General features: G+C 39.2%; 2 protein-coding genes across 4 annotated transcripts; one reads left to right on the top strand and one right to left on the bottom strand.

The window, feature by feature from the left end:
* The first annotated feature begins 7,177 nt into the window (after positions 1-7,177).
* LOC100735556 (taste receptor type 2 member 7-like) lies at positions 7,178-8,116 on the top strand. The gene has a single exon (XM_013153026.1). The coding sequence runs from the start codon at positions 7,178-7,180 to the stop codon at positions 8,114-8,116; it is 939 nt and encodes a 312-aa protein (XP_013008480.1).
* Positions 8,117-18,074: 9,958 nt separating this feature from the next.
* On the bottom strand, positions 18,075-53,954 carry LOC101787037 (mesenchyme-specific cell surface glycoprotein-like). Of its 3 annotated transcripts, none has more exons than XM_063238187.1 (5): positions 53,764-53,954; positions 21,896-21,928; positions 21,066-21,095; positions 18,605-18,959; positions 18,075-18,176 (listed from the first exon to the last, which is right to left on the bottom strand). In XM_063238187.1, exons 1-4 carry the CDS (start codon positions 53,798-53,800, stop codon positions 18,643-18,645), a joined length of 417 nt encoding a protein of 138 aa, XP_063094257.1. In that variant the 5' UTR covers positions 53,801-53,954; the 3' UTR covers positions 18,075-18,176; positions 18,605-18,642. The 3 variants fall into 3 exon arrangements, with proteins under 3 accessions (XP_063094257.1, XP_023421153.1, XP_063094256.1); XM_023565385.2 differs by lacking the exon at positions 53,764-53,954 and adding an exon at positions 23,365-23,475; XM_063238186.1 differs by lacking the exon at positions 53,764-53,954 and adding an exon at positions 23,168-23,229.
* Between the last annotated feature and the right edge of the window lie 6,389 nt (positions 53,955-60,343).

Here is a 60,343-nt window from a genome sequence, read left to right on the forward strand (position 1 = left end):
TGAGGTAGGAATTCAAGCTGATCTGTGCAAAGTGCAAAGCCCAGATAGGATTTTTCAGACTATGAGTGACCTCAGGAAGGCAGTGTTTCTTAGGAGATGGGTCAGCAGAATAGAAGGCAAAAGGATCAGCACAGCACATAGCAAGACAAATGAAGCAGGATTAAAAAAATAAATACACACACACACTTTTTTTCAATTTTGAGTTTTCATTTGTTCACTTTTGCTGCTTTGTTCTTGTAATATTGGGGACTGAACCAAGGACCTCAAGCATACTCTACCATGGAACTACATATCCAGTCCAGATACAACAATAAAATAAGAGAAAGTACCATGCCATAATGAATAAGACTGCTCAAATGTAAGAGGGCTCCAAGAGATAAAACACAAATTAAAAACACATCTTGAATCCTTTAACTACCCAAAGGTGCTTTTGCTAATAATGAGTACAAGGATAACAATAAAATTTGAAAAACTGCCATAACTGGAGCCACAATAAAAATAAACAAATTGCTTGTGTATACCTACAAAACAGGCATATACACACGCCCACAATGAAAGAATCCATGTTTTCAGCAAATGAAACAGAAAGAACATACCAAAATGAATTAAAAGTGAGGGATATCATGAAACATAAATGTAAAATTAAAAGAAGTTACATTCAAAGCACAGAAAATTTTGATGCAAAAGCAGACAGTAATCACGAAAAAATTAAGTGATAAAAATCACATTAGTAATGAGAAATTTTAACTTGAACAAGAGCACATACCCACATCAAACAAAAATGCTGCATAAGAGATAAAGGATAGAAATGAGAGGAGGAGAAAGTAGCACAAAAGTCACAAGAATTTTTGTGTGAAAGAGACAATTGTAGAGAATGCTAAAATGAAGAAATAACTGGGTATGTGTATAGAAAAGAACAAAAGTATCGAAACCAACCTAATACTTAAAAGAGGTATTCCTGAAATCTTTTCTAAAATAAATTGCTTGAATCTATACATTAGGTCACTGGATCCAAAGACATCAGCGCAAAGGCATGTCCTGGTTGTGACTTTGTGAACGACAATGGCTTCGAGTCAACAGGCAACAAGAGCAAACCACCTAAAAAAGAGAAACAAGGCTGTCATCAGTGTGTATCAACAATAACTATAGTAATTGTGTGTGTGCGTGCACGTATGCATGCACACATAAGCCTTGTGTGTTTAACTTGTAAGTGCAGATGGCAGAAAAAAGAAAGCCTGTTTTTGCAAACCTAGCTTTACCGTCCAGTATGAATTTTGATGCATTTAAGAAGATATATTGTGTATGCAGAAAAAGGAAAGAATAGAGCAAAATGAACAGTTTGCAACAGGGGAAAAAATGTGTGCCATTGATTTTCTGCTGCTCACTGTGCTGTTTTCAAGAGTCAAATCTATTTGTTGGGTTGCTGGAATTAAGCTCAGCAGCACAAGTGCCTGCCTTGCAAGCACATGGTCGTGAGTTTAATCCCTGGTACTGACAAAAAAAAAAAAAAAAGCTATTGTTGGATTGAGACAGGGTCTCTTAAATCACTCAGGGTGGAGCCAGTTAATCTCTCTTTTTCATTTTGTAGAAGTATTAATAAAAAATTTTCATAGCTAAAATAAACTCACATTGACATATATTTTCCAATATGTATGTTGAATCTCTCTTTCCCAAGTACTAGAATATCATATAACTCCTGCCTCTAACTTTATTTCTTAGGTAAAGTAAATATATATACAATCTATGGATTCACAGACAGAAGAGAACAAGAAGTTCATGGGAAGCAAGCTCTCCCTGCAGGCCAGCTCTATGCAAGGGCTGCTTGGGGGAGATGCCAGCCCCTTCCAGCACACGGGCAGGGAGAAAAGTATAGTCAACCCCCCCCCACACACACACACACACCGTAAGCAACCACTGATCCAGGGAAACACAGGCTGCCATGATAGCTACGGGGTAAAATACAACTTAATGCTTGTAGCGTTTAGTGTTTCACTGACTTTGCAGGCCTAAAACCAGTAGTTTGATCATCTATTCAGAGCATAACAATATGTAATGGAGGAGTTCCTTCTGAAAGTGGTAGCCATTGTTAATCCCTATTATCTTGTTATGACATCTTGTATCATTTTCATTGTTTTGTTGGGTTGGGTTTTATTCTGTTGCGTCTTGTTTGGTTTTATTATATCCAATGGCATGAGCAGCTATTTCAAAGGTAACGAAATACATTATGGTAACCATTTTGGATTTACTATTATCTTGTTTTGAATTCCTTTATTGTGTTCATTGTTTTTATTGATTCTCTTTTTGTTGGATTTTACTATGTCTGAATTTATGGGCAGCTGTTTTGAAGATAACAAGCACCATAGTAATCATTGTTGATTTCTTATTATCTTTTTTTGAAGTCTTATATCACAATGTTTTGATTAATTTTATTCTGTTTTATTTTGCTTGTTTTATTGTCTTTAAAATAAAAATTACAAAAAAACAATTTACCTTACGACTAAAATCAGTATTTTTCCTTTTATCTTAGAAACCAGAACAAGTCAAACAAAATAAAAATATGTGTGAAACCAGTAAACATACAATGTCTTGACCCTAAAATAAATGTAAGAACTGTCCATAGCAATTTCAATCATCTATTGACAAAAGCTGAATAAAAATATAAACAACAAAAGAAAGCAAGATATCTATGGGGAGTCTACAGTCTCTAAAAGCAACAGTCAGAATACCCCTCACGAGTGTGAGAAACACATGCTGAAATACAAAATCTGTGTTATCATACTAGTGATTACAAGAACACAGCAAAGCAGATCCCATAGCCAAAGCCTGGCTAAGCCTCATTTGGTTGAAGTAAAAGAAGACAAGGACATTTAAAGCATCATTTAAATCTACTCTATTTATAGACTCTGACCTGGATAGGAGGAAGTAGAAAACAGGGAGCCTTTGGATCGTGAACTATACAGAAAACATTCAAATAGCTATTCCAAATCATGCAGCTCACTAAATTATTACATTATCATTCCATGTAAACAAAGATAAATATAAAAAGAAGAAAAGTTAATATGAGAGTTATATTAACCAATGTCAAACACAAGAGAAATATTGATTTAGAGCAGATGACTATTATGACCAAAATTTTCATATGAATCTTTTTAAAAAATGTAATAATAATCTATCAGAAAGATATAAATTAAGAACTCATCCTAAACTGATAAAAACTTTGCAGATAAAAAAGAGAAAGAACAAAACTGTCACAGAAGCAGAAATCACTGGGCAATATGTAAATAAATGTGATAAAAATTAGCAAGTGAATTGTAGACTAGCAGTCAGATAAGCAAATGAAACAGAATCAAAAGAACTCAAAAGATGTAAGCAAAAATACTGATCATCTAAATAGACATATCTATAGATTAAGTACCACAGCAGAAAAGTGAACTAGTTGTGCATGACACATATACAGTTGTATAATTGAGAAAATCATAAAAGAGTTGAGTACAAACTATTATTTTAACATACCACATCACCAGATGTAATGGAATGAGAAGAGTTAATACAGGGACAAACACAAATAATATCTTGAGTTATCTACAAAAGGTTAAAAATATGACTAATCTCAGATTTTTCCATAGGAACATACATTGTAAATTTGTTGTTTATTTCATTACAAAAATTTTTTTTTAAATTTTAAGAAAATTAAATGTAATCTAAGAATATTATTTCAACCAAACTATCCATCTGGCATAAATGCTTCACATAAAAGTTCTAAGAAATGTAAGAACTCTTAAGGAACCTATTTTGAGTTGCATCTGAAGAAAAAAATATTAGAAATTCATTTTGAAAGAACAGTCAACAATATTTGAACATTTATATCTGGCTATAGAACTAACACTAAGAAAAATGTGGTACTCAGGGTGACTAAACTAAATGTGTGTCTTTAGGGGCAAAGAAATTATAGTCGTGATTCAATCTGTAAAAAATAACAGTAAGACAGAAAGTGAGAATTAACATATATACTGCTTATATCTACAACCTATGATAACTATAAATCAAAGGATAAAGTTTAAACATGACATATTAAATATTACAAGTATGTGTGTGCACATGTGTGTCTGGTGTGTGTCATGTGCATATGTATTTGTCAAAAGTATAAGAAATAAAAAGAAATATATTTTGATAAAATCAAGCAGCATGGGAGAATGAGAAAGAAGAGCTTTGTTATTACAGTTGTATTGTACAATGTATAATTATAATTGTCATTGTAGAAAATTTAAGATATGGTACACTCCAACAAAATAGGGATGTGAGGATATTATATAAAGTTTTAATTATATTCATATAAGAAGAATATAAACTGTGAAGTATCTGAGGAGCTACATAACAGACAAAATACAACACCAAACATAAATAGGTAGGTAGGCATGGTGGCACATGCCTGTAATCCCAACACTCAGGAGGCTGAGGTAGGAAGATCACGACACATTCAAAGCCAGCCTGAACTACATAACCAAAAAATGTAAATAAGTTTATGTAACATGTTGGAAGAAAAAATATTTGTACTTGATGAAATAATTTAACTGGGTTACATAAAAAGAAATACCTTTAATGAAGTGCTTTGAAAAGTCTAAAAATAATAGACAAAGCTATAGTAAATATAAAATTATAAAGATCCTTGTTTCCTAAGACACTGTCACCCTGCCAACCCCTCAATAACGTATGTCCGTAAAACAAAGAGAATAAATTACAAAAAATAAAGATGTAGAGAGAGAAAAGAAAGATGGAAGGAAGGAAGGAAGGAGGGAAGGAGGAAGGTAATCATTAATAAAGTGTGATTTTACTATGAAAATTAAATTCTCCCTCCCTAGAAAATAACTGAAGCATTTAACCTGGCATACGTGAGATTATTCCTGATCTACTGTGGTTGTGCATTTTTGCCTTTAATTCTGACTTATGTCAATCTACTATTTTCCTTGTAACTGAAATATTAATCACCTAAAATTCTTAATTGTTTTGCTTTATATAATATTCACTCTGTAAAATACTGTTACTTATAAATCCAATTATAAACTTCATCAATTACTGCTCTTGTTGCTATTTATTGTACATGACAAGAAAATTCATGTCCTTTTGGTGGATTATAGTAATATTTTCTATAAAATACCTTAGCAGTCTGCTTAGATATTTTTCTCAATGTATTATAGAATTAGCACTTCTGATGAGGTTTCACTTATTAAAGTTTCTTCTCCGTGTTTTGCTTTGAATACTTCAATATTTTCAAGTGCCGCCTATAACTGTTATGAGTAGTATTATGAGTAGGTTTTGAAGTAGTAGACACACAATAAATTGCTTGTCTGCATAATGATAACAGTCATGTAACTTCCATGTGATAGGACACTAGCATGTGTAAAATTTATGCTTATTTGCAAAAATGAAACAAAAATTTAAAAGTACTATAAATATTATTTTGGTGAAAGTATTATCATAATTACGATAAGCTCTTTATTTACAGAGTGCATTATGGGGCAGAATTTATGTGCCTGGGCCAGGTATAATTTCTAAGATCAAGGGAAACCTATGAAGATAGTTATGAATCATGCACTTTGTCTAAAAGTCAGGATGGCATTTAGGAATGGCTATGTCTTCATAAAGAGAGAGAAGAGACACATTTCTAGAAAGGTCTAAGAACCCAAGAATCATTTCACAGTAACATTACATAATAAAGAGTTCCTTAGTAATTTAAATTAGACAAACTTTTGAAATAAGAGTTAATCTGCAGAGAGTGGAAAATGTAATTCTTCTCTTGCTATAAGGGTTAAAGATCTAAATATTTACGTGCAATCTTGTATGGAGGATGATGGAGAAGTGAAACAAAAGATTTTTTAAAAGAAAGAAGGGAAAAATTAAAAACAGAAAAGGAAAACAAGGAAACGATGCTTTTGGAAATGGGGAGAAGAGGAAGGGTTAAAAGGAGTGTAGGGAAATAGGAAAAAACTGAGTTATATTCTGTACAAGTACAAATCTCTATGATGAATGTGATCCTTGTGTGTATCTAAAATGTACCATTGAAATTCAATTTAAAAGATTTTATATTCTTTTTCCTCATGTAGACAACTACTGTCAAAAATGTTTTAGTTTTTACGTAACAATTTTACTTAATAGCTTTATTGAGGTATGGTTGAAAAATTATTCATGTTTATGTGTATAACTTGATCAGTCTGAACAAATTAAAATGTGATACCATCACCACAATCAAGGTAGTGGACAGGACATATTCAATACCACCCAAAATTTCCTTGAGAACATTTTAAGTAAAAAGGAAAACTCTAAATGTAATCAGTGACCATTTTTATCATGGCTCCTTTCTCAATAAATGTCACCTGATCAATAAGGTAATACATTACTTTAAGACAGTGTTCCATGTAATATTCATCTGAATCATCAAGATAATGAGCTAAAAATATTTTGGAACCAAGATATCTATATCTTGCATAAATCTTTTAAATTTCTTAAAAATATGTAACTCTTAATGTGAACCCAAACTTTAGATTCTTTACTAATACTATAATCATCAACAAGATGAAAATTTCAATTTTTGCCAGTTTTCTAATTGGCAAATTCCCATGTTCAAGTTTGCAAGATACAATGTAGGACACTCAGTTTCAATACTTTCTGAAATTTCTGGTCTCATATAGTGTGGGACACACTCTAGAAAATTGTTCAATGTTTATCTAAAATTCAGGTATCTTGATGTCTTGCATCTGTACCTGCTAGATCTGGCAACTCTAGTAAGGGTACGAGTATGCACCAAAATTTGTAAAGCTTAACCTTAGGGAAAAAAACGCAGTTCCATAAAAGGATATTGTCTCAATTTGCATCTTAGCAAACAGTAGCTCTGCCTGAATTAACTGTGTGTGGAAAAGAAAACCCTGCTGAGAACAGTCTGCTGTCCACATGCACACAATGCGCTGGCTAAAGATTGCCAAATACCACACTTGTCAAAATTAACTAGGATTTAATGAAGATAACAACAATCTGCCTTTGACATTCCAGCCTTCCTCACAAGACAGATTATAATCTAAAACAAAAAAGGTGAAGAAAATTACAGCAAAATCTGTGAAGCATTTGTAGATACCAAACTACATCAGCTCATCTAGAACCTCATTGACTGTTTCTCTTTTTCAACATGCCATTTGAAGAGAAGAGTATGTTAATACTCATAGCAGTTGGAGAGTTTTCAGTGGGCATCTTGGGAAATGCATTTATTGGATTGGTAAACTTCATGGACTGGGTCAAGAACAGGAAGATTGCCTCCATTGACTTAATCCTCATGAGTCTGGCCATATCCAGGATTTTTCTGTTGTGTGCAATATTACTAGACTGTTTTATTTTGGTGGTGTATCCAGGTATCTATGATGATAATGAAAAAATGAGGATCATTGACTTTTTCTGGACCCTAACCAACTATTTAAGTGTCTCATTTGCCACGTGTCTCAGTATTTTCTATTTCTTCAAGATAGCAAATTTCTCCCACCCCTTTTTCCTCTGGGTGAAGTACAGAATCGACAAGGTGATTCTCTGGACTCTACGTGTGTGCTTGGTGCTGTCCGTGTTTATTAGCCTTCCGGTCACTGGGAATTTGAATGATAATTTCAGACCTTGCGTCAAAGGAAGAAAGAAAATGAACTTCACCTGGAAGTGTGGAATAAATAAAGACCACTATGCTTCAACTAAGGTATTTCTCAACCTGGTAACGCTGTTCCCGTTTGCTGTGTCCCTGTTTTCATTTCTCCTGTTGATCCTCTCCCTGTGGAGACACACCAGAAAGATGAAGCTGAGTGCGACAGGCCACAGAGACCCCAGCACAGAAGCCCACGTGAGAGCCATGAAATCAGTCATCTCCTTCCTTCTCCTTTTTGTTGCTTACTATTTGGCCTTTCTCATAGCCACCTCCAGCTACTTTATGCCAGAGACTGAATTAGCTGTAATTTTTGGTGAGTTGGTGGCTCTAATTTACCCTTCGAGTCACTCATTTATCCTAATTCTGGGGAACAATAAATTAAGACAAAGAGCTTTAAAAGTGCTATGGAGAGTGAAGTGTATTTTCAAAGGAAGAAAAATTTAACATAAACAAATTGGAAGAGAAGTTGCCTTTCTAGGACAAAGGAAGATAAAGTGGTTCTTAATTATCTTGGGGTTTTTTTTGAGACCATAATCATAAGTGAAATAAATCAGACCCACATGTTTATTGTATAGTCTCACTACTGTGAGAAGCCGAGTGAGTAAATAGGACCTAAAATGTGCAACAGATATTGTGAATTGGGAAAAAACTGTTCAAAAGAGAAGAGAAACTGTAATAGGGGAAAGGCAAAAAGAAGGAAGGGAAAAGGAAAAAATATATATATATATATATAAACAAGATAGTTATACTGCTAGTTTCTCTTAGTTCATTGAAAGGAAAGGTTTGTGCTAATATTGTTTGGATACAGCCTGTATCTTATACTCTGAGTAGCTACTCTGAAGATAACAATGTGCAATGTATTATTATACTCGTTATCTTGTTTTGAAACTCTGTTTTGATTTCTTTTAAAATAAAAATTACCTTGATTTTTGCATTAATGTTGGGATTGTGTGGTTAGTGGCACTTAAAATTTATTTAGTATACTTGTAATTTAGGAAATCTCATGTAAAATGACTGTGCGTGTCTGTATGTGTCTCCCTATCTCTCCATCTCTCTTCTTCTTTTCATAGTTAGTGTTTTAAAAAAATGTTATAGAACAAATTGTCTTTAGATTCTAACATTAACCAGGAAGGAAAAGGGGTTCTCATAGTTCTAAATCAGTTCTCCAGATACAAAGTTCATGGTTAATTCAAAGTAACTGTAATAGGATCGTGCTGCTATTTGCATCCTTATGAAAAGCAGATGTTTCATTCTCTTGGTCCTAGTTAGACTATTCTTCTCGGATCATGCAACTCAGCTTCACCTTTGGAAAAGAATCAATCCAGTAATAACTCCTAATAAATGCTGTACAATTATAAGTGTAGCAGAAATTAATCCTGGTTAATCATCATTAAGATTGTTTTAGGTTGCCAGGCGTGGTAGCACATTCCTGTAATCCCAGCACTTGGGAGGCTGAGGAAGGAGGATCACTTAGAGTTTAAGGTCAGCCGAGGCTACAGTAAGACCCTATCTCCAAAAAAGGATCATTTTAGGATCATAGATAAATAAATGAAAGATACTCTAAAAGCAAGGAAGGACATTTTTATCTAGAAAGTTTCTATAAATAAAGAGCTTATTGATTACCCATGAAAAGAATTTTCTCCATGAAAAATACATGCTGTACATGCAATGATTGTCAGGATACTGTGATGACAAATTTAAATATCACATTGTATCTCTCAGGTGAGAAACTCAAAGGATAAATAAGGAGTAAAATGAAGGACACATATTGGGAAGAAAGAACATTTTCGAATGGGAAAGGGAAAAAAGCGAGGGAGGGAAGAGAAAGAAAAGGAATTTTAAAAGGAGAAAGAAAAGGCAAAATGGAAATGAAGCTCTTGTAAATGAGGAGGGGAAGAAAAGTTGAAAGGAGGGGAAAGAAACAGGGAAAAAATTAAAACAAAGACATGTACAGGTACAAATCACTATGATAAATGTTGGGGACCACAATTTCACAGTGACTGGTTTTGTGTATTTCCCTCTGGGATGAAAGGAAGGATTAGAATTGTTGGTATCATCCATCTGGGATTTCCCATTGACTCTTCCAAGCATAAGATCATCTACCCCTTTTTAAACCATCACAGGATTATACTTAAATCATCACAGGATTATTCTCGGGTCAAGATATTTCAAACGTAAAATTATCTATGCCTTTGGAGTCAGAGTCTTTGGATGAATTGTAATCCTTTACTGGTCACACCTATTACTGTACAGACCAAATAAACAATAGCTGTTTGGGGAGTGGAGGAGTCAGATCCAGAGACATTGACTTCCCAGCCGTTGTTAGAATATACTTGTCTGTTTTTATTTTTCTCGCTACATTCTTGAAACTGACAATTGGGACTCTTCGCCGGGTTCCTGATAAAATGTCATCATTATGTGGACCGATATACACTAACAAAAATTTCAAGAAGGAAAAAAAACCAAAGATACTGGGATGAGTCCTTCAATGAGAGTCATAAATTAAATGTTGAAATGTGAAAATGTCAAAACTGTCAAAGAAATATTGATTCATTTTAAATCATCTCTAAATGCAGAGGAAATGTTTGGATTGTGTATAACATATTTATAAGACATCAATTTGGAACATCTCATCAAAAGCACATCATTTGCATGTAGCAAAGATATTTTATGGTGACCAAGTCCATTACTAACCAGCCTAGAGTAGTCATGAACTTTGTGTATAGAGAAGAAACTGTAAATAAATGAAGGCACATTAAATATTATAATCAATAAATTTGGTACCAAAATTATTTTTATAATAGCTTCATGTGTTATTGTCTATCTTATGGATTAAGGAACTGGTGGTCAACTTAATGCCAGCATGGCACTAAGCGTAGATGCTCCACCTGAGGAAAGTTGCCAGCATAAATAGAGATGTGGAAAAGGAGAAGCTATTGCATTGAGACGTTGAGACATTGTGGGTTCTCCTACGTATTGCTGCTTGAGTGGTTTGGTTCTCCTGGAGAAGCTTTGGTCCTCACATCAAGCATTGCTTCCTGGCTATGGAGGGGAAGATGTATGCCACTTGGTCTCCAGGATGAATTTGTCATGCTGGATTCCTGGCATGTACTCGATTGTGCTTATCGTCAGAGGAGCTCGGGGCCTCCATGGTGCTAAGGATTACTGTGATGCTTTTCAGGACAACCCTGGTCTTTGTTATGAGTGTGTATTCTTGGCTCCAGCGTAGAACCCTCATCCCACCAGCACAGTTCCTTCACCCTGCTGGCATGGACTTTCTGGCCTCCACCACTGACCTTTGGGCCTTCTTGGGACGGATCCCTAAAAAAGACTGGCGTGAGTCCTTCTTGTGGGCTCTGGACCCCCAGTTGGACTCATAGGAGGCAATGTCATGAGCTCTGGGTTTTCATCTGGACTCATGTGGGACATTGCTGTGGGATTTAAGCCCTTGACTAAATATTCTATGTCTTTGGTGTTGCAGATAGATTTCCTGCAGTTTCTCTTGTTAACTCTGGGTAACCATCATAAAACAATATTATAAACTCCATGTCCTGATTCTAATTGTTCTCTGCATAAGCCCTAACTACAATAGTTTATGACAATAGAAAATGTACACATCAATTTAATTGACACAACTTAAACAATTGATTGAGAACACTGTAAATTAAACAATAGAAAACTAAGTGTGTAGGCTGTATATTATCTTCCTTTATAACAAGAGAATAGAAGTCCCCCACCCCAGCAGAAACCCTAGTGCTGAAGGTCGTAGACTCACCCAGAGGATGTTCTGTAAAGTTCCCATGTAGGAACTGACCCAGGAGATGTTCTCTACATTTCCCACAACCTAATTTTTACTCCTGCCCACATACCCAACTCGGAATCCCTGACTGAACACCTTCTCAGACACTGGGACAAATTTGCCCTCCCCACAGTCTATCTCCTTACTAACCTGCAGTAACACCAGGAGATAAAGACAACTCCTTGAGCCCACTCCATGCTAGGTCTGAGTCTGTCTGCCACAAGGCCCCAGCCTCAGTGAATTCAGTATATAAACCTCCCCTTTAAGAAGTGGCCAGCATAGATGCTACTCTCTGAGTTCAGTCCCCTTTGTAGTCATAGATTTTCAGCAATGCAAAGAAAAACCACGTAAATTTTCCAAGGACTCTGGCTAGTCATTGATGGATTCCATACCCTGACAATGCCTTTTGATCTGACCTGGCAAGATGTCTAGTTCATTATATTTGTTTGTTTGTTTATTTTTTGCTGCATAATAGAAAGAAAAAGAATTAGAAGGGCTGCAATACAGGCCAATGATGAGATATTTGAAGATGTACTCAATGATAATGAGTCACCTGATGCAAGATTTGGGGACCAGAAAGGCCCCAGGTGGGATTATAAGACTGGGAGAGAGAAACTAAGAGGAGGTTATACTAAGAGGAGGTTATACCTCTGGTCATCCAGCACTCTGGTGGCCAGGGAAGAATGAGAATGCATGGACAGTGGGTGACGGTGCCTAAGGTGGCCTGTGTGGCCTTGCCCAGGAACATCCTCATCTTGTAAGAGCCTTGAGTAATTCTGGAGGTAGCAGTAGGCCTTTCTGATATTGGGGTATACCTGACTGAATTCTAACTCCTTATTGGCATGAGTTATCACCTCATTCCCTAGTTGCTGTGGGCCTGAAGGAGTTAGCTAGTCAGTTTTCTTTACTCCTACTCTGAGCTACCAGTTGGGAGATTTCCTTTTCCAAGCTGCTTTCTTGATAACACCTAAGTACCACACATCGGTAACTAAAAGAGATGTATTCTCCCTATTGAGGTCTCTCTGTCATTCAGTCCTCTGGCAACCTTTGCCCTGGTTGCCAAGGACATGGCAAGCTGGCTCTACAGGCCTGATTTCTCAGCCAGAAATTGATCCCTAAATGTGGTAAGATGTTATTTCGCAGCAGGCTGTCTAGGCCACCCCAGTAATTGTTCAAAGGGCCCTAGTACACACTCTCACAGAAAACAGTATTACCTTAAAAGAGAAGCTAAGTAGGGGCTAAAGCCCACTATTGACAAATTGTTGGCAACAGGGTTCTGCTACTGGGCTGGTCCCTAAGCAACACACCCAATTCACCGATAACCAAGCCTTTAGGACAATATCATTAGTAATGCAATGGTTCAAAGTCACCTTACTAGTGGTAAATTCCACACATCCTCCTTGCACAGATCCTAGGAGACTCTATCTGGTTCTGTCGTTGATCTCAACCATATCCTTTTTTCTATTCCTGTGCATGCTACCTCTAAATCCTTGTTAAAGTCACCTCTCCAGAGTAAAACTCAATTCCTGGTGAGACACCAAGAGACAACCACAAGCCCACAGTTGTGAGCCAATGGATGGCCTCCAGTTTCTTTTCATAGGAAAGAACACCAACCTACCTGCAGAGCCAAATAAGAAAACTTAGGTTCACTCTAACTACAAGGAAAAATCGGCCCACTTCTGGAAAGAGCATCCCTCCCTACATGTCTTATGTAGCTAGTTTTGTTGTTCTCTTGCTTTCCACAACCCATCTCTGTGTTGACTATTGGAAATAATTTCTGTCTTGAGACTCAGGGACCCCTCTTCCTGTACAGGTCTTTGTATAAGTAGGATGTCCCTATTCATCAAGAAGCAGCTGCAGAAGATGGACATTCTACCCTCTGCAACCCTTAAAGATTCCCCAGGGACGAGATCTTTCTAAGGAAAGTTCTATAGTTAGCACAACCGAGGCTATGGGACTGCACCCCCTCCGCTTGACTGGACTTGGGCAATGCCGCAGGGCCAAACCCCAACTCAGCATCCTGTCAACATGCTGTCAATTATGCTCTGAAAGACTCCTTGGAAAGTGGGCTAGGCACAGGGCATGTTTCAAATCCTTAAGTGCATTTAGCACTTACGCATTTTCATCCTTTCCCCTCCTGCCATTCTTCCCTTCCATTCATGCTGTTTTCCTTCCTGCTGGCATGATCCCACTCACTCTGAGCCTAGTTTTCCTCTTTAAACTTCATTAAACTTGCTGCCTTTTTCATACCATTATGTACAACGTCCAGTGTTTAATGTGTTGCACACAAGAGCCTGGAAACCTTTTCCTGCCACATCCCCTGGAACATTTTTGGCACAGCCAACCAGGAATTAAAGAGTCCTGGAATCCATGGAGACCTTGCCTCTGACAAACACAGCCAAGATGCTTTTCAGGTTCTCAATGGCCACTCTCACTCTGCAAAAATAAATTCCTCCTGTCTTTAATACATGCAAAACCCCACTACATTTTTCACTGGCCTTATCCAATTCTTTGTTCAAGACAACTAGAATTTAGAAAAAATAGTTGCATCTGGCAGGGAAGGGTGGGTTGGTCTTGGAGGAAGGGATGGGTTCCCCATAATGACCTTCCATATCTCTTTAGGTCTTTGCCTGTCTTGGTTATTTTTCTCTCATTGCTGAGAGAAAATACCTAACACCCAAAATTAAGGAAGGAAAGGTTTATTTAGCTCACAGTTTGTGGAGGTTTCAGTCCATAATCGGCTGGCTTCAAGGCAGGGTGGCTTGCACAGGGCAACACTTCAAGACAGCAAAGCAAGAGCAAAAGGAGAGGGACCAGGCTTCTTCTCCTCCCTTATGTTATAAGCAGGTTAGCACTCACACCCCCGGCAGGTGTGGCACCCATATCCTCTCCCTGCCCTCCTACTGCACAGATAGAGGATGTTTACAAAATAAGAACCCAGGTTCCCTGTTTAGTCCGTTAGTTAAACTTCTAAACTCAAATTGACACAAAGAATCAACCATATAATTGCCCTCACTCCACAAAAGAATAAAGAAGCAGGGCTCTTAGCAGAAAATGAGGGAGTCAGGACTGATACAGTGCAAAATGAAAATTTACAAGAGCTGTTTTAACAGCAGAGTAAGCTACAACATAGTCTTTGCTCCTGGGAAAGGAACAAGGTCAGGTCGTGATTTCTTAAACATGCAGCAAATGTGAGTCACACTTTCATAAAGATACAGTAGTGTTTATTTCTCAAGCACATCATACATGATAAACATATTATGATTTTACAAGTGTGGTCACAGATAAGCATGTGATGACCTCAGTGTTAGTCATCCTGGTTTTGCCCTGGGTCTTTGTCTATGCCCCTCTGTATCCCGCCTCTATAAAATCTCTACAAGGAGCTCATGGCATCCCAGAGCCATGATAACCACTAGTACATCTCCCAGTTAAGCAAACTAAGCAAGTGTCATCCCTAAAGTTTAATCATCTGGTGTTTGACTTTAAAATGATTACTAACAATGCTTAATGCAGAAAGAAACAGAAGACACTATAGAGCTTCCAAAAATCAATCTTTCTCAAGTGACTGGGCTCATATTGGTGATTTCAAAGTCATCCTACTGTTTGATTAAGTGGTGCCAATGTTAAGAAAAAATTTCTGCCCTAAAAATTCAATAGTTTTACAAAGCTTTAATTAAAAATGTGATATTGATATTTCTGGGGGCTTTTCCAAATAAATATATCTGTTTTCCAACATCAGTGTCCTAGAGTCCTTAGATTTAAAAGACAGGTCACATAACTTGTTTTGTAAGGTTGCAATTGATCCAGATGTCTGACTGGGCACAAGCTTGACTTTCATTTCTTCCCTCGGAACAGGGAAATGAAAGAGAAAAAAACCACTCTACTGTTTTTACTTTCCGTGCTCCACCCACAACTGTCAGAGCTTCTCATAAGATGCTCTGTGTGGTCCTACTATTTTCACTATCCCCTCTGCCAACCACAGGCTGACAGTTCTCCATTGCTGTGTTTCAATTAAACTGTACAGTTCTTCAGGGATGGAAACAATACCTTTTTGTACCAGTATCACATAGATGAATCTAGTTGAATCTGCGTGTTTAAATCCATTGGTTGTAAATGTCACTTGTAAACATGGCAATATTTAACGTTCTCTATTCTGAAATACATTCTTGTCCTGGTCACATCTGTTATACTTGAATTTGAATTTATGCAAATTAAAGAATTAGCAGCAAGATTGCTCTTGTTACAGCTGAAGAAGTAGGGCTACTCTCTATTACCTGAGAAATGTCTTCAAAGTAAAGTTAAAGTTTATGTCTCGTTGTGTTGACTTATCCTTTTTTGTATCCGTATTTAAAATGAAGATCGACAAAGCAAGTAGTGAGGGTTGCTTTTATTATAAAGTATTTTTTAAAAATGAAACCAGGTTTGGTGGGCCATACTTGTATTCCTAGCACTGTGGGAGGCTGAGGCAGGAAGACTGCAAATCTGAGTCCAGTTTGGACAACTTAGTGAGACCTCGTCTCATAGTTTAAAGTGAACAAAAATACCTGGGAATAGCATAAGGTGAAAGCTTTGGGTTCAGTTCACAGGGGGTGGAAAGAGAAGATTGAGTCTAAGGTTCTTAGGGAAATAATCATGAAGAATTTTTTTAAAACTGCTGTAAAATTGACTTAATGGAAAAGGGCGCTTCAAACTGTCAAGTTATGACTTATACTATTAGCCCTGCTTGGGCTGCAGTTGCTGTGGCTGAGACTGAGGATGAAGTTCAGGTGCAGGTGTGGTGGCTCCCACCGGTTTCCCAGCATCCTGGGAAGCTGAACCAGGTGTCTCAACTTGGAATCCAATCTGAGAAATTTAGGGAAACCTATCTCCAAATTTTAAAAAATTTTTAAAAGGCTGGGGATGTAGCTGAGGGTGAAGCCCTAGGTTCATTCCCAGGACCACAAAATAATACTAAATTCAGCGCTTAAGGAGTGATTCAGCTGGTTTTCATTTGAAACCTTTATTCTCTATTTTTCAATAAATGTTTCAGCCAGTGGCACATGCCTATAATTCCAGCATCCTGGGATGCTGAGGCAGGATGATGGCAAATTCTAGCCCAGCCATAGTGATGTAGAGAAAATTTGTCTAAGAATTTTTAAGAGGACAGGGGAATGCAGGGATGTAGCTTAGTGGGTTTAATCCTCAGTACTGGGGAATATGCTCTAAGGGTAATGGGAAAGATCACAATTGGCACCCCTAACCTACTTGCAGCACAAAAACTGCTTTCTTTATCCTCACTGAAGTCATTTTCAAATGTTTCTGCCCTCAATTTATATATTTCCATACGTTCTTCATTGCAAAATGTGCCAGGGTCCACTCACACAGCAATCTAATTACTTGAGAAACTGAATAGGCACAGAAAAAAATCACTAACTTTGGAAAGCAAGGCTAGTTCTAAATCCTAATCCAGAGTTAAATGTATGAGTAAATGTGAAAATAAGTAATATTAAACATGTTCAATTTCTTTTGTTACCTTCACCTGCAATTCTTCATTAATACTAATATTAAAAAGGAAACCACGTGTGCCCTCGTTAGAAGGAGGGAACTGGGGGCACCATCTTTATCTTTCTAGGACTTTACAGTCAGTCTTCTTGGGCTACCTGCATTCCCAAGTGTAGTTTCCCCACAAATAGAACTGCATTTTGACACTGAAACACAAAGAAAGCGTCAGGTGTGGTAGTGCACCCCTGTAAATCCCAGGACTCTGGGAGGCTAAAGCAGGAGGATCACTAGTTTGAGCCCAGCTTGAGCACTTTAGTGACTAAATAAGAACCTGTCTCAAAATAAAAAATCTTAAAATGACTGACAATGTCACTCAGTGTGAAGGCCTTGAGTTCAATCCCCAACCTCGTCAAAGAAAAAAAGAAAAAAGTTTACCTATGTTAAGTTGGACTGTTCTGAGCCCACTGAGAGACACTTACCTGTAATATCTCTGTTGATCTTCACTCAGCAGACAGATGGGAGGTATAGAATGGAATAGGTATGTTATAATTTGTCTGTGCTTGTTCATAAATCAAAACCTTGTAAGTGACTTATCTTACAGTACTTTTTTCTAGAGCGTCTATAACACACTTTCACAAACTGAGAGACTTGAACAGCAGAAATTTAATTCCTCACAGTTCTCTGTGCTATAAACTCAAGGTCAAGGTGTAAGCATTGCTGATCTTTCCTGAGCACTGCGGGGAAGACTGTTCTATGCCCCGCTACCCTGGCTTCTGGTGATCCTGGCAGCTTCCTTGAATCGTTGCTAAGCAGAAACATAACGAACTGGTACACATGGCATTGAAATTCTGGCAGAGATTAAAGAAGTTTACAAGGTAAATTCTACTTCAGTTGAGAAAAGGATGTAGCTATTGATGGTCTATTACTGGTTTCAAGAATAGTTTTTACTTTTAAACATTGATGATATTTAAACCCTCACCAAGTTATTCAAATCTGAGCTCCCTGTAAAGCCCCAAAATATAGATCAGTTGGAGTGTAGACGGGACCTTGTATGTCTTCAGCCATTTTTCTTTTTGCTGGGTGGAAAATTATGATTGTAGAAAGAAAACAAAAGTCAACATATTGATGCTGATGATTTTATTGATGTTTTGAAGTTGGAGAAAGGAAAGACAAAGAAGTACAGTGTCGAAAAGTCCACAGTCACGAGTTGATCTCCATCAATTTCTGAAACAAAGCAAGGAAATTTAGACAATGGTAGTAAATTATCCCAAACATAACCTATGGCAGACGGCTTTATCATTAAGTAGTTTCATTTCAGGAGATCAAATAAAGAGAAGAGAAAGAAGGACGGGAAGAAAAATAACAGAAGGAAGAAGCTAAAAGAAGGGAATAGGGAAGGGGAAGAAGAAAGAAAATGAGAGAAGAGGAAAATTTGGAGACACTGTAGAATGAAGAGTCAGGAAATCTGAAGTAACACAGATTTTTCTACATGTAGGGGTGGGGTGGGGTGATTCATGGCAATAACAGATCTGAGAAAGAGTTCAAAAAGAGATTAAAGTAAAAGTTTATAAATGAGATAAATGAACAGAAATAAGATAATGGGGAGTTTGAAGGGAAATTCCCTACACTGTTGAATCAAAGACTTGCAGTACCTGGGCATCACCGGGGTCATCTCCATCATGTTTCCTCATCACCGTTCAAAAGCAAAGCTCTGGCTCTGACCTCCCTGGCCACCTCTTCCACGCTGACCTCCCTGGCCACCTCTTCCACGCTGACCTCCCTGGCCACCTCTTCCACGCTGACCTTTCTGGCCACCTCTACCACCTTGACCACCCTGGCGGCCTTGGCCTCTTTGCTGCTTTCCACCGGGTCTCTCTTGGTCTTCCTGGTCTTCCTGGGCAGCGTGGCCACCACGACCTTTCTTCCCACCTTTGCCTTTCTTGCCATGCTGACCCTTTTGAGGAATGACTTCTGGTTCCTCTGGTGCTTCTCCATCTGATCCATCATCTGTTGAAGACCAAGAACTCAGATTGAGACACCAAGAAAGAAAGAAAGAAAGAAAGAAAGAAAGAAAGAAAGAAAGAAAGAAAGGAAGGAAGAAAGAAAGAAAGACACTGAATAAAGGCAAGTATGGAAACTACCATAACCTGAATTGCATGAAGAGTGATATTTTACTGCTTTAAATAGTTTTGGGTAGTGACCAGGGTCCAGTGTCAAAAAAAGAAGATGAAGAGAGCATGTGTTTAGTTGGTCACTTTGGTCCTTCACAGTTTATCTTGCCCCTTCTTTGAATACCTCTGTAACTATTCTGTTTTGCTATCTGTTCTGAACTTATCACAACATGCATGAAATATTTCATAAGCCACCAGATACAAAGTCTAAGGGGAATCACCAGATAAAGTCACTTTCTCTACCAGAGATATACACAATATCTTGACAGAAGTCCAGTGATCAAAGAAGATTACTAGTCATCTTTTTCTTCCCAATAACAGAGAAATCATACACTACCTCACTCTTTTCTCTCACCTACAATCTCTTAGGCTTACATTTCAATTAAAAAATATAAGTAATGCATACATAGTGGCTGAATCAGAAGATTGAAGCAGGAGAAGTCCAGGCTGGGAAATTCAGTAACTTAGGAAGATATTGTCTCAAAAAAATATCAGCAGGGATATATCTCAATGCAAAGACCTTAGGTTCAATTCTCAGTACTACACAAACAAACAAGTGTACATAAGATGCACCCATATTGTCTTCTTTTGCAAATGTCTGGATCCCATAATTAAAAGCCCTCGCCATCCCTTGCATGAACACTTTATCATCTCTTTGTGATCTCCTGGCCATCACTCTTGCTTGCAATCATTCTTTGGTAGATTGAGCATATGTTTCATTGCATTCCCTCAGAACATCAGATCTAACATTTATAGCTTGAAAAATGTCTGTGCCCTTGTTGGGCAGCTGCTGTCTTTCATTGTTTTCAGATCAACAATGAAATGATTGGGTTACTCCTTGTTTAGAAATGACTCTGTTGCCCATAGAATAAATAGAAAAATCTATTTGCCATTCAGACATCTTTTACAACCTGTGAGCACACACATTTGCATCTTTACCCCTTAATTTTGCTGAAATAGTGTTCCAAGACTACTGTAGACATGGGGATGTACACAGATTTAGCATTCAAGTCAGTCTGCTTTCTCCCACTGCTCAGTTCTCTGGTTTTCTATAAGGTCTTCCTTTCCAGCCCCACCCTGAGCTTTCACAGTACCTTCTTTCACCCCTTTTCTAACAGTGATACAAAACATCTTCCATCAGACTCAGTTCTGTAATAAGGACAGTGACCATATTTAATTCATCTTTGCAGTATCCTCAGTGCTGCCACAGTGATACTACATTTTATTGGATTCATAGCAAGAGAAAGAACGTATGTGATCAAAGTGTTTCTTCAGTAATCCTTAGACAGGCGTATTGTCACAATAGCAGCTGAGATCAAGTATCTGAAGCAAGAAACAAATCAGCCTGTTGTGGTGGTGCACATCTGTGATGCCAGCACTCAGGAGGCTGAAGCAGGAAGATCACTGAGAAGTCAAGGCTATATAGTGAGTACAAGGAGATCCTATATAGTGAGACCCTGTCTCAAAAAAAAAATCAGAAGGGAAGTAAAAAAACTATGTTAAGCCCATGTTGATGGTTCTTAAATCCAAAGCAAATCTCCCTCCTGCCCTCATTTTCTCTCTTTTTATCTCTCTTTCACATGCACTTTTTACTTAGTTGTTTCCTTCTAACAATGTGGAACCAAAAACTAAATCATAGAATAGTTTAGAAAGGAAGTTTTAAATCATGAACAACTTTCTATTTAAAAAGGTAGGAATTTTAGGAGTCAGGTATGGTGGCCCATGCCTGTAGTCCCAGCACTTGCCAGGCTGAGGCAGGAGGAACATGAGTTTGAGACCAACTTGGGGTACATAATGAACTGAAGGCCAGACTGGACCAAGGTGAGATCCTGACTCAACAAACAAACAAACAAATGCAAAGTAGGAATTTTAGACTTGACCAATAGCAATGAGTTTCCTAGATCTTATCTAGAAAAATTCTCAATGATTCAGTCGAACTCACATGATAGCTGGGACATTTCTCGGGGAGATCCTGCAAAGAAAGAACAAAAGGAGACTGAACTTGGATGTATCATTATGAACTGAGTAGCAGAATTGCTAACAAGTTAGGAATTAGAAAATATTAAGCAAAAAATTTTTCTTTAAACAACAAAACTTAGTTAATTCTTTTTAAGTCAACTTTGCCATTTCTTTAGTGAAATAACATAACTAGTTGTTTCTTTCATGTGGTCTTTTCTGTACTCTTCCTCCTACACAATCTTCCATGTTTTTCATTCAATTATTTTATCTGAAATGTGTATGGCTAAAAATGGCTTTCAAGTTTACACATTCTGAAAAACAATAGAACCTAAGTAGATATCTGGGGATTTAAACTAAAGAATGAAGCAACACTGTAATTTTGGTATAGAAAAAGAAATAATGTACATTGATAAATTTAATGATTCAATATAATATTTTAGGTAAATTATAGAATACTTTCTGTTCCAAATTAGTTATATGTCAATGGAGACAAATTTCTGACAAACATAAGGGATTTGTGTTTTTAAATTACTACATTAGCCACTGTGTTTTGGAAGATTTAGAGTAAAGAGTTCACAAATGAACAGATGATTTGTGTTCTGCTGATGTCCAAACTCTGCTTAGAGCTCAGACATAAGGGATTTCAGTATCACAAGAAAGATGGTTTATAATTAACACTACTGCTGAAGACTAACAAAATTCACAAGTTTTTGTTATACACTTGCTCTTTGAAACTCCTTAAATCCAATTTTGAGAACTTTTAAATGAAAAAAAAAAAAAAAGAAAGGAACATGTTCTTATACAAAGACTTACCTAGCACTTGAAGAGCTGATTCAGGACGAACCCCTGGAATTTTAAAGAAAAACAAGACACATTTAAAACATGGTTTCCTAAGTCTCAACTATGCATTGTAGATACAGAATTTTAAACTGCCCAAGAGAACTTAAGGGGAAAATATACAAAGGTTTGGATAACATGAATTAACATTTGCAAAGTAGAACTCTATTTTGGACAAGGGGTGAAGAGGAAGATAAATATTTTTCTAAGTTTCTTCACATGGAGAGCCACAGTGGTTGTAGACAAAATAAAGATGACGTGATACCTTCAACAGGACAAGTTAGACAAGTGAAATCATCTATATCTACATAGCTCACAGACCTCAAATACTCTTAAAGCTATTCCGAAACAGCTATGGGTTATTTCTTGGACTTGTCTAAAACACGTTTCAACAAACATGCTTCTATCAGGCTCCCTAAATCCACTTATTATCCATTCTGCAAGACTCTCTTCAAAGTCTCATAACCTGTGTCTCACTGTCACCTACAGCATGAATTTGACCCATTCCTAACAAAGTCCTCATTGATCCTGGCCCTCAGACTTCGTTCTTAAATATCCCAACTTTGCTCCTTCCCTCACCCCCAACCTTAGGCACTAAAACAAAATTTTTTTCTCTATCAGAATAAGAATAAACTCACCTTGGCTCTTTAATGAATCATCCTAGTGGCTAGAATATGAGGCCAAAAGAATTTTGTTGTAAAAGAATCCTTTTTAAAGATTCTGACCAACATTTACAAGCCTTTCAGGAAATCTTACCATTTGGGAACCTAATTTCCCATGGGCAACAAATGTGTATTATTATAAGACAACAGGTTTAAAACTCAATTATTTTGCCTCTGAGTACTTGGTGCCATTAAAATATACCATACATTTAAAAGAGCAACAGATTGAGAATTTGTTTTCTGCTTATATGATATATAAATGCTTTTATTATACCTGAAATTATCCATTTCTCAGAATCCACAGGTTTACTATAAAAGCTTATTGACAATCAGATGTATGACCAAACTTGTATTTTAAGGAGATAAGTAACAAAATGGAAAGGCTTAAATAACATCTGAATAATTTGATAAAATAAATGTAAATTTGATCAAAACTCAGTGTTTCAAAATGTTTAAGTGAATGAAATAAGAAGATATCTAGATGAATTATAGATCTTTCACTTTATTTAGAGGTCTCATTTTACCCAGAGTGTATTTCTGAAAATTCATACATATACTAATACTATATTGTGAAACTTGTACCTACCACGAAGACGCTGGCTTAGGACTGAGGCCATCATTGAAGGCATTTCCAATCCTTGAAAACAATTTGGAAACTAATATTACCTCCCCTCTTTCTGAATATATTCAGAAGTACTTTATTTCTGAAACATATTAAGCCAGTTCCTCTTTCGCACGAACTGTACCCCCATGATCCATTTACAATCCCATTTCCATGCTTACCATCCTCTAAGTTCTGAGCTGAGCTCAGGGCCAACAGAACCACTGCCAACACAGCTAACAGAATCCTGACTGTAGCCATGGTGTCTTTCTCCTTCGATGCTGGAGGGACTTTGGACACATCATTTATAAGACCAGGAAGGAAGCCTGTGGATTGGGCGCTTCTCACTTGCATCTAATTTTCCATTTGAGCCTTAGCCAGAGTTGCCTTAAAAGTTTGATCAGGCTCTTCAAGGAAAAGCCAAGAATTTCTTTAAGGTCTTTAAAATAAGTGCTTATTCTCCTCAACAATTAGTTCTCATTATAAACAATAGTAACTGTCTTCCATGTTTTCATCTCACATTCAGAACTATGGTTCTCTGTTCTATTTCCAGACCTAACATTGCTCAAACTCTGCACACACCCATTTCTTTCAAGTCCCCTTCTCATAGAAGGAGCCAACAGGATCATCATGAAATGAAAGGCTGATGATTCACAAGATCAGAACACAACAAAGCATCAAGAAGGAGTCAGCCGATTATCTTATCTGGCTTGAGAAAATGAAATAAGTTGCCAGTAAGAGACCAAATCCCACTTTAGACTTCTGAAAATTATAGTTATTCAGAGTATGCTTGAGTTCATAAACTGAACAGACTATGAAACCTTAAAACTAGAAATTATCACATTAATGAGTGCACTGGGAAATAGTATCTATGCTGTAAGACTCTTTGAGTAAATAAAAGTGCTTAGTTTGGAAGGAGAAGAGATGAATAAACAAGATAGTCATTCTTGTTGTATGGTACAAAGAACAGTCTTGTTTCTATATTCTATAATATACAAATCTTTTTGATAAAAGAAGGAAATGTAATTGTTTACAAAAAATAATTCTTAAGGATTATTTATTTTAAAAGTGTGCTAAATAAATTTTAATTATCTTAGAATAATATAAATCTTTTTAAAATTACTAAAACTTGAAATAATGCATTGAATTCCCCAGGGAAATCAATTTCAGCCACTGGACACGTGTAGCAACTAGGGTATCTGTGATCAATTGGAAAAACAGAGTCCTTGATGTAGAATCACTTGTGTCCAGCCATCTCCTTAAAATGAATCAGTGGAAGTCTTCTCCCTTCCTTGAAGAAAAAGACAAAGGTTGCATGACTTTCTGTTCACTCAAATAGTCAAAATCTAATTTGATATAAAACATAACCTCGATTCTATGCATTCAATCCAGTTAAAATCTCTACCACAAGTCTGAGTAGGACATGGTTTTGAGTCATTTTTTTCCTCTGTCAGCTAAATCCTTCTACCAAAAATAAAATTATTAAAATTTATTTAGGCAAGTCACTTGTCTCCCGGCCAAAAGCTACTTTCGGCTTTTTTCAATCCCTTATTTATCTGTACATTCTTTCCCCCATCTCCAAGGAAATGTCTTTCTCTTTTGGCTCTTTCTCCTAAAAAGATGTCAAACTGTTGTCACATATCCTTGAAAATTTTATTTTAATCTTGCTTCTTTTGTAGGATATTTCTGATTTTTCTTTCACTTCACTCCCAGATGTAAACTTTGTTGTAATACTGGCTTTAATTGTTTGAAAAGCTTTTGCTATGGAGCTCAGGCTGGCCTCTGAACTCATGGTGATCCCCCTGCCTCAGCCTCCTGAGGGGTAGAATTACAGGCATACACCACCATATCTGGAATCCAGATGTAGTCTGTTTTTTGTTTGTTTGTTTATTTTGTCTTTTTGAGACAGGGTTTCACTATGCAGTTCAGGCTGAACTTGAGCATACTTTGTGCCCAGGATGGCCTCAAACTCACAGCAGTCTTCCTGCCTTGGCCTCCCAAGTACTGGAATTACAGGTGTGCACCACCACATCTGACCTCAAATGTAGTTTTTAATAGTCTACTTTGCTTCTTTCAGTTATTTTCTCTTCATCCATGCATCATACCAGTTAGATACAGTGGACTGATAAGTACACAAATCATAATATGTGTATTGTACTTCAAATGTACAAGCAATGTTCTAAGTGTGTAAAATGTATAGTTACCACTCATTTGATGCTTACATAAGTATCATTTTTAAATACCTAAATTATTCAGTATCTTTGTATGTAATTTAATCATATATACAAATGAACTTGTTTCGCATTTACATTCACTCATTGAAATCTGGCTCCCTCCAGGCGTGGTGGTGCAGGTCTGCAATCTCAGCTCTTGGGAGGCTGTGGCAAGATGATTGCCAGGAGTTTAAGGCTATGATGAGCTACATAGTGACATCAAGGCCAGCCTGCAGTACATAGTGACATAGTAATACCCTGTCTCCAAATAAATTCAGTCAATAGTTTCTTTTCTTCCTTCATTATTTTTTATCTCCCTTTATTTTTCTAATACATAATATTGCTTGATATTCACAAAGGTTCATGACTTAAATACATATTTAACAATTGTTTCACTCATTGTTCTGCATGCAAATTTTCTTTTTTGTCTGCCTTGCATCTTTCTGATTTAGAAATTACCAGTCATCTAAATCAGAAATCTGGAATTTCTTACCTTACTCCTATCTACTAACTTTATTACTATTAATTCTGTATTTTCTATTTATTATTTCAACTGTTAGGACCCCACTTGGAATTTCAGCTCCATCTGCTGGGTGGAGGAGTATAACTTTTTGACCTGTCTCTCTGCCACCAGTAACTGCAACCGGGGTGTTGTTGTAACTGAAGTTACCACTTCTCATGTTGATTGGTTGTGTCCATTTGAGTAAGACAGGCTCAATCAAACTGGCTCAGCAATTCCACACCTTATGGTGTGAAAGACCCACCTGAGGATAGCTTGCCAGCTGGGTATTATTAAAGGAAAATGAAAAAGAATGGATTGGCTTCTGTTTCTTGAGAGGAGCTCCAGTCTCTGCCTTCACTTTGGACATCATTGCCTAGTTTCCACTGCAGACTCCCAGCACAGATCCTTCAGCTTTCTGGTTGAGACTCTTCAGCCTTCCATCTCAGACCATCAGCCTCCTGATTCAGACTTGCATGGGACATTGCTGGGAGCTCCAGACCTTGGATTAAATCTTTTGGTCTCCAGTGTACAGACACCCTACTCTTCCTCATCTGACTCTGTGGGCAACCATTGTAAACTACTCTTGTAAATTCTTATATACTTTTATACCTGTTTCTTTAGTAAATACTGATTAATACACCACCTTAACTTTTCTAAAAGTAGTTCAGTCACAACATTGCTACGTGAAACTGAATCAATATGATATACAAGTCACTTCACAATTTGAAGGAGCTTCCTATGTTGTTATTCTGCCCAATGGTAATAATTTATAGTAACTAAATTAGTGTCCTCATTATGTCTTGAAAAATGAGATATTGTTTCATCTTGGTGACATCCTTATGATAACTTTTAAGTCTTGGATAGCCTGAAAGCATATTTTTCTCTCTCATTAGATAAATAAATCTAAAACATTTTTAAAAGTTTACTCTAATGTCACTTTTGTTAAGAAGCCTTCCTTCACTTTCCTTAGTGAGCAATTAGTTAAGAATTTTGCAAGGCATTGATATTGATATCAAATCAATACTTAGAACAGCTATATTTTGCCTGCATGTGTTTGTATAAACTAAATTTTCACAACCGTTATAGTGGGAAATTTGTCTCATCCACTTTGTGTCTCTAGCACTGAACAACACCCTGGCATCTGAGAACGCTTGATAAATAACAGTTGGATTGAACTTTAACTTGGACTTAATAAATAATTGTTGGACTGTTCAGTCTTAAAGATAGTACCTTATAATTATGTTTTCCCACTTTCTCATCTGAAAAAGAAGTGCTGGGCGGGGGTTCTAATTTAAACTGGTCAATTGTGTTTTCTCTTTCAATCTCCTCTACCTTGTCTGGCATTTCATTTTTATAATTTTGATTCTCCTTCTCTGGATCTTTGATCTTTACTAATTCCTCTACCAAGAGCCAAAACAATCTGGTTTCATTTAGCCTAAAAAAGCAAACCTCTATCTATGTTTCTAACCTTTTGAGCTACACCAAAGATTGTTTTTGCAACTACTGTTCACTTTAAATGTGTCCTGAAATGACTCCCTCCAGAGGTACTGCTGTATCCTTGAGTGTCAAACGTGTAATGTTTCCTTACAATTTTTCTTTTTTCCATTTTGCTCTGAAATGGAAGACTCTTGGTTCCTCATTTTTAGAAATACTTATTAGTACAAGTTTGTAGTAGATACATGATTTCATCATGGAAAGTTGGTACACATACATAACACATCTTAATTCTTTTAATCCACATCCTTTGTCTTCCCTTTTTTTTTTTTTTTTTGTTTTTTATTTGTTTGTTTGTTTGGGACAGGTTCTTGCTGTGTAGCTCATGCTGGCCTTGAATTTACTATGTAGCCTCGAACTTGCTGTGGTCCTCCTGTCTCAGCCTCCTGAGTGCTGGGATTAGAGGCATAACCCACCACGCCTGGTTCCCTTCTTGATTCTCCTCCTACCATTTTTCTTTCTTTTCTTTTCTTTTCTTTTTTTTTTTTTTGTTTTTTTTTAGCCATACCAGGGATTGAACTCAGGACCTCGCGCTTGCCAGGCAGGTGCTTATGCCACTGAGCTAAATCCCCCAGCCCTTTTTCTTTTTTTTTCTACTTAGTTTGAATCTTTACTTTGTCAGTTCTTAAGGGCTTGGCCACTGTACATATTTACTGCTTTCCTTGTAGAGAAGCACTGCTGATTAACATAACAGTGTGTCTGGCTAAAAATATCTTTCAAATTCTTTTGCTGCTATGGATGACCAAGATGGGAATGATAAGCATGGCTCCTTTAGGGGTTATCTGAAGCCTAGTGGGCAGTGTTTCTGAGAAAGACTTTACTTAGAGTGGAGAGAAGAAGAGCAGATAAGTACTCATAGCATAATATTCTAATAACTACCATTTTTACTTTATCATATTTCTGCCTGAAATGAAGATATAATGCTTTACATTTTAAAAGCCATCTTGTAATATGCAGCCATAACAGAAGCATAAGTATCCATAGGTTTAAATGCAGAAAATATCAATATAGAAAGATTTCTAGTCTCTAAGAGCATACACTAAACTGCTTTATCAGCCTGGTCTTGTAATATTTTATTGTATGAACAAAAATAATTAGGCAAACTGCTAGAAATTACAAATGCAGGAGAATGAGTACATTCCCAACTGAGCCATCCCATCGCTAAGTCTGTCGGTGTCAGACAATCCCATCACTGTCACTTCAGTGGTCACATCTGCAGGAATCATCTCTGCAGCTCCCAATTGTTGGGTACAATGTCAACCTTCAAGCCAAGTACTTAGGTGACCAGATGTTAAGAAAATAAGACTTGAAGGCATGACTTTCCTCTTCATAGGCCTAGAAAGGCCTATCTGTAATGGATAAATATGAGGCAACAATTCACCATTTGCTACAGAAAGAATGTAACAGTGCCTCTCTAACTGGTGAATATTGCATGATGTTAAAAAATTCTGAGGATACAATTTCAAGATGGTTTGTTTACAGAGCTCAGGGATAAAAAACCAAAGGCTAGAATTTATCTTTTCCCTAAGATTTGTCATTAAGGAATCTTGTTAGAGAAAATTGTGCTTCTTTCTCCATGGCCAGATGACGGGGAAAGGGACCAAGGTTCACAGGCACAGAAAGGGAAAAGACCCGTGTGGTGGCTTCCCAAACTCTTCAGCAGGATGGGCAAGAGCGGTTCTGAAGACAGGACTGCAGAGTCTCTTTTGGACTCACACATAACTTTCAGATCTGTGCTTGGATATACATGTCAAGTAACGCGGTAGCTACTTGGAGATTGTGGAACAAAGACAATACAAAATCTTCTGGTTTGAACTCATGGAGATCAAGGCCATCCTTCCCTTAAGAAATGCTATGGCTAACCTCAAGAGTGTGCAAAAAATAAAATAAAATAGCAGACAGCAATGGCATTTCCCATTCTCTACATTTTTAAAAAGTGATGCTTGGAGCTATGGCTTCTTCACAAAACTGGCTTGAATAATTTCTGGTCTACCATAGAACAAAATAAAATATAGTAGTTAAAATAATTCAGTAGACATGAGAGTGTATCACACACATGGAAAGATGTCTAATCTATACAGTCAAACATAAACAAAGATTGATATTATCCCATTTCCCTAATCTCTTCATTTTCATAGCTATATGAAAAAATGAATGAGTGAAACAGATATTAGTGTCCAAAAATATCTAAAATCACACAAAAACTTTATAGATTTTTTTACCAGATATGAAATTGTGATGGAGACTTTTTTCTCTTTCTGTATCATTTGTTTTACAATGATGTGTGTGTGCGTGTGTGTGTGTGTGTGGCATTAGCAGATTTATCATGCAGAGTTAGAAAATAAGAGAGAATAAGAAAAAGACTCCAGTTTGAGTAATTGAATGGCCATGATCCAATCGATATAAGAGACTCAGATTGACTATGGTGTTTATTTATATTTAAAAGTACTAATAAAATAAAGACGTTGGCCAGCAGGCCCTGGTCGGGTAGAATCAGAGGAGCACCCCACAATTTGCCTTTTCCTCAACTTCCTGCTTCCTCCTTTGCTTTTGCCAGGCTCAGATCTCGGATGTTAATTATAGTTCCAGTCTAAGCTTTGTTCCAGTCAACACTTGGCACATTGCTTTCCATCCCCCAATATTTAACTTGCGTCAGGCCTTAATCCTACCTGGCTCCCTGAGGTTGTGACATTTACCTGTTTTTACCTGGTAATTGACCTTTACTATAATTCCTTAATTACAGACCATCCTGCCCAGTGTAATTTTACTTTCACCTTAGAATTAATAGGAGCCAAGTCCTTACTTTCAATGTTCATACACCCGAGGTTGAGATCAGTAGTAAATATTTTATAATTAACTCTTAGCAGGCCCACGTTATATACCCAGAGTATGACCTAAGTTTTTTTAGCTAATCTATTATTTAATCTAATTCTGAAAAACTTGAAAAATAGGTGCTATTATCTGTCCAATGTTATATTTATAGAGGCTGAGGTATAAATTGTATTTGTCAAATAGACTCTATACCTGAAATTTGATTTGGGTCCATTTATCCCAGGAAAAATCTGTACTTTACCCACTACATTATACAATGCACTATCCTCTGTTGCTTCTTTTTACTACTCTGGCTCATTTTAATTTGCATTTGATTATTTACTTATAAATTTCTCAAACAGAAAACAATTTCTGACCAATATTCCTCAAACACAAAACATGTACAAGACTTTTTACTTTATATTTATTTTCTACTTTTGAGTGCTACATAAAGTCCAATGTTGAATCCTATGCTCTTGAGTCCTCAGTAAATTTTTACATGTTTTTGAGTTTGAAAGAAATATTCAAAATGCAAATTATGTTACCATTGTAAGACATGCAAAATCAAACATTATCTCACAGTACTCTTTTTCTTTTGAATTATTTTTTGGCTTCTGCTATTACAAAATGTTTCTAAATGGATGAAATTAAGAATTGCTGCAAGTATGTGAAATGGTAAATATTTCAATGAGTTGAACGTAATAATTTTGCCATGTATATGTATCCCTAAACAATAAATATATATTGTTTATCAATTAAAAAATAAAGGGACCCCTAAGCCTCAGGGCAAACATGGCTCATTCATCTGGAGTTCATTTCATACAGAGATTTTAGAAAGATAGTTTTATATTAAAAGCAGATTTATTGTAGAATAGAATCCTCATTTCTTTACATCTGTAAACCAAAACATCACTGAAAAAAATTTTATTTAAACCTTACAAAGCCCCATGAGTGAAAAGGAGAGTTTTCCTTCTCCTGTGCATGACGAATTTGTGGGCTCAGAGAGGACACATGAAACAGTCTCCGTGTTGCTCATAATTATTTCGGCCATGTGTTTCCACTGCTACTGCCAAAACCCTCCACGGGATCTGTCCCACGGCTGCTTGGTATGACTCACTCAACAGTCCTCTGACCAGCTCTGTGCTCATGCCAGAGCTGTGTACACCAAGTGCCCACTGTATACCCCTTTGCCTTCTGGTCAGTGGACAGCCAGGGACTCTAAACAGGCTGTGTGTGGGGAGCGAGTGGAGGGTATCTAGGATTTCCCCAGCACCTCTCAGTATTTGGTCTATACTCATGCGGGGCTGCTCACAGGTTACAAGTGCACACTGATTCTGACTGGGTTTTGCCTGCCGTCAGAGGGATGACCTGGGTTTCCTGTCTGTCCCACATCGTTCTCACATTCACACAAATACACATGTACACCTATTCTGCCGGCCTCCAGGCTGGCCTTCGCTGGTGCCACACATCCTTGGTGGACCTTAATTTTTAATTAAGCCAGGACATTGGTAGGCAGAATTGTGTCACCACCATGCCTGCAATTGCCCAGGGCTTGGATGTGAATCAAAGTCAAGTATCACCAATCCTCGCTCTGTCTGCAGACCTAGGATGTCCAGACTGCCAGCCTTACAAACCAAAGAAGCATTTCAGCCCCTTGCTGGAAAGATAACACTGGCCCCTAAGAGGTGCCTGTTGCCTCCTAGACAGAGCCGGCTTCCTCTCCACTAGACTGGAGCTTCCACCCAAGCCTGAGGTGTCCCAAAAGATGCATGGCCCCCTCAATCTTGCAGGCTAATTGGGAACAATAAGCAAGTCCTTATTACAAACAGCGTTCGTCTAAGCCCCCATTCTGCGATGGGTGATGGATAGAACTTAGAGAAAGAAAGGGAGTTAGGTAGAGCTCAAACCTTCCAGCACCCAGACAGCGACTCTCTCAGTGACCATTGTGTTTACAGGACAAGACACTTTTACACTACAATGCTTGCTTCTAGCAGGAGCCTGTCAGAATCCCACTCTTCCGCCTTAGGAAAGAAAGATGGAGGTTTTTAAAAATCCCATACTACCCAAAATAGTCTATAATTCAATTTCTATCAAAATTCCAATAAATAGAGTGCTCTATATTTCAAAAAGCCAGATGAAGGGATTTGGGGGCTCAGGAGTGACTCTGTGGTAGGGCCCTTGCACATTTAATCCCCAGTAACCACTCCCAACAAGATTTTGATCTTGTACCTATAGATAAAAGCATTGCATTGAATTCTGCACGTGAAATTTGCTGAGAGTAAATATTGCATCTTATCATAAAGTCAAAGGTAGCAATGAGAGGTGACAGATGTGTTGATGACTTCACTGTGGTAATAATTTCACAGTGTATACGTATAACAGAACATCAAGTTATACCCTAAAATGTGAAAAAAGACACAAAGCCGAAGTAATATTTTAACACACATATTTAACCTTTAGTAACTTGAGCTTCCATATGAATTTTTACACATCATTAAGAGAAAAAAAGTAATGCAATAAAAAAATGAGCCAAAGATATAGCACAGGAATTTCATATAAATGCAAACTTGTGTGGCCATTAAATATGAAGAAACACTCAACCTAATTAGAAATGCATATGGGACAATAATGATACAACCAATCACAGGAGTGCAAAAGTAAGGAAGGCTGCCAGTTATGGTGGCATAAACCTGAAATCCCAGTGCTGTGAGAGGCTGAGGCAGGAAGATCACAAGTTCAAGCCCAACTTGGGAAATTTAATATCTCAGCAAGATCCTGACTCAAAATTTTAAAAAGTCAAAAAAGATATGGGACATAGCTTATAGCTTAGTGCAAATGCCCTAAATTCCAAATATCACACACACAAAAATTGTAACAGTGACCAACAGGATCCTTTTGTCCACATGCTTAGCCAACACGTATCTTTGTCTTTGTCTTTTGGTAATACTCATCCTAGCAGTTATGAGTGTTGTTATTTGGGTTTTTTTTTTGTTTTTTTTTTTTTTTTTTTTGCCTTGTTTTTGTACTCCTGCGAAGTGAACTCTGGGCCTTTACACTGAGCTATATGCCCAGCCTTTTTCTGTTTTGAGACAGAATCTCACTAAGTCACTAAATTACCCATCCTGAGCTGCAAATAAAAGTTGATAGCTAAACTACATAGTTCAAGTTGATAGAAAGCAGTTAATATAGGAAAGAGAGGAAATAGATAAAAACAGAAATAAGTTGTGTTATTTACGTGTACCAATTCTCTATGATGCATGTAATCACTGTGTGCTGCAAACACGTACCAATTAAAATTTAAAAATAAAACTTCTCTAGAAGCAAGTCTTTAAGAATTGCAAAACAGAAAGCATTCCAGTCTACTAAGCAGCTAACGTGATCAAATAAAACTTTTCACTAGCATTTTCATCAAGCTGTCCTTCAAACTTCAAGTTGAAGACCCGCTATGTTCAAAGCCAAAGAGAAACAGAATCAGCTGCTTCTCTTCACCCTACCTGTGTGCTTGCTTTCCTTTCAGGGCTAAGGACGCAGCAATCTGTGACCTAATGGACTCAGTAAAATAAAATCAGAGTTACAGCTTCATGGAAAAGCGCATCAGACTCAAATATTGAGACACATAATATAACGCTGAGCTGTTTGCAAAGCTTGGCCTCTAACTTTTACTAAATACAATTTTACCTTTTACTTCTGTGCTTTTTAATCTGGAAGTATGTGATTATGAACGTCTGGTACTATAAAGGATTATTTTAAGATTTGAAATGTCATCTTCAAGAAATTATCGAAAAACATATGGGTATGCAGAGGATTCTCTGCCCAGCGTTCCTTCCTTCCCAAGGTAAGAACAAATCACAGGCAGGAGTTGTGGTACTCTCCTGTAATGCCAGCACCCTAGGAGGCTGAGGTAGGAAGACTGTAAATCCAAACCCAGCCTGGGTAATTTAACGCCTTACTAAGACCCCGTCTCAAAATAAAATACAAAAAGATCTGAGGATACAGAGGCCCTGGTTTCCATCCCCAAAACCAAAGAAAAAAGTTAGAAAAAATTTTTAATCTTTTTGTTCTTTGGATTCATACAAATTACTCTCCATATGGTTCTATATTTTAATGCCATATTCCAGGGACTGTCTGCGCCAAACACAGGTTTCATTAAATATTTAATGAGTTTCAAATTACACAAATGTAAACATTTGTACCTAGCAGTTGCCATCACAAAGAATGGTTCCCACTGATCTCGCTAATTTCCTATATGCTTTGACTTAGCAGATAAGGAAATGTCAATGGCTTGGGTTGCTTCCATATATTTACACAAAATAAATGTTAAAAGATTAGATAAATATGCAGTGAAAGATTAAAATAACACCAATTTTATCACAAGACAAAACAACTAACTTGTACAGCGTGTGGACTTTCTGAGTCATCTCCAGGCACCTTGATGACCAAATTGAGGCATGTGTCTTCTGAAAATTTCCCAAGATACCCTTAGGTTCTACTATATTATAAAGACACTTTTTCCCTACTGGTCCAAAAGCCCTTCAAGGAAAGTAGAGACCATGTGCTTTCCAAATTCAGGTATTCCAACACCTTCAGAACACTGCTGACATCACCATGCATGCAGAGGGTCACTCCCTTTCCGTCTGTCATTCAGTGACTGCAGTGAGAGGATGATGAGGGTGATGTCACCTATTGCTCACCTGTGTTGTTGATTGTGGAAGTGGATTGAAAATGGCAAGAGCACCAGAGGATGCATGTATCTTAGTCACACTTAGCGGTATGACAGCATTCCATACCACCTCTGTGGTCACTATCTTTTGTACAAGGATCATTGGAACAATATAAGAAAAATTTACATTATTTGCCAGGACTAGTTCCCAGGGCAGGGTCTACAACTGGCTTGACTTGAGTCTTGACTGCACCTCTGTTGCTCTGCCTCAAAAGATTTTATAAATCCAGGATACCTACCCAGCCTCTCCTCAGTTGAAGAGAAAGGAAATTGGTTCATTTTTCACTTTCTCTGTATTTTTATTTTTACAGGGTATTTAATTCCATTAAAAGATATGTCCAAAGCCAGGCATGATGGCACATGCCTGTAATCCCAGCACTCAGGAGGCTGAGACAGGAGGATCACTGTGAGTTTGAAACCAGCCTGGGAGACAAAAGGAGCTCAAAGCCAACCTGAACTGCATAGTAAGACCTTGACTCAAAGAAAGATGAAAAAGGAGGAAGAAGAAGAAGGAGAAGAAGAAGAAGAAGGAGAAGGAGAAGGAGAAGGAGAAGAAGAAGAAGAAGAAGAAGAAGAAGAAGAAGAAGAAGAAAAAGAAGAAATAATAAGCCCCAAATCTCCTTAATTATAAACTCCTTTTCTATTAACTGATATCTCTTCTTAAATCGTGTCTTAAAGACACTACAATCTCTACCAAATATATCCTGTTTCTGAAAGAGCTATGTTTATGACAAGATTTTATCAGTGTTGTTGATTTTGTTTTGTTTTGAGACAAGGTCTTGCTATGTAGCAAGTTCAGGTTGGACTTGAAGTCACTATGTAGACCAGGGTGGCCTCAAACTCAAGGTGATCCTCCTGCCTCAGCCTCCCAAATTCTGGGATTACAGGCATGTACCATTACACTTGGCTTATCAGCTTTTATAATTCTGGAAAACATCTGAGAAAATATTCTATATAGTTCATTCTTCCACTATACTTGCTTTTACAATTAGTTTATTCAATCCTCTCAACCCACCTCTGTAATTGTTCCTCAGCACTTGCCTTGTTGATCAGATTAGAGTGATGCCTCTCATTCTCCTTTTCCTTTTTCCCATCCTTGCTACTCCATGCTTGGTTGCAATTTCAGGAGGTAGAGTTGCATTAAAAGGATAATGGAAAACTACAGTGAAAGTTTACGTTTAAAAAATTTTGGATGACTTCCAGGAAGATGGTGCAGTAATGAACAGCAGAGAAACAGCCCTTCTGAAATTTGATGTCCAGATGCTGAAAAATAGTAACATGAGGGAGAGAAGGAAGGAAGTGGATCCCTGAGATGCAGCAAGGATCTGAAGGAGAATTGAAGTCCATGGAGAGATGAAGAGAGACACCTTAATGCAGAAGAAGGAGTTAGCAAGAAGCAGCTTCGCCCTGAGCCCTGACTGACTGAGAAGGGTGACTCCAACCTGGAGATGGGCAGTGACTACCTGTGACCCCAGAGGTCTCTGTGAAAAAATGTGCCAGTGGAACAGAGCAGTGAACGCTGCAGACTGCAGTGGCTGGTGAGCTGTTTGGGCTCACATGTCCCCCAGGAGAGGGCGGTTGGGACGCAGAGCAGCTGTGTGCTGCTCCATCTAGTGGCTGCCAGCGTCAGTGTGAGGTAGAACCAAGTTCAAAGAGCCAAGGAGGTCACAGAACCAAATTCAAGCCAGAAGGAGGCACACAGAGTGTTACAGGCTGAACAAATCACATTCTGGCCTCACAAGCAGAAAGCACCTGAAATATAGTGGGATGGAAGGTTGGCTGGGATTGTCCACTACCCCACTGTACATCTGCGGCAGGTTTGCTGGAATTAGTCAACATGGATCTGCCGACACCCTAACAGTGACAGGAGAGACTCCCTGAAATGGACATTTGCTTCTTTTTTTTCTTCTCCTTCTTCTTTTTCTTCTTCCTCCTTCTCCTTCTCTTCCTTTTCCTTCTTCTTCTTTCTTTTCTTGATTTTTTTGTTTTGTTTTTCCTTGATTGCTGATTCTCGTCTTTACAGGAGTATGAACATCATTTCTATTTTTCTGGTTGTCATTCTGTTCTTGTTTTTATTTCTTCCTTCTCTCTTTCTCTCGTGTCTTCTTTACCACTTTCCCAAAGTCTGAATACTCCTTTGTCCTCCAGCCTTGCTTCTAATCTGTTCCTCTTCTATGTCTCTGTTTTTCTCCAACCTATTTTTAATTTTTACTGAGGGTAAAATTGCCGTTATTTAAAATATATTTGTGGTATAAAATTTTCTGGTTTATTTTAGATTTTGTTATATAATCACAAATATAATTCATACTGTTAAAAGTGGAAAATTATACTGGAGGCTGCATCGCCAGGCCTGGCCTAAAATAAAGCCTTTGCTCCCTAAAAAAAAAAAAAAAGTGGAAAATTAATAGTTACCACAGTTTGTCATTTTCTAGGCTCTGTTTGACTCTGTCATTATTGCTGATAGTCCTATGTTAGCCAAGTGACATAATTGTTCTAATCAGTTGTTCTTCCTTGTATGCCAAAACTGAGACTGTCTAAGGATCATAAAAAATACTATAGACCAGTGCCAGAGAACCATGATGTAAGACAGATAGGTGACAACTTCTCCTTTTCAAAAAACTGAAGAAGTTGGATCATGCAACAGACTCAAAATCCAAAATCCAGATACTCCAGGAATGTATCTCTGAGAAGTAGTCATTTCCTAAAGGTGCTAAATACTAGCAATAAAGCTATACACCATGAGCAATTTATAAGCATCAACTCAGGAATTAAACTTAAAAAATAGAAAACAAGAAGACATTTAACCAAGAATTAACTCCAGACTTCCAATTCACTAAAGACAAATCCAAGGTATAGTGGAGAACAACTACAAAACCATCTACCTGAACTCTTTGAAGTGATCACAGCAGAAGTAATGGAGCAGATGAATGAAACTGTAGCAAAAAGTCAAATCAGAAATAATCTCTTAGATAACATAGAGCTGGTGACCACAATGAAAGACATGCTTAGTGATTCTAGAGCAGATACAGATTTTAAAAAAGAGGAGCTTAGGAAAATCATGGAAACCATGCACAGCTAACATAGAAAAGAAACAGAATCCATGAAACATTCAAACAGATAATCAGGAGATTAAAAATTCCATTGAAAGCGTACCCAGAAAAATGAGCCAATATGAGGACAAATATCACACATAGAAGACAGGACAGCAGTTAGTGAACATGAAAAGGAAGACTTCTTAAAAATAACAAGGGAGGGCTGGGGATTTAGCTCAGTGGCATAAGCACCTGCCTAGCAAGTGTGAGGTCATGAGTTCAATCCCCAGCACACACACACACACACACACACACACACACACAGAGAGAGAGAGAGAGAGAGAGAGAGAGAGAGAGAGAGAATGAAAATCAATCCCATAGTTGCCAAATGATGCAAAGAAAAATGACAACAGTGACCAGAGTCAACAAAAAAAGCAGGACATAGTGCAAATGACATAAAAATCCTCTTCACAGAAGAAATGGCAGAAAACTCCCCAAGTCTGGGGAAAGAATTTGACACACAGATAAGCAAGGCATATAGTTTCAATTTTTCATGCTCAAGAAAAATCTACATCAAGGCCTGCAATAATCAAGATTTCAAATTCAACACATTAAAAGCTGGTAAAGAAAAGAAACAAATTACATATAAAGGAAGGCCCATTGGAATCCAAAAGGCTTGACAATGCATACCCTCAAATCAAGAAGACAAGCCCTAAAATAAAACAACTTCCAACCCAGATCAAGTACCCTGAAAAACTATCTTTCAAAACTGGTGGGGATTCCATGGGACTGTGATAATAAAAAACAAAACAAAACAAATAAAAAACTGGTGGGGAAAGAAGATACTTCCATGAGAAAGAAGAGCTGAAGAAACTCATGAGCACAAATCTAGCACTCTAAAATGTTCTGAAGGATATTCTAGAAACAGAAAGCAAGGAGTGTGACTCCAAGAACCACAACAGAACCAATCCACCAGCAAGGCAAATAATTAAATGGAATGGGAAAAAAGAGGAAGCCAACAACAGAAAAAATAACATGACAAGGATAAGTCAATTCATATCAGTTTTAATCTTCAATGTAAATGGTTACAATTCACAAATAGAAAAAAATACACTGTCAGAGTAGATCGAAATGCAAGATCCAACAATATGCTGCATAGAAGAAACATATTTAATTCAAAAAGAAATTCGTAGACTGAAAGTCAAAGGATGGAAAATAATACTCCATGTGATAGAAACCTGGAAAATTCATAGGTAGCTATTCTATTTGTAGGCAAAGTGGATTTCAAGCTAAGACTGATGAGAGACAAAGAAGGTCACTACATCCTTGGAAAGGGAACATTCCAAGACAAAGAAATAACAATTATAAATATATATGCACCCAATTCAACTGCACTCAACTATATAAAATAAATATTACTGGACATAAATAAAACAAAAATCAAATAAGCATTAATTCAATTGTAGTGGTAGATCTCAATACCCCATTGTCACAAATAGGCAGATCAACCACACACAAAAGAATCAACAAAGAAACATCAGAACTGAGCCAAACTTTTGAACAAATGGACTTATTAAATATCTTCAGAGTGTTCCACTCTATAACATCAGAGTACATATTCTTCTCAGCTGCGCATGGGACATTCTTCAAAATAGAACATATACTAGCTGGTAGAACATGCATAAGAAAAACCAAAAGAATTGAAATTATCCGATGCATATCATCAGGCTATAGTGCAATGAAGTTGGAAATCAATGACAAAGTGGACCACAAAAGCATCATAAACGTATTGAACTTAAGTAGCACCCTCCTGAACAATCAATGGGTCACAGATGATATTAAAGAAGAAATTAGACAACTTCTGTAATTAAGCAATAATGCCAGTGAAACATACCAAAACTTGTGGAATACAATGAAAGTAGTCCTGATGGAAACTTATAGTGGTGAATTCTCATAAGATGCAGAAACAATTCCAGACATACTCAGCTACCTTATCTTTGAGAAATGAGCCAAACACCTTCACTGCAAGAAAGATAGACTCTTTAATAAGTGTTTCTGGAAAAACTAGCTTACCATATGCCAAAGATTAAAACTGGGCCTGTTTCTTTCACTGTGTATTAAACTAAAATTGAAATGTATCAAATATCTAAATATTAAAACAGAAATGCCAAATCTGCTATAAAAGTGAATAGATAGAATCCTTGAAGACATTGGTATAGGCAAAGACTCTCTGAACAAAACCTTGATTATATAGAAAATATAAAGAATCTGTAACTGGAATCTCATCTTTTTGTTTTTTGAGACGGAGTTTTGCTATGCAGTTTGAGCTGTACTTCAACTCATTTTGTAGCCCAAGTTGGTCTTCAATCCTCGTGCCTCAGCCTCTAATGCAGGGATTACAGGCATGTGCCACCACACCTGGCAGTATCTCATCTTATTAAAAAGCTTTTGTACAGAAAGAGAATCCACCAGCAAAGTCAAAAGACAACCCACAAAATGGGAAAAAATTTTTGCCAGCTGTTTCTATGACAAAGGATTACTATTTAGAATATATAAAGATCTCAAAAAATCACCCCCCCCCAAAATTAAAGGCCCAATCCAAAATGGGAATCTAAAATGAAATCTTCATTTGAAGAAGTACAAATGACAAATAAATATGTGAATAAATGTTCAACATCACTGATCATTTGAGAGATGCAAATTAAAACCATGCTGAGATTCTATGTCACTCCAGAAATAATAGCTATTACCAAAAAATCAACCAATAGCAAACGCTGTTGAGGCTGTGGGGGAAAATGAACTCTTCTGTTGGTAGAAGTGTAGATTGGTGCATCCACTGTAGAAATCAGGAGGAGATGCCTCAAAAAACTAGGACTAGAGGTCTCATTTGACTCAGCTATTCTCCCTCTTGGTCTCTTCCTGAAAGAATTAAAAGAGTCATATCCACAGTAATATATATATACAACCAAGTTTATAGTGGCATTAATTTGTAATAGCTAAATCTTGGAAACAACCAAGATGACTACCAACCACAGAGTGTATGAAAAAGATACAGTATTTTTATATAATGAAATATTACTCAGCTTTAAAAAGGGTGATCTTGAGGCCTTCATAGGGAAATGGAGCAACTTGAGGCTATTCTCATTAGTGAAGTAAATAAGAATCATATTTACAAATATCACATTGTATCTCTAGTATAAAAAGTAATAGAAATGTAGAACTAATAAAACCCAAACTGTGTAATTGCTATTGTGAAAAAGAGAGGAAGAAAAAGTGCTCTAAAGAATATAACTGCATGTATGTTTAAGTGTATATGATTGATAACCATATTACTAAGTTTTTGTTGGATTGTTGCGCAGAATTGTTCAGTCTTGATGTTTGAATGTCCACTTTGTATGCTTTACTTTTGTAACTTGAACAACTATGTCTAAAAGGACAATATGTAATTTATCAACTAGTGATTTCTGTTTTTTTTTGAAATTATGTATTATTTCTACCCTTTTTCTGTTTTGCTTTTTAAAAACAAATACAAACCATGTCAAAATGGTATAAAGTTTTTTTTAAAAAGCCAGAATGAGGAAGTTAGCTTATCACAAGTATTTTATGACAATAATGGAGAACTAACAAGTTTCCTTTGACATGAATAGTAACAGCATCAGAGAATTTAAAATTTGAAGGCAGTTTATAATCCTGTTTCTGAAAGAGCCATGTTAAGTCAAATGTCTCCCTAATGTTTCAGTGCTGAATAAGGTGACAATGCAAGACTTATGGGAGGGCACACATTTTAGAAATGTTACTGTGTACAGGTTGTGAAGCTGCTATCAGGAATTCACAGAGAACTTAGCAGGCTTAAAGGACAAACATAAAATGAAATTGTTCCTGGATCCCTGACGAGTAGACATGGGATGATATGTTAATCTAATCTGCATTTTCCTAGTCTCTAAACTCCAGGAAAAGGGAAGCCTGGCCAGCGGCTACTATGTGAGATGATCATGTGTGAACGTCATAACTTTACCACACCTGAGTGCAGACTTATGCATTCCCTGGGTGTCACAGCCCCTGGCTGGACTCTGTTCAAAGCTAAGAGAAAGAAGAAAAGCGACTTTAAATCAGGAGTCTACTCCTCTTCTGCTGGAGAAATCTGAGGACAGAGAACAATAACATTCCCACTTCTTGGGGGTGGGTTCCAGAGACTTTGACCTGATGAAGTTTCTTCAGCCAAAACCTTTCCCCTGCATGATGCACTGTGAATTTCACTGTGTTCTGTGCTGCTGTGATAATTGTGATAATAGGGACTGAGGGTTTAGCTCAGCAGCACAAGTACCTGCCTGGTAAGCACGAGGCCATGGATTTGATTCCCAGTAAAAAAAAAAAAAAAAAAAAAAATTGTGATAATGTAGCTCCTGCTGTGTTTCTTACCTGTCACAAGAATGACAGCAGTGAAAGACTAAAGTAGCACAAGCATCCTTTCCAAATGGCACAGACAGCATCTCTGAGGAGGACCAAGAAGAGAGCTGGAGTGAAAACACTGGCCTTGCACAAACTTGAAAAGTTCAATCCAGTAGTTCCCCTAAATTCAGAACTTAGAGCCTCCATTTATTATTATTATTATTATTATTATTATTATTGTAGGTTGGCATAACTGACGCCATCTTGAGTCCTGCATTTAACCAGTGCCCTGTATTCCGGAAAATGGAAAATCACTCAGGGTATAAGCCCTATGAGAATAGCAGAATGAGCTGCTCCCATAGGAGAATAATTAACCTGTTCAACAAAGAAGCAGGATACAGGTGTCGACCAAAAATTAATGTAAGATTCTAGCTAAATTGTTTCCAACAGGGTGTCTTTTTGTGGTTCTCTGTTTAAAAGGTTTGTAATTTTCCTGTTCAGGGCCACTCGGTGAGACTCTAAAATGGGTCCATGTGAGTGTTCGCTGAGCTCAGCCAATTAAATTCCAAATTTATCAGTTTGGCTGCCTGGATTCCTATATTGTTAATGAGCCCACTTCAATTATTATTAGTAGAAGTAGTAGTTGTAGTATTTTACTTTTAGCACTGAAGCAGAGACAACTGAATTAAATGGTCTGTAAAATAGGCTTTTGCAGTGCATGTTCAAATGTATCTCTAGGTGTGGAAATTGTCATTTTACCAATTCCCAATGAAAAATTACAAAAAGACTATCTTAGAGCACTACAAAATGACTGATTGAGAGACTAGATCCTTCTGAAAAGGAAAACTCCCCTTTGGCTGTGAGGAGCAGAATCTAAGAGTGTAAGTTTACATTCTGAAATCAGATGGTATTTTAGACTCTGTCTTCATCTCTTACTAGTGGCTTCATTTGGGCAAACTAACTCGGCCAAGCCATACTCTTTTCCCTTCTAAAAGAGAAATAAATGGTAGTGATTAACCCGCAGCTTCCTGAGAGGTAAGCAAGATTATGTAGATAAAGCTCTTTGCAGACACATTATGAACATCCAGTCAGTACCATCGATAGTGAAATGACCAGGAAATGGTTGCTCCCGAGAAATCTTTGGGGGTATTTACAACTGAATTTAAATAAAAATCACCTCCCATCCTCTGACAGCAGGGAGGACAGGGGTGAGCTGGGTCAAGCTCAAGAGGAGATCAAAACACAGAGAGCAGAGCACGGTCCTGTCTGGACAGGGCTGGAGGCCGCTCTTGGAGAAGCAGAGAGGAGGCCGCGCAGTCCTATCTTTTGTACAAGCTGAGGGTGGAAATTACAAAACAAACAGGAGAGTCGCGACCAGGGGAGAGCTGAGAGTAGTATATTATTAGAAACAAACCAGAGGAAGAGATTGCACCACTGCATGGTGCCACGAGCGTGTGGGACAGAGCAGTTCAGGGCACACTGACCCGATGACCACTCTGATATTTTTAGAAGTAACACAAAAATAGCCTCACGAGGGAACAAAGAAACAGTTATTTTTGACCCCGACCGACTGGGTTACACTGCACTCTCTCCCTGGCTTGCATTTTTGCAGCCCGCAGCAGGCGGCAGCAGATCCCCCTCGGGGCCCTGCTATCCGCACTTTCAACCCGCAGTGTCAACGTGGCTTGCAGCTGCCAAGCACCCCGTGAGTTTAGTCTTGTCCTCCCAAACCCTCCGGAGCTCGGGCTCTTCCTGCTCCCACTGGGCTGGCAAGAACGCAGCCTCTCAAGGCTGCAGAGCGTTATGATTTCAACACGTACAGCGCCCAAACCTCAGTTTAGTGCTGTAAGTTCTTTGAGTTCATTAACAATGGATATGAAACGAGCTGGAAAAGAAGAAACAGGAAAGAAACTGGAATTTGCTAAGGCGCCGCTGGGTTGAGGTAGGGAGGCACTGCTGCCTCCTTCAGGACGCGCGGAACCACGTGCCTGGCTGAAATGTCCGGGTTCAGTAGGTGCTGACACCCAAGCTTACCCGCCTGGTCGTGCAAAGTCACGTGTCACCAGCTCCCCGGAAAGCACGGTGACCGAAGCACCTGAGGCTGCCTCGGAGGAAATGCCAAGCAACCGGCCTTCGGTCCTTTCGCTGGTCTGAATCACACTATCTGGAGAGGGAGACACTGGAAATTCAGTTTAGAAAATGTAAAAGGATGTGACTGTGGACGCAGTATAAAGGGAAGAACAGAATGAGAAGCCGCTGGATGTGACATTGTTTTTATGCAAAACCAATGCAAAAGGAATTTTGTTGCAGGAGATGAGCCTGGCTCCAAGTGAATTCAGAAGCGGGTAAGAATCTTCTTTTTCAAATTGGAATCCTCAAGGTTCAGTACACTGCGTCCAGCGCGCCATCTTGTGGTGGAAACTGGAGAAGGCGCCGCCCGTTCTATTCATGGCTCTTCCACCATGGCCTTGCAAAAAAACATACTTGTGGTCTAACCAGAACCAGTTAAACTACAGCTCCTTTAAAAATCTAAGTTTTAGCAGTCTGATTTTATAAATCTAAGCCTTATAAAATGAAGCCAAAGAGCCTAGCATGGTGGTTTACGCCTGTAAGTTTAACACTCTTAGAGGCTAACGCAGAAGATTGAAAGCTCCAGCCCAGGTGGCTGGACTCGCATGCATCTGCCTGACCTGCTTAGGGCCCCATGGCGGAGGCCAGGTGGGTGCAGTGGAGAAGCCGTCAGGACCCCAAGGGCATCCTCCTGCCTCTGTGCCCGTTCCTCCCACCCTGCCCTGTACTGTAGTCTGTGTCGAGCTAGTTGACAAAATTTGTTGCTTAAAACAATTAAAATTTTAAGAAAAAAAAGTTTTGTTGTCGTTATTGCTTTTGTTGACAAAATTTATGTAAAATAGACACAATGAGCCTGGTGTGGTGGCACGTGCCTGCGATCCTAGATCCAAATTTGAGGCCAGCCTGAGCTACATAGCAAGACTCTGTCTCAAAAGGCAATAATAATAATAATAATTACTTTAAAAATACTAAAATAAAATAGACATATAGAGCTTCCGAGGGCATCTTCTATGTCTTCCAACTTTTTCTTAACAAATATTTAATCTAGTCTTGGCATGGTGGCACATGCCTGTAATCCCAGCACTCAGGATGCTGAAGCAGGAGGATCACTGTGAGTTTGAATTCAGCCTGGGCTGCCAAGTGAGTTCAAGGCCAGCCTGAACTGTAGAGTGAAACCCTGTCTCAAAAAGACAAAAAGAAAACTCAGCTATTTAGTCTAACAGTCCACAATCTTTTTTTCCTCTGCTTTTGCAGCACTGAACACTGAGCCCCTGGCCTTGCCCTGAGCTACATCCCCAGCCCTTTGTTATTTTTATCTTGAGACAGAGTCTTGCTAAGTCACCCAGGCAGGGCTCTAACTTGAAACTTGCACTGTGGCTCACTTCTTAGTCTTTTATCCATCATTACTTTTTCATGATGCCATTATGAGGTTTTTCTTTCTTTGTTTCTTTTTTATTTGTGTGAGATAGAGTTTCACATCAAACTACATCCCTAATCCTTTTTATTTTGAGACGTTATCACAATCCTCCTGCCTCAGCCTTCTAGAATATTAATATTAGAGTCATGCACCACCACCACCAGTTTAATTTCAAAAATTAGGTGTAATACTCTTACATAGTGACTAGAACGTAGTTTTTACTTAATGACTTCATTTATTTTCATAGTGCAAGATGTTGTTCTGCTCCTGTTTTACTGTGACAGCTGAATCAGTTTATCTAACTAGTTAACAGTGACCCTTTAATATGTTGAGAGAGAAGAAACTGATGGAAATTTGTGTTGCAGTAGAAATACCGGCTACTCAAATGAATAATTAAGAACTAAAGGAAACAAGAAAAAGTAAAATATTTTAATTCAGAATACCTTGGCCCTGATTTGCTAAAATCAATTTTTACCTTTTTAAATATTTGCTCTCTTTTTTACGGTAGAGGTATTAAACTCAGGGACCTCTTCCTGACTGACATCCCAGGATCTCTAAATTGCTAACCTGCCCAGGCTAACCTTGAACTTGTGATCACAGTGCCTCAGCTTCTCAAAGTATTGGGTTTACAGGTGTGCAGCACCAAATTGATTAAAATTTGCTCTTATTTTGTTCTTGATTTTGTTGTTTGTCTATTTGTTTGTTTAAAGACAGGGTCTTACTATGTAGTTTCGGTTGGTCTTGAATTCACCATATGCATCAGATCATCCTCCTGCCTCAGCCTCTTGGAGTACTAGGTTTGCTGGCACCACCAGACCCTGGTCATAGTGACCTTTAAAGACGGGGCTAGGAAAAAGACACAGACTTAACTGTGAGTAGGTCAAGTTGGGTTTAATAGAAAATGAAAAGCAGGACCCTAAAGCTTGGCATAGTGACACATTTACCACTCAGAAGGCTGCGGCAGAAGGGTGACAAGTTCAAGACCAGCCTGGGCTACCTAACAAGGTCCTGACTCAAAGATAAAGAAATAAAGTGCTGGGAATGTCACTCAGTGTGAAGAACAGAGACACAGTACCCAGTGTCTGCCCTCCAAAGAAAAGGGAAATAAAGAAGAGAGCCACAAAGCAAAATAGAACAACTTCCCCAGTGGCAATGGGTTTAAATACCAGTGAGAGTGCCTTCTAAAAGTGTTCTAGAAAGTCAAAAAAATGCATATCAGTGTACAGCCATAACAGAATTAACTGTAAAAGAAAAAGTAAGTATATTTGCACCACTATTCTTTGAAATGTCCAGAAGTTAGAGAGAAACTCCTGCTGGGAATACAGATGTAGTGGTGCACATCTGTAATTCTAGCATCCTGGGAGGCTGAGGCAGGAAGATCGATAGTTCAAGCCCAGCATGGACACTTTAAGCATTTAGTGAGAACCCATAGTGAGAATAAGATAAAATGCTTCAAAGAAAGTGCCCCCAAAAGGGGGAAAACTGTAGAGTTCATATGTGAGCAAATATGTGGTTTCCAACATTGTTGAAAGAGAAATTGAAGAATTAACCAAGAGAAAAAAAAACACAATGAGTAACAGAAAAATTAAACTGGATTTAGCGAAACACTCTACCCCTAATCCCAGCAGTATGAGAGGCTGAGGCACAAAGATCACAAGTTTGAAGCCAGCCTAGACAACATTGGCAAGACTCTCTCAAAAAAGGGAAAGGGTTTTAGCTCAGTGCAAAGGCCCTGAGTTTGATCTCCAGTGCCACCAATAAAAAATAAATAAATAAACAATAAATGAAGGGTTCCAGGAACTGGTATGTACTTGTAGAAACAGGAACAGGAACCAAGCGCTTGAATTTGGGGTAATAATGGGATTAGCAAGGATAAGCACTTCAATCCATGATTTTCACCTTGCATTCTTACAGAGGTGCCTTTTCCCATCCTCATCGCAGTCCGGGAAGTTTATATTTGCTATTCATGGAAATTTTATTGGAATTCTAGTGAGTTAATTTCAATCTATCACTTCTAGTGCAAACCAAGGCAAGAATAAAAACACTAAGGCATACTTATATTTATGGACAGCCAGGGTTCCTGAGTCCAACCCGCAGGCACGTTTATCAGGACAAAGGTCTAGACCCAGGACCTAACCCAGCTTTTATTAATTTGTAAACAAGGCAGGGTTTAGGGCCCGATTGACTGTGAGATGGTGAGTACTGTGAGTTGGGCTAGGTAGGAGGCCAGAGAAGGCTGTGCAGGAGGACCAGTCTGCACAACACAACTGAGGTAGCCTTTAATGTTTAGGCGGTGGTGCTTCAGTTCGGATGCATGAACCTGTTCTGCCTTGGGGAGTCACAGACTCTTATCTCACCGACCGCAGCCCTGGAGCGCTGGCTCTGTGTCCCTCTGCCCTCAGCCATGTAGGGAGACATTGGGGTGGGAAACAGTGACTGTCATCTGGCTTCAAAGATTACCCAGGGGCACCTCAGCCAGCCCTATTTACATTGCTTAGAGCCCGCTGAAGGGAAATAGCTTAGCCAGCTCCGCACATGTCAGCACCTGGAGATGGGCCAGATTTAGCCAGCCTCGAGGACACCGCTCTGTATTGAGGGCGAGCCATCAGGGGGTGCTCTATGCATCCTCACTTTGGTTCTTAAGTTTAGATGCCCAGCACCACACCAGGAAAAGAAGGAAACTAGAAACAATCTCTCCAAGAGATAAAAACCCAAGGGGGTGATGGAAGGAGAGCGTCTTGGCACAAGTCAGAAGCCTGAGGGTAGTGGTAGGGCTCAGATTCTGGGGCCTCGCCTATGGCATCAACAGTGACAAGAAACAGGAGCCTGCGGTCGAAGGCATTCATAATGACATAGCAGAAAGAAACTCCCGACTTGCTAGGTGTTCAGTAGACATTTATGTTCTCTAAAATCGAAGAATGAATTTTAGCAGCAATGGAGGTCAAGAATAGAATCTCTTTATTGAGGAAAGAAATCTCTGTCCCGAGTGGGTTGCCAAGGACCTCATCCTTTCTAGGGATTTTTATAGAGCAAAGCCACAAGGTGAGGTGGGTCTAAGGTGGGGAAAAATGGGAAATCACAAAGTGGGCATGAGGTGGAACAAAACTGTGATTAACCAGAGAGATTATGCCGGTAATTGCTCAGGGACTGTTCATTAATTTGAGATCAAGTGGGGAAGCCAGTCATGTAGTCGGCAGGAAACAGAACAAGGGCTTTTCCTGTGGGGGCTGGGTACTCTTCCTGGCTTCCTCAGGGTGAGGATACCTATTTACAATATCTACCCCTCATGCTTATCCTTAGGAAGTTTACTGGTACATTCGTTGCATCTTTTGTCTTGAGGTCTGGCCCTGAGGGGAAGTGTCTGTCTCCTCACAGTTGCTGGGTGTCTCCTCTGTCTTCTGCCCTGGCTCCTCGGAGGGCCCAGCCCTGTCAGACTGCCTAACATGTTCCTATCTAACTTAGCTGTCTCTAAGAGATTCTCAGCGGAATGTGAAACTGTGGGGCTGGTTGGCCCTGTTTCCACACCCTATACACACACACACACACACACAGAGAGAGAGAGAGAGAGAGAGAGAGAGAGAGAGAGAGAGAGAGAGAGCTGGGAGAGCACTGGTACACAGGAGAAGTCTCCCTGTGCTGACCAAACGGTGGCTTTCCAGTCACCTCCCCTGCAAAGTTGCAGGCCAAAAAGAGAACCTCACACGCTGTAAAAGCCTACATGGAAGGCTAGGGATATAGCTCAGCAGCACAAGTGCTGCCTGGCCAGTAAGAGGTTGTGCATTCAATCCTGGTACCAGAAACAAAAAACAAACAAACTGCATGGAGAGAGACAGAGCAGAGTGAGAGGAAAGAGTTCAAGAAAGAGAGGGGCTCCCCACAGACAACTCATCAGAGAAAAGGAATAGACATGTCCAAATCTCCAGGGCTGGAAAGGAGTACTGCCAGCCTGGTGGTACACACCTGTAATCCCAGCACTTGGGAGGCTGGAGCAGGAGGATTGCTGAGAGTTCAGGGTCAGCCTTGACTACATAATGAGTTCAAGGCCAACCTGAATGAAACGGTGAGACCCTGTCTCAAAAAACCCAAAAGTTGAAAAGAAATACTATATGAGTTATTTATCTAAACCTAACTAATCAGTAGGAAATAGCAGCTAACTTTCTGTTTACAAGCCAGACATGGGGGCACAGGCTTGTAATTCCAGCACTCTAGAAGGCTGGGGCAAGAGAATTGCGAGTTTGAGCCCAACTTGTGCAAATTAACAAGACACTATCTCAAAATTAAAACAACAAAAGGCTAGGGGTATAGCTCAGCATGAAGGCCCTGAGTTGAATCCCCAGTACTACAAAAAATAAAGAAAATAATTAAAGTTTTTAAAAGGCGTGGGGATGTAGTTCAGTGGGAAAGTTCTAGGTTTAATTCCCACTACTAAAGTGGGGGAAACCCTGTTTACAAATCTCAGTGTAAGAGTTCCAACCAGGCATGGTGGTGCACCCCTGTAATCCAGCACTCAGGAAACTGAGGCAGGATTGTGGGTTCAGTGCCACCCTTGCTTATTAGGTAAGACCTTGCTTGTCTCAAAAAACAGAATAAAGCCAAAAATAGCAACAGAAACAAAACCAATTTGCCCCTACCCAAAATAATCCAATATTATACATGTGTTAAGGATGTGTTTCTTTCTAGTTGCTTAGAAAGACAATCACGTGGTAGACAAGGGGCTACATATTCATCACATCTGAGAACTCCAGTGATCTTCAGAATGCAATTTAAGAGCTAGCTCTTTTTGTAGACTGCAGTCTTGCTAATGAAATAATGATTTACGTCATAAAATAACTTATATAAACAGTCATCTGATCCCCAAACTCCTTTTGGGGAACAAAAACCACAGTGGTCTAAAGGCTGAGAAGTCAGAAGGACTTAAACTGGACCCAGAGAAAATGAGATTTGCAAGGTTTCTCAGAGTGCAGCAGTGTTCTAGGAGGCAAGACAAATTTACAAAGATGAAATCTTCCAGGAAGCTGCAGGCCAGGGACAGGTGCTTGACTGATTGCACAACAACACAGTGCTGCCACAGAAGATGAGAGAAACTGCCAGTAAAAGAGAGAAACCACAACACCCAGAAAAAAAGACTAGAAAAGGCAGGCTCACACCTCAGTGTGGTGCTGTGACACCAATGAGCTGAGCAGCTAATCAGTGCTTATAAAATAAGTGCACTGTCAGCCACAACTGGTGGTACATAACTGTAACCCTTGCATTCTGGGAGGCTGAGGCAGAAGGACCTCAAACCTGAGTCCAGCCTGAATAACTTAGTGACTTAATGAGACTTAATGAGACCCTGTCTCAAAATTTTTTCTAAATGTAGCTTAGTGAGAAGGACCTGAGTTCAATCCCTAGTACAACAAAAACAAATAATAATAAAAAAAAATAAAATGAGCTAAGTACACAATGAAAAAATAACCATCAACTAATTGTAAAAGCAAGTTTGATTGCAGGAGACCTTAAACTCTCTCCTCAGGTTTAGTACTGGCCAGCTTTAAAATTCGAGTTATTTGGGAATCAGTTATTATATTTGAAAATCGGAGAGTAGAACGGATAACTAAAGTTCTGTACGAGGCATGGAACCCAACCTTAGAAACCTATCAGCTGCATTTGACGTGCTATGCTCCAAAATCTCAGTAGAGGGCGCTCACAGCAATGGCTATTTCCGGCCCTCGCCGGCGATTCCATTTTATTTCAGGAGTTACAGTACCAAATAAATCCACAAGGTGGCAGTAACACTTAGCCAAAAGAACTTCCAGAGGTGAAGTTGTTTTTTGTTTTGTTTTTTTTTAAGACTAGTCAAGTGCAGTAGTGAGAAGAGGGGAAAGAGTAGAACAGGGAGTTCAATCTGTACTGACTGTGAACAAGCAATTGAGATAACTCAGAGGTGAAGTTTTGAGAATGGATTCAGGGGCCTGTCTAAGGAAGGAGTCCCTTTGCCTGCTCTCAGGAAGCCACTGAGGCCCTGGAGCTGGGAGAACTAAGGCCACACAGGAGGCCTAAGAGTGAGGAGCTGACCTCCTGGAGAACCATAAATCCTTAGTTCCTGGTCTTCTCCAGAGCAAGCACAAAGCTGGCTCTGCTGCCTAAAGGGGCTTTGTGTTCTAGCCTTGCTCCTGGTTGATACAGAAATGTGACTTTGGCTCTGCTCTTTATAACTGAAAGTAAGCTGAAAAGACTTGATTTTACTTTTAAAATTATTTTATTTATTTATTTTTGAGCTGAGTTCTCACCATGTAGTTCAGGCTGCTCTGGAACTCTATATGTAACCCAGGCTGGCCTCAATCTTGCTGTGATCCTTCTGCCTCAGCCTCCCAAGTGCTAGGATTACAGGTGGGTGTTGCCACACACAGATTTGATTCATTATTAACATAGGACAATACGAATAATTTTCCTAGTCATTATTAAATAATGATTTGATAGCTACTGCGCCAGTGGCATATATTTTTCTTGCTACGTAAATAGCACATAGGAGCCCTTATCAGAGATACCAGCGTTCCATCCCCAGCACCTCAAAGTAAATAACGACATAGAGCAGAAGCATTTCCTAATGCTGTAATCTTAGTCAGGGAAACTTGAATTAGAAACAACAGAATTTTCTTTCAAACTGAGTTAAAAAGAAGAAAGAGATACAGATAAGTATTTCAAATAACCCAAAGACCAGAAATTTCATTAAATAATACGTAAGATTAGAATCAAGAACCAGAAAACTGTCGGGAATTAAAGCAATTACTCATAGAAGTTCAGCACCTTCATTCAAAACCCTCAAATGTGAAATGCTCCAAAATCCAAAACTTTTTGACTACCAGCAGGATGCCATAAGTGGAAAATTCCACACTTGAGCCCATCGGATGAGTCACAGCCAGAACACAGGCCCAATAAAAATACAAAGCCACCTTGGGCTATGCATGCAAGGAAGGTTTCTATGAAACAGAAGTGAACTTCATGTTTCAACTTGGATCCCTCATACGCAAATATTCCAGTCTGAAAATTCTGAAATCAGAAATATTTCTGGTCAGAGGCGCTCTGAATGGGGACCTGGATGTGTGCTTATTATTTTTCTCCCCACGGCATTGACACCAGAGTGCTGCCAGCTTCTGACTGGCTGTCTCACCTCTTCCCCTCTTCAGCTCCTAGAGTCACACATCCCCAGCTTTAGTGACCAGAAGAGATGGATCAACATCTTTGATTCCTGATTTCTGATCTTTGAGAGACTTAGACCTGGCCTGCCTGCCTGCCGTTACGACTACGCATGAACAAGGTGGTGATTATCAAAGGAGAATGTTCTGAGACATGCAGGTGATGACCACATTAAAACACTTTCCTGGAAGATTAGAAAAACAAATGATTCATTTACAGAAAGTTGGTGAAGCTTGTAGTTCTGTCACTGAACTCTTTCCTAGAGTGTGCAAAGCCCTGGGTTTGACTTTCAACCATGCAAAATCAAAAAACCACACAGAACAAAGAAAAACAGAAAAAATGTGATTTATAGAATATCAGGATGAAATTCTAAATCATTCTAAATGTGTCACATCCACATCGTTCCCCACCCATGGCGATAAAAATAAGACACAGTGCAAGGTGCTGATTTTTAGTTTTTCACAATATTTGAAATCAGGCCAGAATTAGAATTTTTGCATTTACGTTTATAATATATTTACACTTTATCTGAGTACTTTTAATATGAACTGCTTTTTAAAATGTGTCTTTGGCCAGGGATATAGCTCAGCAAAGCTTTATCACTTTGCTGAGCTATATCCTGTAAAGTGAAGGTCCTGAGTTTCACTTCTGATACCAAAAAAAGGAAAACACTGTGCCTTGCTCCTAAAGCATGAGTAGAAATACACTCAGAATCACAGAAAACTACTTCAATTTTTTTTCTAAGACAAGTTCTCACCGTGTAGTTCAGGTGGCCTCAAACTCACATTAGTCATCCTCCTCCTTTAGCCTCCCAAGAGCTGGGATTATAGGCATGCACCCCCATGCTCAGCGTGAAATCTGACAGCTAGAAAAATTTCTTAATAAAAGCAGAGTCACTGAAACAAGTTGCCATCTGCAGTGAGCACTCCTGTCCTGGAAAATGTTCCTCAAGTTTAAAAAAAAAAAAAAAAAAAAAAATATATATATATATATATATATATATATATGTCTTCATATCAGCAAAATTCAAAATAAACATCTTCAAGCTGTTTACAAATAACTTTTACTATTTCATCTAGCAAAACAAAACTAGAAACATTACCAATGTATTCAAATGCAAGCTATACTCAAAAGCTAAATTGCGTACTGCCTAAACCCGACGTCAGTGAATCTCTCAGGGCAGAAGGGCTTGTTTAGACAGACCACTGCCTGCCCTCCTCCTCCTTCCCTTCAACTTTCTGATTTTCTGACGTGAGGCGATAAGGCCCAGTGCTGCTGGGCTGGGGTTGCACTTTAAGAATCCTTGCTCTAAGGCCCAGGCAGAGAAACTATGTCTAAGTGATGTTTTTTAGGCTCATAGAGAGTTCTAGCAACCACAATAAAAGGCACCAAAAAATCATGCGCAAATAAACAGCAAAATGTTTCACTGGTCCGGTTCTCAGGGTCCTTGTTTACTGCACTTAAAGCCAGGATAACATGCATGTTAGCTTTCCTGCTACTGGAAGGAAATACCTGACATTCTCGATTTAAAGGGGACCAGGTTTGATTTGGCTCATGGTTTGGGGGGGTTCAATCCACGATTAGCTGGCTCCTAGGCAGAGACAAGCTGTTTCCTTCATGGCATCAGCCAGGAAGGAGTCGGGGACCTTGTTTTGTGCCCACAGTCATGGCTCCATGACTACCCAGACACACCCAGAAGTGTGTGCTTTATCGCCCCTGAGGCAACTCCAACAGCAATCAGGTTGACAGTTAACCTCAAGCTCATCACAGTGTTATGGTTGAAAGAACTAAAAACACATACATGCCCTGGGCGTACTGGTGGATGTGTGACCCCAGCATGTGAGGGGTTGGGGGCTCAAGTTCAAGACCAATTTGGGCAATCTGGTGAGACCCCATCACTAAGTAAATAAAGTTAAAGGTTCTGGGGACAGCTCAGTGCAAAGGCCTTGTGTTAATAAATTCCCTACTACACCACCAGGGGGATGTATATATTTCACAACAGACACCACATGCTCTGAATGAAAGCTTGAAAGCTAGAGTCCAGGTTAGCCAAGAGTATCTCAAAGACACTGCAGGCTTGATCCCGAAATCATGACAAAGCAAGTCACAGAACTCACCAATGCGTATAAAATTTGTTTACTCGGTCCTCTAATCTGCTCAGTGTGGAATAACATTATCTCAAAAAATGTATGAATCTTAATTGTAGAAATGTTTTTGTACAGCCATGCATATGGGCACATCCCTGTAATTCTAGTATTCTAGGAGGCTGAGGCAGGAGGCTTGCAGCTCAAGCAACCTTAGCAAGACCCTGCTTCAAAATGTAAATGGGAAGTGGGTGTAGGGGACATAGCTCCTTGTGAAAAGTCTTGGATTCTGTCCCCAGTATCTCCATAATTATATGTTTCAGTGCAAAAAAAAAAAAAAAAAAAAAAAAAGTTAATGTTCTTCTAAACCTTCAGAAAATCATCATCTTTTGGCTTGCAGGGGTCTTGTCTCCAGGTTGATGGCTAGTAAGGACTGGGGGTGACTGTGGCAACTTCTTAAAAAATAAAAGGGAGAAGAAACGATGAACCAAAGTTGGTTGCTTTGCTCGGTTTTAGTTTCTCATCCCTGAGACAGAGCGCCCAACACCGCAACTCAAAGCAAGTTGACTGGGGCTCAGTCTGTAGTCAGCTGGCACCAGGGCAGGGACAGCTGGGGAAGGGGCAGCGAAGACCTTTGAGGTCAGCCCATAGTGATGCCGGCTCCCACAGCGCCCCACCCCGGCAGCAGTCAGCCTGACACCAGCTCCCCCGAGACGCAGCCACAGGTGCTCAGGTGGTAGCAGGTCGGTCCAGGCACTGTGTCCTCTGCCCATGCGCTGTGCTGTTCCCACCCATCACATTGTCCCTGCTTCCCCTTAAGTCGTGAATGCCCCCCCCACCAATCACCCTCGCTGTTGGAATCAGCTTCTTCCAAACTCTCCTTCAGGCTGGTATTGTGCACCCTTTTCATAAACCATGCGTGTTCTCATGAAATCTGGAATGGTGGATTTTTCTCTGGAAGGTTTTCAATTTACTTTGTCCAGTTCCTTCAGAGTGATCAGTTGTGGCAGCCACTGAGTGTGTGAGTGTGTGTGTGTACGTGTGCACGTGTTGAGGACTGAGCCCAGAGCCTTCATACTGAGCTCCATGCCCAGGACTTGCGGTCCCCACACACAGCACGCAGGCAGGGTGTTCAGAATGGCCAACAACACTAGCTTCAACATAAGCCGTACTGACTCCTAATGAGGGAGGCCAGACACCAACTTCTCCTCTCCAGCTCTGAGTGTTTAAGCAGCATCTCCATCCAGCAGCATCTCATGGCCACCTTTCTCAAAGATGTTAGCTCAGTCCTCCGGATAACCTTTCATAGCTTCTGCATCCTTGTGTCCTCCACTTCGAAGTTTTGTGTTTTGAAGACAGCTTCTGTCCTTACACCTCATATGCCAACCCCTGCTAGCTTCGGGCTTTTCTTCTGTGGCTTCCTTATCCTGCTCTGCCTCTGTAGATTGGAAGGGAGTAGAACCTTGCTTGCAGGTCTGACTTACAGAGATAATGTGGCTGGTTTAATCTTATTTCCAGGCACTAACATTTTTCAACGTCTGCCAGATGTGGTGGTGCATGCCTGTGAACCCAGCACTCAAGAAGATTGCCATGAGTTCAAGGCCATCCTGGGCTACAAAGAAAAAAATTTAGTTTGTTTTGTTTTGTTTGAGTCAAGGTGTGTAGTTCAGGCTGTGGCCTTGAGCTCACTATGGCGCCCAGGTTGGCCTTGAACTCGCAGTGAGCCTCACAGTATTTATCTTGCTTCATGCTCATAGAAAGCATGCTAGCTTTCCCACCTGCCACCCAAAACCATTACAAAAGAAACACCACCAATCACCACAGTAGGTACAATAGAAAAGGCTTGGGTGTGCAAGAGTTATCAAAATAGGACTCAGAGACGTGGAGTGAGCAAATGTTGCCGGTAAAGTTTTAACCTGCAGAATCTGCAGTAGCTGCAAAGCATGGTAAAGCAGGACAGGTCTGCTGGAGTCAAAGGGGAAAACAGGCGCTCAAACGGTCACGTGCTTAGAAGTGTGGTGGAAGGCAACTGTGACAGGTTTATTCAGCAGCCTCCCCAGAATTGAAGACAGGTCTGCCATCTACTAATGCAGAATCTGAGGCTGCTGGGTCCACTGTACACTGATTTTCAAAATACCTTGAAATGTAGCCCAGGCTGGCCTCGAACTCACAGCCATTCTCTTGCCTCAACCGCCAAGTGCACCACCATGCCTGGCCAGGATACCTACGGGAACCACTGCTGAGAACACTTTCAGACAGTGTTGTAGTCACTGTCTGAAACAATTTAATACAGGACATGTAATTTATAGGATTATTTTATAATATTCACACATAGAGTCAAATGCAAAAGAGTGCTATCTGTCCACACACTAGAGACCCAAAGAATCCATTTTGGTTCCTGGATCCCACAGTACGAGGCTAGCTGAAGACCTAGAGCCCATGTAAGTGTCCTCTACTGAGGACCACAAATTTACAATTGCTAAATTGGCATATTTCCCTATGGGGTAAAAAGGAGGTTTGGGATTGTTGGTACCACCCATCTGAGATTTCCCATTGACTCTTCTAAGTATAAGATCATATATGCCTTCTTGAGTCATCCCAGGATTACACTCAAGGTCAAGACACTTATCACATGATCATCTACACCCTCTTGAGTCTGAGTCTTCTGATGAACTGTAATCCTTTACCAGCCCCACCTATCACTATAGACACCTAATAAACAGTGGCTGCTTTGGGAGTAGTGGAGGATCCATCTGGAGATACTGACTTCCCAGCCATCAACATAATCTAGTTTTTTGTCTTTTTATTTTTCTTGCCATATTCTTAAGACAATCAGGACTCTTGGCCAGGCTCCCAATAGTCCTCCACAAGTCCAGCTGGAGGCCCAGAGCCCACAACAATGTCTCATACAAGTCTGTATCAAGAACCCACAGTGGGAAGGCCAAAGGTCAATGGTGGAAGCCAGAAAGTCTGAGCCAAAGGGTAAAAGATCTGAGCCAGCAGACTGAGGGTTCCTCACTGCAGCCAGGAAGCGATGCTCAAGTTAAGGATCAGAGCACTCCTGAAAAGAACTGCAGCCATCCTCAGAGATAGTGAGGTTCTGACCCCCTCCAATGATGAAAACAGCCAAGTTCACATCAGGAAGATCAGCACAGCACACTTCTCCAGGAGAATCAACAGCCCAACCTTTCCCCCTCCTTTTATGTTGATGGCAACAGCTCTCAGGTGGCCTTCCACACCCAGCACCACGCTGAATTAAGTTCAGCTGAGTGTTACAAGTTGACCAGCAGCTGTCAATCCACCACAGTTAGCATAATTAGGACTAGCACATAGTGGGCATTTGGGGTTAATACTTACCTTATATTAGGGTCTTGGTGTGTGAAGGGAGATGAATTCATGTAACTGTCATGACAGCCCTGGGGTTCATTATCGCTATAAACATCATTGCAACTATAAGAATAACAGAATGGAGAGATCATTCAGGCAACAATTCAAACTCAAACTCCAAGAGTTGGAGGCCAAAAACTATAGCCATGAACTTTCTATTTGTCTCATTTTTATTTTTATTATATATGTTGGTGTCACACGGTGATTGCATTCATCAGGAGGAATTGATTCATGTACAAATCACATCCTAATTTTTTTGCCCCTTTTTTCCCCTTTCTACCCTCTTTTTTTGCCAACATGAGATTCATTTAACAATGAATATGTAAATGTTTCTGAAATCATTTTCCTCCTCCCTCTCTAACATTTCTCCAATCAAAATATTATTTGTAGGTGAGGCATGATGGTACACACCTGTAATCCTAGCACTCTAGGAGGCTGAGGCAGGAGGATTAGAAGTTCTAGCCCAGCCTGGGCGATTTAGTGACTTATGGAGATCTTGTCTCAAAATGAAAACTAAACAAAGGCTCTGTATAGTGTTGCACGCCTATAATCCCAGCATTCGGGAGGCTGAGGCAGGAGGATCACAGTGAGTTCAAGGCCATCCTGGGCTACAATGTGAGTTCAAGGACAGGCTGAACTACATAGTGAAACCCTGTCTCAAAAGACAAAAAAAAAAAAAAAAAAAAACAATAAATCTGGACAAGGGCTGGGGATGTAGCTCAGTGTGAAGGCCCTGGATTCAACCCCCATTCTCCCCCATACACACCCAGAGTTTGTGAAGGTGTCAAAGTTTACATCCTTCCAGGTTCTTTGCTTTATTCTCGGGTTTATTTTTGTTAATTTGCAGATCCCAGTAGGCCATTGGGTCATTTTGTTTGTTTGCTCTTTTCATGGTTGACTTTTTTTCTTTTTCATTTCATGGCTCACATTTCATGTTGAATGCCACCTGCTGTCCCTTTTCCCTCCCTAGCTTGCTCCTGAGTGAGTGCTTTCTCCTCAGTGTTCGGGTGCCTGCTCTGACACTGTGGGTACTGCTCAAGCTGGGTGCTGAGCCCAGAAGCTGCATTTCTGAGAGCCATTGTCCAGGGATGTGGGCAGCAGATGGGTCGTACACTGGGGAAGCCAGAAAGGATTTCCAGAGAAGAGAAGATTTGGGCACAGTCTTAAAAGAATAAAAAAAAGACCACTCAGGTGTGCAGGAAGGAGATGGTTGTTGGAGGAGAGGAACTGGTTAGGAAAGACACCAGGAGACACATCCGTGACAGAAGATGTGCCACACCTCTGGCCTGGCATCAACCCTGTGACTCCTGTAGCCAGGCCTGTAGCCCCGATGGATCCTGGTTCTTCATTTGAGCTCAGATGTGGCCCAGTGTCCTTTGTAAGATGACCCAGACAACTTTTATCCATCAGCTGAGGTTTGCATGAAATATGAAATACATTTGCCTAAAATATCATAACCAAAATGTGTGACTAATTTGTAGAATTTCAGTCTGGTGAAGCAGTTTATGGAAATGGAGCAGGGTAACAGGAATGGTTCACATTAGTTCTCCCTGGCAGCCATCTTCTGTCTGTGTGTCAGATCAGAGAGAAAGGTGCCAAGCACAGATCTGGGGCTGAACAAGGAGAACCATCAGGAGAAGCAAGGAAAGGGCTTCGTCTGGCAATCAGGGAAACTCCTCCTTCTCCGCATTAAGGCAAGTGCCAGAAAACAGGCTAAGGAAGTAGAGCTTTTGACCCGAGCACCTGAAATACCTTCCTGGCTATTTGAGCCTCTACCTTTTGGCAGCCATTTTAAAAGTTTGTCCCATCATTCATTTGATTCTTCCCAGATGTATCATTCACTGCTGTGGGCATTACATCCCCAAA

The sequence above is a fragment of the Cavia porcellus genome, unplaced genomic scaffold, assembly GCF_034190915.1.
Source record: "Cavia porcellus strain 051 isolate PalLab524CR breed Dunkin Hartley unplaced genomic scaffold, mCavPor4.1 scaffold_27, whole genome shotgun sequence".
NCBI classification, from domain to species: domain Eukaryota; kingdom Metazoa; phylum Chordata; class Mammalia; order Rodentia; family Caviidae; genus Cavia; species Cavia porcellus.

Excerpts from the sequence above, each read along its gene's own strand:
- LOC101787037 (XM_023565385.2), bottom strand. The coding sequence starts at position 23,443 with ATGGCTACAGTCAGGATTCTGTTAGCTGTGTTGGCAGTGGTTCTGTTG. Across the intron at positions 21,929-23,364 it reads AGCTCAGAACTTAGAGGATG|GGGTTCGTCCTGAATCAGCT; the intron begins GTAAGCATGGAA and ends TTAAAATTCCAG. Across the intron at positions 21,096-21,895 it reads ATCAGCTCTTCAAGTGCTAG|GATCTCCCCGAGAAATGTCC; the intron begins GTAAGTCTTTGT and ends CTTTCTTTGCAG.
- LOC100735556 (XM_013153026.1), top strand. The coding sequence starts at position 7,178 with ATGCCATTTGAAGAGAAGAGTATGTTAATACTCATAGCAGTTGGAGAG.